Source organism: Oncorhynchus mykiss, chromosome 31 (assembly GCF_013265735.2).
Source record: "Oncorhynchus mykiss isolate Arlee chromosome 31, USDA_OmykA_1.1, whole genome shotgun sequence".
Classification (NCBI taxonomy): Eukaryota; Metazoa; Chordata; class Actinopteri; order Salmoniformes; family Salmonidae; genus Oncorhynchus; species Oncorhynchus mykiss.
The window spans coordinates 43,493,062-43,565,150 of record NC_050571.1 but is presented as its reverse complement, the minus strand read 5'-3'; the positions used below and the strand labels follow the sequence as shown (position 1 = coordinate 43,565,150).

The following is a 72,089-nucleotide window of genomic DNA, read 5'->3' as shown; positions in this document are numbered from 1 at the left end:
TCGACAATCTACTGGCAAATCCTTTTCAACCCTTGTCATTTGAATAAAAATTATAAAGAGAAATTATAGATAAAAAGTATCGGTACTCATAGGCCACTGGACATAAACATTACACAACAAATTGGAAATCACAAATTCAACAATGAGTGGTTTGGAAGGAATCAGTGACTAACTGCAAGTATTGCAAAGCAATCACTAGCCTGCTATTCAGTGGAGTGGGTGTGTGGTCCAAGTCTGGGTATAAGGTTCTCATTTCCAAGCTTAAAAGGACAAACATTAAACACCATAGGCCAGAAAAGTTTGAATACTTTGGCCATGCTGTCAATCCAACATGACTTCTGCCGCATTCAAAACAATTGGAAACTCGGAACTGGGAAATCACAGACTTCAGTGATTTCAAAACAACTGGGAACTCCGACTGAGAAAATACATTTTGAATTCAGAATTCTAAGTCGGGAACTCAGCCTCTTTCTAGAGCTCCGACCTGAAGATCACTGACGTCATGATTCAACGTTGTTTTGTTCCCAGAGTTTCCAGTTGGCCTGAAAGCACTACAAATCTAGAAAACCCAGACTTTGATGACAAAGTTTGATGATAAAATTTGCCCTCGAAGGACCACCGCGCCACCTTCCTGTTCAAGTGAGCACAGCACAACAAGTTGAGTCCAAAAATGTCTTGTATGCTGCTGCATAAATTATGAAATATGCCAGGGAGATATGCATACTGTAGATAATAAAGTAATACTAAGGTGTATGTTGTGTAGTAAGCTGTTAGTAGCCCATGTGCCTCACCCTAATAATTTGTTCACTTTTCCCCTCATAATTTAGCCGACTGTTCTGACTTGGTAGTGCACATGTAGCCTATGTTTTTAGAGAAATGTCATCCTTGACTATTGTAAGAGCTTTCATTGTCTGCTTATATGCCCCCTTTATTTAGCCTACAGTTCTGACTTGTACAGGGAGAATACTGTAAGAATGGCCCATGTTCTGAATTCAGTCGCTGTACATTTCAAAAGTCCTGAACAAATAGCTATATTGACTATGTCCGTCCTAGCTCGCTCATTAATGTCTTAATGTCTTAATTGCCTCTTACATTGTCCCCTTATGTCATAGTTTGTACATCTCAATTGTCAGTAAAAAACACATTTGTTTAAGCAAGTCAGCTCTGTTTATTTTAAGGCAGGAAATGAGGCTTAATTAACTGTTTCACTGCCAGACAAGGCTCCGCTGATAGCCAGGTGGTAATGATTCACTCCATCGTGCTGAAAATAATGTTCTGCTGTTGGGACAGCTTTATGTAGGACCTAACAGTTTGTGGGCACCATTTGTCACTGTTATAGTGCCATTAATGTATTGTTTAGCGTTGTGTTGTGTAGTGGCTTTGCTGGCATGCGTCTAAAACGTTGTTTTTTTTTGACCCACCAAGATTTACATGCTAAAATTGCCACTGGCCATAGACAGCTACCAGCTTTCTATCTAAGCTACCAATGCCAGGAGGTTCAAACTTACAATGCTTTTTTTCAGTATTTGTTTTTTGTTATGCATGAATAAGATTCGTTGTTGGCATTTCCTGCCTAAGTTTAACCACTTTGCCAATGAAGTAATCATTAAAATAATTAGCAACATTCGTCTTTTGACGAATAAGACATCTGATTCGATGAAAGATGGAGTTGAATGTCTTTCTGCCCATAATTTCATTTAAAGTACTAGTTCTTTATATCATTGATCTCGGCTCATAATATAGTTTCTTGTTTTTGTTAAGTTTAGTCACTTTTATTTCTCAATTTGCAGTAAGTCAGCCAGTCAAATGGGCAGCCAGACTTATTAGCCAATCCTTTTTTTCCCAAAGTAGTTATTAATTCCACGTTGGATGGTGTATCAATACACCCAGTTACTACAAAGATACTGGCATCCTTCCTAACTCAGTTGCTGGAGAGGAAGGAAACCGCTCAGGGATTTCACCGTGACCGTAAACAGTTAGTGTTCAATGGCTGTGATAGGAGAAAACTGAGGACATATCAACAACACTGTCGTTACTCCACAATACTATCCTAATTGACAGAGGGAAAAGAAGGAACCCTGTACAGAATAACATATTCCAAAACATGCATCCTGTTTGCAACAAGGCACTAAAGTAATACTGCAAAAATTGTGGCAACGGAATAAACTTTTAGTCCTGAATACAAAGTTTTACCTTTTGGGCAATTCGAAAACAACAAATTGCTGTGTACCACTCTCCATATTTTCAAGTATAGTGGTGGCTGCATCATGTTATGGACATACTTGTAATCGTTAACGACTGGGGAGTTGTTTAGGATAAATAATAAACGGAATGGACCTAAGCACAGACAAAATCCTAGAGGAAACACTGGTTCAGTCTGATTTGAACCAGACAATGGGAGATTAACTCACCTTTCAGCAGGAATAACACAAGGCCAAATCTACACTGGAGTTGCTTACCAAGAAGACCGTGAATGTAACTGAGGGGCCAAGTCACAGTTTTGTCTTCAATCTAATTGAAAATCTATGGCAAAACCTGGTTGTCTAACAATGATCAGCAACCCATTTGACAGAGCTTGAAGAATTTGGGGCAAATGTTGAATAAGGGTATGAATACTTTCTGAAGGAAAACATTTAGAGAGCTGCTCACGTGGACTCATGTCTCAATAAACCCTGCACAGAGCTCATTAATTTATGTATGCGCAGAAAGGGACTTTAAAAATCACAGTGTTCTCCAAGAGCCGGTGCTGCAGCAGAGACAGAGCACAGCCAGCACAGCGAGCACCACTCCAGAAACCCGTGCCCACGGCGGGCAAATGGAACGGTGTCTTAGAAATTGCAGACTATTGAATATTAAAGCTTGGACTGAAGAGATGTGTATTTCTTTGAGGATACTAGTGGGAGAGAGCAGCCAATCTGTGCTTTGCACAAAGATCTTCTTGAATTATTTATATTCGGTTGAATAATTATTATCACCTCCAGACTTTGAATGACAGGTATGTTTTTGGCCGCTGTGCTTTCTTAGCTGGCACATAATACAGTATAATGTAGGCTACAAGCTTGGTGAAAGGGTGCATGTCAATAGTCTAAAGTGGCTTTCTCTCCTTGTCTTTATTCTTTCATTCTATAACATAGAATAAGTGGAATGTCCATCAGTTATCCACTCTCACCAGTCCAGTTGCTTCACATCAGTGCAGAGGACGGTAATGAGAAAAATAGAGAAAGCCAATCTAGACTACTGAGATGTACACATGGGGGGAGAATCTGTCAAAAACCATATTGAAGATTCCCAGGGAGAGAGTTGTATTGTCAGTTGTCTCTGTGTGTGCATGCAGTTGGGTACAATCGTGTTATTTTTTTCTTACCCATTAATCAGTGTAATGACCAACCTGCACTGCACCTAAGGTGTGTTTGATTTTAAATGCCATCCCAGTGGTGCCAGCCCTAATGCCAGGGAGATGGCATAATGTAGCTGGGCACAGTGCCTAACTGCACCTAATGAGTGATGTCAATACGCCTATTAGAATTGCCTGATCTTTTGCAGAAGAAGAGAAAACTGTGTTTGTACAGGAGGCAATTATGTGCACCAAAAGAAAGATGCTCGGGGTCCCTGCTCATCTGCGTGAACGTGCATTAGGCATCCTGCAAGGAGGGATGAGGACCGCAGATGTGGCTAGAGCAATAAATTGCAATGTCCGTACTGTGAGACGCCTAAGACAGCGCTACAGGGAGACAGGATGGACAGCTGATCGTCCTTGCAGTGGCAGACCACGTTTAACAACACCTGCACAGGATTGGTACATCTGAACATCACACCTGCGGGACAGATACAGGATGGCAACAACAACTGCCCGAGTTACACCAGGGACGCACAATCCCTCCATCCGTGCTCAGACTGTCCGCAATAGGCTGAGAGAGGCTGGACTGAGGGCTTGTAGGCCTGTTGTAAGGCAGGTCCTCTCCAGACATCACCGGCAACAACGTTGTATGGGTACACAACCACCGTCGCTGGACCAGACAGGACTGGCAAAAAGTGCTCTTCACTGACGAGTCGCGGTTTTGTCTCACCAGGGGTGATGGTCAGATTCACGTTTATCATCGAAGGAATGAGCGTTACACCGAGGCCTATACTCTGGAGCGGGATCGATTTGGAGGTGGAGGGTCCGTCATGGTCTGGGCCGGTGTGTCACAGCATCATCGGACTGAGCTTGTTGTCATTGCAGGCAATCTCTACGCTGTGCATTACAGGGAAGACATCCTCCTCCCTCATGTGGTACCCTTCCTGCAGGCTCATCCTGACAATGACCCTCCATTGCATGACAATTCCACCAGCCATACTGCTCGTTCTGTGAATGATTTCCTGCAATACAGGAATGTCAGTGTTCTGCCATGGCCAGCGAAGAGCCCGGATCTCAATCCCATTGAGCACATCTGGGACTTGTTGGATCGGAGTGTTAGGGCCATTCCCCCCAGAAATATCCGGGAACTTGCAGATGCCTTGATGGAAGACTGGGGTAACATTTCACACCAGGAATTGTCAAATCTGGTGCAGTTCATGAGGATGCACTGCAGTACTTAATGCAGCTGGTGGCCACACCAGATACTGACTGTTACTTTTGATTTTGACCCCCCTTTGTTCAGGGACACATTATTAAATTTCTGTTAGTCACATGTCTGTGGAACTTGTATAGTTTATGTCCCATTTGTTGAATCTTGTTATGTTCATACAAATATTTACATATGTTAAGCTTGCTGAAAATAAACCCAGTTCACAGTGAGAGAAGGTTTCTTTTTTTGCTGAGTTTATATGGATTTTACATGACTGGGCAAGGGCGTAGCCATGGGTGGGCCTGGGAGGAAATAGGCTCACTAAGATGGAAGCCAGGCCCACCCACTGGGGAACCAGGCCCAGCCAATCAGAATTGGTTTCAGCCAATCAGTCTTTAGACAGGGTTTCAGGCTTGTTTCTTGAAAAACGAACAAGTAGTTGTAGTTTATCCAAGGTGTCCCTCGTTAAAAAAGTAGTCTTGTTGCGGGTGTGAATGAGGTGCAAACTCTTCGTTATTTATCTTCCATATTGAACATACTATTCTTCGTCTTAAATATTATAATTTATTTAGATATTAGAGTACCTGAGGATTAATTAGAAAAATCGTTTGAGTTGTTTGGACGAACTTTACCGTAACCTTTTGAATTCGTTTGTAAGCGTGTTGAACGAGTGGATTAGTGAAATCAATGGCGCCAACTAAACTTACTTTTTTGGATGTAAAGAAGGACTTTATAGAACAAAACGACGATTCATTGCGTAGCTGGGACCCTTGAGATTGCAAATAGAGGAAGATCTTCAAAGGTAAGTGATTTATTTTATCACTATTTGTGATTTTTGTGGTGCCTGTGCTGGTTTGAAAAAGTATTTTGATGTGGGGCGCTGTCCTCAGATAATTGCTTGGTATGCTGTCGCGGTGAAGCCTTTTTGAAATCTGACAACGTGGTTGGAATAACAAGAAGTTACACTTTTAAATGATGGAAGAGACTTGTATGTTGATGAATGTTTAATATTACGATTTTGTCATTTGAATTTGGCACGCTCCAACAAACTATAGTTTTCGCAAGTCGGTTAGGACATCTACTTTGTGCATGACACAAGTATTTTTTCCAAAAACTGTTTCAAAACAGGTTATTTCACTTATAATTCACTGTATCACAATTCCAGTGGGTCAGAAGTTTGCATACACTAAGTTGACGGTGCCTTTAAACAGCTTGGAACATTCCTGAAAATTATGTAATGGCTTTAGAATCTTCCGACAGGCTAATTGACATCATTTGAGTGAATTGGAGGTGTATCTGTGGATATATTTCAAGGCCTACCTTCAAACTCAGTGCCTCTTTGCTTGACATCATGGGAAAATCAAAAGAAATCAGCCAAGACCTCAGAAAAATAATTGTAGACCTCCACAAGTCTGGTTCATCCTTGGGAGCAATTTCCAAACACCTGAAAGTACCACTTTCATCTGTATAAACAATAGTACGCAAGTATAAACATCATGGGACCATGCAGCCGTCATACCACTCAGGAAGGAGACGTGTTCTGTCTCCTAGAGATGAATGTACTTTGGTGCGAAAAGTGAAGATCAATCCCAGAAAAACAGCAAAGGACCTTGTTAAGATGATGGAGGAAACAGGTACAACTGCATCTATATCCACAGTAAAATGAGTCCTATATCGACATAACCTGAAAGGCCGCTCAGCAAGGAAGAAGCCACTGCTCCAAAACCGCCATAGAAAATCCAGACTATGGTTTGCAACTGCACATGGGGACAAAGATCGTACTTTTTGGAGAAATGTCCTCTGGATTGATAAAACAAAAATAGAACTGTTTGGTCAAAATGACCATCGTTATGTTTGGAGGAAAAGGGGGAGGCGTGCAAGTCGAAGAACACCATCCAAACCGTGAAGCACGGGGTGGCAGCATCATATTGTGGGGGTGCTTTGCTGCAGGAGGGACTGGTGCACTTCACAAAATTGATGGCATCATGAGGATGGAACATTATGTGGATATATTGAAGCAACAGCTCAAGACATCCCGTCAGGAAGTTAAAGCTTGGTCACAAATTTTATTTTATTTTTATTTTACCTTTATTTAACCAGGCAAGTCAGTTAAGAACAAATTCTTATTTTCAATGACGGCCTAGGAACAGTGGGTTAACTGCCTGTTCAGGGGCAGAACGACAGATTTGTACCTTGTCAGCTCGGGGATTTGAACTTGCAACCTTCCGGTTACTAGTCCAACGCTCTAACCACTAGGCTACCCTGCCGCTACCCTGCCGCCCAAATGCATCTTCCAAATGGACAATGACCCCAAGCATACTTCCAAAGTTGTGGCAAAATACCTTAAGTACAACAAAGTCAAGGTATTGGAGTGGCTATCACAATGCCCTGACCTCAATCCTATAGAAAAGTTGTGGGCAGAACTAAATAAGCATGTGCGAGCAAGGAGGCCTACAAACAAACCTGACTCAGTTACACCAGCTCTGTCAGGAGGAATGGGCCAAAATTCACCCAACTTATTGTGGGACGCTTGTGGAAGGCTACCCGAAACGTTTGACCAAAGTTAAACAATTTAAAGGCAATGCTACCAAGTACTAATTGAGTGCATGTAAACTTCTGACCCACAGGGAATGTGATGAAATAAATAAAAGCTGAAATAAATCATTCTCTCTACTATTTATTCTGACATTTCACATTCTTAAAATAAAGTAGTGATCCTAACTGACCTAAGACAGGACATTTTTACTGGGATTAAATGTCAGGATTTGTGAAAAACTGAGTCTGAATGTATTTGGCTAAGGTGTATGTAAACTTCCAAATTCAACTGTATATATTTACGCATAGATGTCTTTGTCTTCTCTCTGTTGAACTTGATGGTTCTATGGGAAGTGGAAGTCACAATGTCCACCAGAAGTCACAATGTCCTTCTTAGTTCTAGGCTTTTTTTTGTTTTTGAGTGTTCGTTTTTTAGATACTTCAGATGTACCACATGGTGTGAGGGATCTGTTCTTGCTTGTTTAAATGTCCTATACTACTTTACATGCACAGCTGCAGACATGTTTTGGTCTGGTTTACAAAGTTTCTAACTATTTCAACCACGGCCTCACGTTCATTGGTCTCAATGGTTGATTATTCAGGGTACAGCTAGGACAACTTTACATGCTGACAATAACCCGACATGTTTTGATCTCATGTAAATTTTGTTAGCGAGTCAATTAAAGCATTCTGGTCAGAAAGGTGGTTCCATCATGTTGACACGAACTCTGAGCTCACTTGAGTGGTGACAAGTTTCCATGAAACACAATTCTCATTTAGAAGGCCAAAATCAAATGTATTTATTTTCAAAAAATAGTTCGATATTTAATCATATAATTTTTACAACATCTAGATGTAAATCTGATATATACAGTGTGAAATCTTTAAAAGTTACAAAGTTACCGTTATAACATCTTTCTGATAATTTTAATAACATCACAAAATATACATTAGTTTCCCATATTCCATCTCTCATCATTCCCAACATTCGGATGTTGAAATGTATTGTGTTACGGGGCGTGAATGAGGACCCAAAAGCGAATTAACTTAAACAGAGCTTCTTTAATTACCAAACATAGGTAGGCTCAGACGGACCGGCAGATTCCGACAGGACAAGACAAGGTTACAGCAAACATGACGACAGTCTGGTTCAGGCATGAAACACAACAAACAAGAATCCGACAAGGACAGGAACAAAAACAGAGAGAGATATAGGGGACTAATCAGAGGGAAAAAGGGAACAGGTGGGAAAAGGGGTGACGAGGTGGTTAGGAGGAGACAAGGCACAGCTGGGGGAAAGAGGGGGAGAAAAGGTAACCTAACAACGACCAGCAGAGGGAGACAGGGTGAAGGGAAAGGACAGAGACAAGACACAACATGACAGTACATGACAGTACCCCCCCACTCACCGAGCGCCTCCTGGCGCACTCGAGGAGGAAACCTGGCGGCAACGGAGGAAATCCTCGATCAGCGCACGGTCCAGCACGTCCCGAGAGGGAACCCAACTCCTCTCCTCAGGACCGTACCCCTCCCAATCTACGAGGTACTGGTGACCACGGCCCCGAGGACGCATGTCCAAAATTCTACGGACCCTGTAGATGGGTGCGCCCTCGACAAGGATGGGGGGGGGGGGGGGAAGACGAGCGGGGGCGCGAAGGACGGGCTTGATGCAGGAGACATGGAAGACCGGGTGGACGCGACGAAGGTATCGCGGAAGAAGAAGTCGAACTGCGACAGGATTAATGACCCGAGAAATACGGAACGGACCAATGAACCGCGGGGTCAACTTGCGAGAAGCCGTCTTAAGGGGAAGGTTCTGAGTGGAGAGCCAAACTCTCTGACCGCGACAATATCTAGGACTCTTAGTTCTACGCTTATTAGCAGCCCTCACAGTCTGCGTCCTATAACGACAAAGTGCAGACCTGACCCTCTTCCAGGTGCGCTCGCAACGTTGGACAAAAGCCTGAGCGGAGGGGACGCTGGACTCGGCGAACTGAGATGAGAACAGCGGAGGCTGGTACCCGAGGCTACTCTGAAAAGGAGATAGCCCGGTCGCAGACGAAGGAAGCCTGTTGTATTCTGCCCAGGGGAGCTGTTCTGACCAAGACGCAGGGTTACGAAAAGAAAGACTGCGTAAGATGCGACCAATAGTCTGATTGGCCCGTTCTGCTTGACCGTTAGACTGGGGGTGAAAGCCGGAAGAGAGACTGACGGAAGCCCCAATCAAACGGCAAAACTCCCTCCAAAATTGAGACGTGAATTGCAGACCTCTGTCCGAAACGACGTCTGACGGAAGGCCATGAATTCTGAAAACATTCTCGATGATGATTTGTGCCGTCTCTTTAGCAGAAGGAAGCTTAGCAAGGGGAATGAAATGAGCCGCCTTAGAGAACCTATCGACAACCGTAAGAATAACAGTCTTCCCCGCTGACGAAGGCAGTCCGGTGACAAAATCTAAGACGATGTGAGACCACGGTCGAGAGGGAATAGGAAGCGGCCTGAGACGGCCGGCAGGAGGAGAGTTACCGGACTTAGTCTGCGCGCAGACCGAACAAGCAGCCACGAAACGACGCGTGTCATGCTCCCGGGTGGGCCACCAAAAACGCTGGCGAATGGAAGCAAGCGTACCCCGAACGCCAGGGTGGCCGGCTAACTTGGCAGAGTGAGCCCACTGAAGAACGGCCAGACGAGTAGGAACGGGAACGAAAAGAAGGTTCCTAGGACAAGCGCGCGGCGACGGAGTGTGAGTGAGCGCTTGTTTTACCTGCCTCTCAATTCCCCAGACAGTCAACCCGACAACACGCCCCTCAGGGAGAATCCCCTCGGGGTCAGTGGAGGCTACTGAAGAACTGAAGAGACGAGACAAAGCATCAGGCTTTGTGTTCTTAGAGCCCGGACGATAAGAAATCACGAACTCGAAACGAGCGAAAAACAGCGCCCAACGCGCCTGACGCGCATTAAGTCGACGGATGTACTCAAGGTTCCTATGGTCAGTCCAAACGACAAAAGGAACGGTCGCCCCCTCCAACCACTGTCGCCATTCGCCTAGGGCTAACCGGATGGCGAGCAGTTCGCGGTTACCCACATCATAGTTACGTTCCGACGGCGACAGGCGATGAGAAAAATACGCGCATGTGTGGACCTTGTCGTCAGAGAGGGAGCGCTGAGAAAGAATGGCTCCCACGCCCACCTCTGACGCGTCAACCTCGACAACAAACTGTCTAGAGACGTCAGGTGTAACAAGGATAGGAGCGGATGTAAAACGATTCTTGAGGAGATCAAAAGCTCCCTGGGCGGAAACGGACCACTTAAAGCACGTCTTGACAGAAGTAAGGGCTGTGAGAGGAGCTGCCACCTGACCGAAATTACGGATGAAACGACGATAGAAGTTCGCGAAGCCGAGAAAGCGCTGCAGCTCGACGCGTGACTTAGGGACGGGCCAATCAATGACAGCTTGGACCTTAGCGGGATCCATCTTAATGCCTTCAGCGGAAATAACAGAACCGAGAAATGTGACGGAGGAGGCATGAAAAGTGCACTTCTCAGCCTTCACAAAAAGACAATTCTCTAAAAGGCGCTGGAGGACACGTCGAACGTGCTGAACATGAATCTGGAGTGACGGTGAAAAAATCAGGATATCGTCAAGGTAAACGAAAACAAAGATGTTCAGCATGTCTCTCAGGACATCATTGACTAATGCCTGAAAGACAGCTGGAGCGTTAGCGAGGCCGAAAGGAAGAACCCGGTATTCAAAGTGCCCTAACGGAGTGTTAAACGCCGTCTTCCACTCGTCCCCCTCCCTGATGCGCACGAGATGGTAAGCGTTACGAAGGTCCAACTTAGTAAAAAACCTGGCTCCCTGCAGGATCTCGAAGGCTGAAGACATAAGAGGAAGCGGATAACGATTCTTCACTGTTATGTCATTCAGCCCTCGATAATCTATGCAGGGGCGCAGAGACCCGTCCTTCTTCTTGACAAAAAAAAACCCCGCTCCGGCGGGAGAGGAGGAGGGGACTATGGTACCGGCGTCAAGAGCTACAGACAAATAATCTTCGAGAGCCTTACGTTCGGGAGCCGACAGAGAGTATAGTCTACCCCGGGGGGGGGGGGGTGGTTCCCGGAAGGAGATCAATACTACAATCATACGACCGGTGTGGAGGAAGAGAGGTGGCCCTGGACCGACTGAACACCGTGCGCAGATCGTGATATTCCTCCGGCACCCCTGTCAAATCACCAGGCTCCTCCTGTGAAGAAGAGACAGAGGAAACAGGAGGGATAGCAGACATTAAACATTTCACATGACAAGAGACGTTCCAGGAGAGGATAGAATTACTAGACCAATTAATGGAAGGATTATGACAAACTAGCCAGGGATGGCCCAAAACAATAGGTGTAAAAGGTGAACGAAAAATTAAAAAAGAAATGGTTTCACTATGATTACCAGAAACAGTGAGGGTTAAAGGTAGCGTCTCACGCTGAATCCTGGGGAGAGGACTACCATCCAGGGCGAACAAGGCCGTGGGCTCCTTTAACTGTCTGAGAGGAATGTCATGTTCCCGAGCCCAGGTCTCGTCCATAAAACAGCCCTCCGCCCCAGAGTCTATTAAGGCACTGCAGGAAGCTGACGAACCGGTCCAGCGTAGATGGACCGACAAGGTAGTGCAGGATCTTGAAGGAGAGACAGGAGTAGTAGCGCTCACCAGTAGCCCTCCGCTTACTGACGAGCTCTGGCCTTTTACTGGACATGAAGTGACAAAATGACCAGCGGAACCGCAATAGAGACAGAGGCGGTTGGTGATTCTCCGTTCCCTCTCCTTAGTCGAGATGCGGATACCTCCCAGCTGCATGGGCTCAGCACCCGAGCCGGCAGAGGAAGATGGTAGTGATGCGGAGAGGGGGGCGACGGAGAGCGCGAGCTCCTTTCCACGAGCTCGGTGACGAAGATCAACCCGTCGCTCAATGCGAATAGCGAGTTCAATCAAGGAATCCACGCTGGAAGGAACCTCCCGGGAGAGAATCTCATCCTTTACCTCTGCGCGGAGACCCTCCAGAAGACGAGCGAGCAAGGCCGGCTCGTTCCAGCCACTGGAGACAGCAAGAGTGCGAAACTCAATAGAGTAGTCTGTTATGGATCGATTGCCTTGACATAGGGAAGACAGGGCCCTGGAAGCCTCCTCCCCAAAAACAGATCGATCAAAAACCCGTATCATCTCCTCCTTAAAGTCCTGATACTGGTTAGTACACTCAGCCCTTGCCTCCCAGATTTCCGTGCCCCACTCACGAGCCCGTCCAATAAGGAGAGATATGACGTAGGCGACACGAGCAGTGCTCCTGGAGTAAGTGTTGGGCTGGAGAGAAAACACAATATCACACTGGGTGAGGAACGAGCGGCATTCAGTGGGCTCCCCAGAGTAACACGGCGGGTTATTGATTCTGGGCTCCGGAGATTCGAAAGCCCTGGAAGTGGCCGGTGGATCGAGGCGGAGATGGTGAACCTGTTCTGTGAGGTTGGAGACTTGGGTGGCCAGGGTCTCAACGGCATGTCGAGCAGCAGACACTTCCTGCTCGTGTCTGCCTAGCATCGCTCCCTGGATCCCGACGGCTGAGTGGAGAGGATCCGAAGTCGCTGGGTCCATTCTTGGTCGGATTCTTCTGTTACGGGGCGTGAATGAGGACCCAAAAGCGAATTAACTTAAACAGAGCTTCTTTAATTACCAAACATAGGTAGGCTCAGACGGACCGGCAGATTCCGACAGGACAAGACAAGGTTACAGCAAACATGACGACAGTCTGGTTCAGGCATGAAACACAACAAACAAGAGTCCGACAAGGACAGGAACAAAAACAGAGAGAGATATAGGGGACTAATCAGAGGGAAAAAGGGAACAGGTGGGAAAAGGGGTGACGAGGTGGTTAGGAGGAGACAAGGCACAGCTGGGGGAAAGAGGGGGAGAAAAGGTAACCTAACAACGACCAGCAGAGGGAGACAGGGTGAAGGGAGGGAAAGGACAGAGACAAGACACAACATGACAGTACATGACATATTGTCCCAGTTTCCAATGTTTTTTGAAGTTTTGGGCAGCAGGAGTCTCTCGGTAACAGGAATTTTTACCTTTGTTAAATCATAAAACCGGCCCAACTCCCCACTCTGGTGGGAGAGAGGGGGGTCTGGCTGTCAGCCATGTGCCGAGCTGATCTGGCACCTTTGATCCTCACCAAGGAGAGAGAGTCATGACAAGGTGCACCTGTGTAATATTCGTGCTGTTTAATTAGCTTCTTGATATGTTATACCTGTCAGGTGGATGGATTATCTTGGCAAAGGAAAAATTCTCACCAACAGGGATGTAAAAAAAATTGTGGTGAACATTTTTGAGAAAGAATCTTTTTGTACGTATTAAACATTTCTGGGATATTTTATTTCAGCTCATGAAACATGGCACCAACACTTTACATGTTGCGTTTATATTTTTGTTCAGTATATAATATATAGTATATTACACAGGCTCCGACGCCAGCCGCATGTGGCAGGGGCTACAGACCATTAAGGATTACAAAGGAAGACCCAGTTGTGATCTGCCCAGTGATGCCTCGCTACCAGACGAACTCAATGCATTTTATCCATGCTTCGACAAAAACAACACCGAGGGCCCCCGCCGACCCAGGGGATTGGGTGATCTCACTCTCCGAGGCCCATGTGAGTAAGGTTTTTAAATCAGGTGTTCCAGGGCGAGTTCTCAAAGCATGAGCAAAACAGCTGACAGGCATGTTTACAGTTATTTTCAACTTCTCCTTGTGCCAGTATGTAATCCCCACACGTCTCAAGCTGACCACCATCATTCCTGTTCCCAAGAACTCTAATGCTACCTGTCACATCTGTAATCATGAAATGTTACCCGGCAGGCCCAGATAGCAAATTAAGAGCATTTATTGGCCTACCGCTGGCCAGATCACCGTTAGCTCAGATCACCATGTCTGCACAGTTTCCTCTAGCCATAGACTCTAAAAAGAAGCCTCGAACACACAGCAAAGTTGAAACTGTGAGATTTCAAAACTTTTAAAACCATGACCAGAGATAGACTCAATGAATACAGCAAAGAGTTCATGTTTAAGTTGTTATTCAGCACTGTTCAACACTTTATAAACCATGAAATGCGCTTTCTCCCTATTTCCACTCCATCTTCACCACTATAATAAGATATTATGTTACCTTCTAAAAGGATGGCAGCACACTGGTATAATGAAATTTTGCCAATCAAATAACAAATAATGCTCCTTTATATTTTTCTCTAGGTTGCTTCAGAAAGAAGAGCAACAAGCTCTGAGTTTGGTCTCAGTAACACCTTAGCAGTCCCTTGCTTGACAATGTTTTGCTCTACTTTCCTGACCTTTTTGTCAGTACTGGGAAATGTTTTGACCACAAGCCCATCTGGCCAGTCATTTCATTGCACCTGACTGTCTTTCAATAAGACAACATCTCCCACTTTTACATTAGGCTTTTCTGCTGTCCATTTTCTGCATCTCTGGAGTGTTGTCAGGTACTCCTGTCTGCACCTTTTCCTGAAGTTGACAGCGAGACACTGGACTTGCGTCCACTGTTTTCCATTATGGTCATTCATGTGGAAGTATCCAGAAGGGGCTGAGGTAGCTCTTGAGTGGAGCCCGTCTGAAACAGCATAGCATCTAGGATACATCTGGTTACCCCAATGAGTCTCTCCCAAGAACCACCCATATGAGATGAGTGTGGGGGATTAAAAATCCATGTACATCCCTTGTCTGAGAGGTATTTAGTCAGTTCTGAGTCATTTGTGTCGATTCCGAGTTCCCTGCTGGCACCTATAAAGTTTGTACCTTGATCAGAGCGTAGCACTTTTGCTGAACCACGGAAGGGCAAAAAAAAAACACCTCAGCGTGTTGATGAAGCTGGATGTCGACATGGATTCGATGAGCTCAATATGGACTGCTCTAGTAGACATACATGTAAAGAGTACCGCCCAGTGCTTGGAGTCTGCACTACCTAACCTCTAGTGCAACAAATTATGACATTCCATGGTCCAAACGCATCAAGTCCAACGCTGGTGAATGGTGGCTCAGATGTGAATCTGTCGGCAGGCAAGTCAGCCATATTTTGGTCAACTAACCTCCCTCTAACCTTGCGGCAGGTGACACACTTGTGGATGATACCAGAGACCAGACGTTTGCTCCCAATATTCCAGAAGCATGGTGCTCAAATAGCTCCATCTGAAAAATGATGACCCTGGTGAGCCACTTGCTCATGATAATGTCATACCAGCAGAGTGCGGACATGGTGACAGGTCGGCAGAGGATACGCGGCCTCCCACCCTCAGCAACCCATCCTCATCAATTACTGGGTTCAGCTTGAGTGTACTTTGTTTAGGGAACTCTTTTCCTTCTCAAGGCATTTTGATTCCTCTTTGAAGGCTTCATGTTGCACACGGTGAATGATTGTTGTTTTGGCTTATGAAAACTCACTTGTAATGCATTGGTTTATTACTGTGATGCCAGCCTCTGCAGTTGGTGTCGTCCGCACCTTCATGGAAGGATCTGGCAACATGAATGAGTCTCACTGTGCCTCGATTGAGAGCTTTCCAGCTTGAGAACCTCTCAAAGGGATGGGAGCCGAGTTGAGCTCTAAAAACCTTAGTGGAAAAGGCAGTGATGTCTGGTTGAATCTCTGCGTCTACGTCAGGCCCTACAAAGTCAAAATTGATGGTCTCAGGCTCACCTGAGTTTGCTTGGGCCAGGAAAGGTGGACCTGAGAACCAACCGGTGTGCTTTAAGAGTGCTTTTAGTATGGGCCTGGTTGCATGGTCTGCTGGATTGCTGGCAGTGTTTACATAACACCACTGGTCTGGATGGGTAGACTTCCTGATTAAAAAAAAATAATGTTTCAGCTTTATTTAACCAGGTAGGCAAGTTGAGAACAAGTTCTCATTTAAAATTGCGACCTGGCCAAGATAAAGCAAAGCAGTTCGACACATACAACAACACAGAGTTACACATGGAGTAAAACAAACATACAGTACACGATGTGAGCAAATTAGGTAAGATAAGGGAGGTAAAGGCAAAAAAAAGGCCATGGTGGCAAAGGAAATACAATATAGCAAGTAAAACACTGGAATGGTAGATTTGCAGTGGAAGAATGTGCAAAGTAGAAATAAAAATAATGGGGTGCAAAGGAAATAAATGAATAAATACAATAGGGAAAGAGGTAGTTGTTTGGGCTAAATTATAGATGGGCTATGTACAGGTGCAGTAATCTGTGAGCTGCTCTGACAGCTGGTGCTTAAAGCTATTGAGGGAGATAAGTGTTTCCAGTTTCAGAGATTTTTGTAGTTCGTTCCAGTCATTGGCAGCAGAGAACTGGAAGGAGAGGCGGCCAATGGAAGAATTGGTTTTGGGGGTGACCAGAGAGATATACCTGCTGGAGCGCGTGCTACAGGTGGGTGATGCTATGGTGACCAGCGAGCTGAGATAAGGGGGGACTTTACCTAGCAGGGTCTTGTAGATGACATGGAGCCAGTGGGTTTGGCGACAAGTATGAAGCGAGGGCCAGCCAACGAGAGCGTACAGGTCGCAATGGTGGGTAGTATATGGGGCTTTGGTGACAAAACGGATGGCACTGTGATAGACTGCATCCAATTTGTTGAGTAGGGTATTGGAGGCTATTTTGTAAATTACATCGCCGTAGTCGAGGATTGGTAGGATGGTCAGTTTTACAAGGGTATGTTTGGCAGCATGAGTGAAGGATGCTTTGTTGCGAAATAGGAAGCCAATTCCAGATTTGACTTTGGATTAGAGATTTTTGATGTAGGTATGGAAGGAGAGTTCACAGTCTAACCAGACACCTAGGTATTTGTAGTTGTCCACGTATTCTAAGTCAGAGCCGTCCAGAGTAGTGATATTGGACAGGCGGGAAGGTCGGGTGAAGAGCATGCATTTAGTTTTACTTGTATTTAAGAGCAATTGGAGGCCACGGACGAGAGTCGTAATGGCATTGAAGCTTGCCTGGAGGGTTGTTAACACAGTGTCCAAAGAAGGGCCAGAAGTATACAGAATGTTGTCGTCTGCGTAGAGGTGGATTGGAGACTCACCAGCAGCAAGAGCGACATCATTGATGTATACAGAGAAGAGTCGGTCCAAGAATTGAACCCTGTGGCACCCCCATAGAGACTGCAGAGGTCCGGACAACAGACCCTCCGATTTGACACACTGAACTCTATCAGAGAAGTAGTTGGTGAACCAGGCGAGGCAATCATTTGAGAAACCAAGGCTGTCGAGTCTGCCGATGAGGATGTGGTGATTGACAGAGTGGAAAGCCTTGGCCAGATCAATGAATACGGCTGCACAGTAATGTGCCTTATCGATGGCGGTTAAGATATCGTTTAGGACCTTGAGCGTGGCTGAGGTGCACCCATGACCAGCTCTGAAACCAGATTGCAGAGCAGAGAGGGTATGGTGAGATTCGAAATGGTTGTTAATCTGTTTGTTGACCTGGCTTTCGAAGATCTTAGAAAGGCATGGTAGGATAGATATAGGTCTGTAGCAGTTTGGGTCAAGAGTGTACTCCCCCCTTTGAAGAGGGGGATGACCACAGCTGCTTTCCAATCTTTGGGAATCTCAGACGACACGAAAGAGAGGTTGAACAGTCTAGTAATAGGGGTGGCAACAATTTCGGCAGATAATTTTAGAAAAGGTCCAGATTGTCTAGCCTGGCTGATTTGTAGGGGTCCAGATTTTGCAGCTCTTTCAGAACATCAGCTGACTGGATTTGGGAGAAGGAGAAATGGGGGAAGGCTTGGGCGAGTTGCTGTGGGGGGTGCAGTGCTGTTGTGTTGACCGGGGTAAGGGTAGCCAGGTGGAAAGCATGGCCAGCCGAAGAAAAATGCTTATTGAAATTCTCAATTATAGTGGATTTATCAGTGGTGACAGAGTTTCCTATCTTCAGTGCAGTGGGCAGCTGGGAGGAGGTGTTCTTATTCTCCATGGACTTGTTCCAGAACTTTTTTAAGTTAGTGTTGCAGGAAGCAAATTTCTGCTTGAAAAAGCTAGCCTTGGCTTTTCTAACTGCCTGTGTATATTGGGGGCTGTTCGATGCTAATGCAGAACGCCATAGGATGTTTTTGTTGGTTAAGGGCAGTCAGGTCTGGGGTGAACCAAGGGCTATATCTGTTCCTGGTTCTAAATTTCTTGAATGGGGCATGCTTATTTAAGATGGTTAGGAAGGCATTTAAAAAAAATAACCAGGAATCCTCTACTGACGGGATGAGATCAATATCCTTCCAGGATACCCCAGCCAGGTCGATTAGAAAGGCCTGCTCGCTGAAGTGTTTCAGGGAGCATTTGACAGTGATGAGTGGAGGTCGTTTGACTGCTGACCCATTACGGATGCAGGCAATGAGGCAGTGATTGCTGAGATCTTGGTTGAAGACAGCAGAGGTGTATTTAGAGGGCAAGTTGGTTAGGGTGATATCTATGAGGGTGCCCGTGTTTACGCCTATGGGGAGGTACCTGGTAGGTTCATTGATAATTTGTGTGAGATTGAGGGCATCAAGCTTAGATTGTAGGATGGCTGGGGTGTTTATTAAGCATGTTCCAGTTTAGGTCGCCTAGCAGCACGAGCTCTGAAGATAGATGGGGGGGCAATCAGTTCACATATGGTGTCCAGAGCACAGCTGGGGGCAGAGGGTGGTCTATAGCAGGCGGCAACGGTGAGAGACTTGTTTTAGAGAGGTGGATTTTTAAAAGTAGAAGTTCAAATTGTTTGGGTACAGACCTGGATAGTAGGACAGAACTCTGCAGGCTATCATTGCAGTAGATTGCAACACCGCCCCCTTTGGCAGTTCTATCTTGTCTGAAAATGTTGTAGTTAGGGATGAACATTTCAGAATTTTTGGTGGTCTTCCTAAGTCAGGATTCAGACAGCTCTACAGTGAAATAAGCCAATTAACACTAACCAGAACAGCAATGGACAAGGCATATTAACATTAAGGAGAGGCATGCTTAGTCGAGTGATCAAAAGGGTCAGTGAGTAGTGAGGTTGGTTGGGGTCAAGGCAATTCAGACAGCTAGCCGGGCCATCGGTAGCAAGCTAGCATAGGATGGAGGTCTGTTTTTAGCCACCTCGTGCATTTCCGTCGGTAGTATTAGTGGGGTTCCGTGTGGTAGAGGGGATCAATCCAATTCGCAAAAAAAAATAGATATAGTTAGAGGCCCAAGAAAAAAGAGAAAAATTGTCAGACTGCGAGTTACCCTATTGGCAACATACACATAGAATCTTTCGGTGACATTGTGGATGTAAGAGTTCTATCTTACTGACTGTGTAGAACTCGGCAGCATTTACATCAAGGTCCATTTCGTATCCGATCAGTTCATACAGCCGCACACAGTACTAGGAGTGGGATAGTGTGGGACGGTCGAGGAGCCAATTTAGATTTCTCCATGACAAATCCAACATGGCATTGCCCTTCCGAGTCAATAACTCTCAGGTAGGCTACCGCTCCTATGGCTACTGTAGAGGAATCCGAGAAGACCACTCAAAGAAGAGAGCTGCACAAAGCGACTGGGATGTCGGTCAGCTGAATATACCGATGTTCCAACTCCTTCATAGATTCCTTCCACATTTTCCATTCCTCTTGTTTTTCTGTGGGAAGGGGGGCATCCCACTCACTCTGATCAGAAGAGAGTTCTCTGATAAGGCTTTACCTTGCATTGTTATTGGAGCCACGAACCCAAGGGGGTCATAAAGACTTTGCACTGTAGACAGGATGCCTCTCCGCGTAAAAGGCTTCTCATTGTGGGACACCTGGAATGTGAAGCTGTCTGTTTCCAGGTTCCAAGAAAGTCCCAGGCTCCATTGAAAAGGGGAGAGTTTCCACTCCGAGGTCCGGTCTTTTAAATCTAAGTGCACTGTAGAGAAAGTGTTGCTGAGCTATGCTGCTGTAGTTCTCTTTCACCTGGATGATGTCGGGGCAAGGGCTCAGATAGGATGTGCGACCATTGTGAAGTATGTTTGTCCTGAACACGGTAAGACTGGCTGGTAGGTGAGCCATTCCCAGACAGACCTCATCCACGATGACCCACCCGAGGTCGAGTCGCTGTGCATAAGGAGTGTCGTGGGGCGCATTGATTCGCTCTCGTACCTTGTGTACCCTTAAGATGTCTTGTCCTAAAAGCAGGAGGATGGGAGACTCTGGGTCCACAGCTGGAATTTTGTCTGCCACTGGTTGCAGATGGGGATTATGTTGCGCAATGAAGGGGGAGGGAATTGTTCACCCTATTGTCTGGCATAATGTCACACTCTATCAAAGTAGGGAGAGTGAGCTGCATGTGTCCGTCTATAGACTGACACCTTACAGTCTTTAGCTCTGTGCTGAGTTGACCCACCACATCGGAAACAAATTACATTCTCTTTGAGATATGATTTGCGCTCATCAAGAGTTTAAAAAAATCTAAACCCACAACACTTTTTAAGAGGATGAGGCTTGTTATGTATTGGGCAGTGATGGTCAGAGCTTTCAACCTTACTGGGTTTAGTTTGGTGGTCTGAGGGCTCAGATGACACGTCTGTTTTGTGTACAGTCACAGGTGTCTTGCTGCTGTACCTGACAGGTTTCTCACTTTTCATAGACACCTGGGTAGTTGAGATGTAGAGGGTGAAACTGTTTCTAGTTCTTGCCTGGTTCCTGATGAATCTCAAGAAAAATGAGAATGGTGAGAATGCTACCTGATAGTCCTTGTATTTGGATCCCTGTGCTATCCATTTCTGGTGTAAACCGAATGGAAGTTTCTCTATAGGGTTTATCTGTCATGCCCTGAGAGAGCCTATTTATGTCTCTATTTTGGTTTGGTCAGGGTGTGATTTGGGTGGGCATTCTATGTTCTGTTTTCTATGTTTTGTTATTTCTATGTTTTGGCCGGGTATGGTTCTCAATCAGGGACAGCTGTCTATCATTGTCTCTGATTGGGAATCATACATACTGTTAAGCTTCACGGTCGTGCCTTTGTTTTGTTGGCGACATTCTGATAAAAATCCAATTTACGCTCACAACGCTGCGCTTTGGTCCACTTATCCCTTCCAGGAAGACGGCCGTGACATTGCCCCCAGAGATGTGTCCAGATAAGCGAGGCCTGGAAGGTACACTTCTACGTTAGCACACTCCAGTTCGAGAAGAATGTCACCCAGTTGTCTTAGCTTGTGATTGTATTTGTCAGACAGTTTTGGAAAATTGTAAATTTTCTTCAACTGTGCATTCTCGATCACTTCGGGTGTACCATAGCACTCTTCGAGTCATTGCCAGACCATGGTAAGCCCTGCTGTTGTGTTGAGAATATGGACAGATCTAATTCTCTTTGCTTGCTCAGACGACTCTGCCTCTAGCCACTTGGTAATTAGATCTAACTTTTCCCTGGCTGATAGGTTTAAGTCTCTGGTTGCATTGAGAAAAGATGATTTCCATGCCCAATCATTTTCAGGGCGATCATCAAACTTCAGGAGTCCGGGAACTCACCATCTCACGGCGCAGGAGGTACGTGGTGAGATCTGATGCCACTTGTGACTCAGGGAAGCTTTGTGTGGGTGACTGGAAGTGAGGTTGTTTTCCATTTCTACCATGCTGCTGTTCATTTCTTTTGAACGGAGAGTCTTTACTCATGCCCCGTTGTTTGCTACTTTCTGGATTGTGGCGTGTAGCTGGGTCAACATTAAGCTTGTGTCTCTACTTCAAATGGCACTTCAGCAAAGTTGGGCCTAGCATGTTGTTGCACATACTCACAAGTAAGTTGGATTGGATTTAAGGGCTGTGTCCCTGTGTCTAGTTTGCGGAGCTCTCTGCGTTCTGATTCTACAGCTTCTTCAAAGGCTGCAGCTTCAGCCAACGCAGCTGCTCTCTCAACTTGGAGAACATATAAACTTAAATCGAGGTCAGCTTTTTGCTTCAACAAACTGGCCTCCAGTTCCGCCTTTTGTTTCATCACAGAAGCTTCCTTTTCAGATTAGGAGACTTGAGCACGCGCTGCGTTCTCCTTGGCACGTGCTTTGATGGCTGCAGAACTCGCCGTTGAGGATCTGCATGACTGTTTTGATGACCTTGATCTTGTAGACTGAGACTTGGTCCCAATGTGCTGAAGAGGCTCCATCTCTTACTCGCTCTTCTTTCTGTCGAACACTTGGCTCTGGTTGCTGCATCGTAGATTGCTGGTCTTCCCTAGGATCAGAGACTTTTTTGGCTGATGAACGTAGAATCATAACCATGTACGATTATTCTTGTGCTTGAGCCTGCCGTGATTATGTTTTTTCACTATTCGGCACTGGAATTGCGTTCCTATGCAAAACTAGACAGATGGCTAACAACTGAGTCTTCAATAAAACTCCCAAGGCAGGACTTTTCTGGAATTAATATATTGAAAACGTTTGTTGTGAAGGAACCATGTATCTGGCATCATGCCAAACCAGATAGATCATTACCATATCAGTAACAACTAGATAACTATTTTCATTATTCTAATAACGTGCAAACACCTCTGTACAATAACAAAGCATATTACTCTAGAAACAGTAACAAAACTATAGTAAAGTATGTTTTACAATTCGCACGAGCAAACTAATACAGCTGACGGTTTGCATGAAAGGCAAGGCAATTTGGTTAGTAAATGTAACCAACTAACACTAAGTAAGCAATCATCACTGCTTGATATGGCAACTGCCCTGCCCTCAATCGCATTGCGCTACAGAGGGTGGTGCAGACTGCCCAGTACATCACTGGGGCCAAACGCCCTGCCGTCCAGGACCTCTATATCAGGCGGTGTGAAAGGACAGCCTGGAAAATGTATAAAGATTTCAGCCACCCAAGCCATAGACTGTTATCTCTGTTTCACCATGGCAAGTGGTACCGGAGCAACAAGACTGACACCAACAGGGTCCTGAACAGCTTCTATCCCGAAACCATAAGACTGCTAAATGGCTAACAAAATGGCTACACGGACTATTTACCATTCTATTTCATAAAGAGCATTGCACTGACTAGGCACACACACACTCACTCTATGCACCCTCTATACTCGCACACAATCACACTTCATTTGCTCACACACACATAACAAACGCACACATTCATACTGACTCCACACACACACACACTCACACGTAATAATCATATATGCTGCTGCTACTCTGTTTATCATATATCCTGATGCCTAGTCAACTTAACCCTGTACATATCTACCCTTACCACTCCAGTATCCCTGCACATTGTAAATATGGTACTGGCACTGACCCTGGAACTGACCCAGTATTTATCTTACTTATTTCTTGTGTTCTTCTTATTTCTATTTATAGTGTGTTTGTTCTACTTTACTTTTTTTTAATAGTACTACTGATGTTGGGAAAGAGCAAGCAAGAAAGACATTTCCCTGTACTTGTGCACGTGACAATAAAACTTGCAGATCTGCAAATCTCTTAATTATTGGGGAGAAAATGTGTTGTTATTTTAAATATTTGTTTTATTATTCAAATGTATCAGGGGGAGCACCCCTACTTCCCTTGGCTATGTCTGTGCTTATCTCACTAAGATTCTGGGCCCTATTCTAAATACTTTACAATGCATCCTTCCTTTCTTCCGCCCTTCCTCACTTCTTTAATGGTACCTATCCAATGTTATGTCATGACTGGATTAGCCTACGCAGTGAACCCTTGATTTTCACCTATCCAACCGTGTTAACTTCAGTGGTTGCACTGTATGGGCTGGAAACAGGACAAAGAAACACCTGTGCTGCCTCACAAAACCCATATAGGTAATTGTAAAGCTGTTATGGTTTCTTAAACATTGTTACAGTATGAACAATGTTATCTTGTCCTAAAGAGGCTTATATAACTTCTTAGTGCTGCAATCCCGTTAATGGGATGATTTGACAACAGCCAGTGAAAGTGCAGGGCGCCAAATTCAAAACAACAGAAATCTCATAATTAACATTCCTCAAACATACATGTATTTTATACCGTTTTAAAGGTAATCTTGTTGTTAATCCCACCACAGTGTCCGATTTCAAATAGGCTTTACAGTGAAAGCACCACAAATTATTGTTAGGTGACCACCAACTCACAGAAAAACCCAGCCGTTTTTCCAGCCAAAGAGAGGAGTCACAATAAGCACAAATAGAGATAAAATGAATCACTTACCTTTGATCTTAATCAGATGACACTCATAGGACTTTGTTACACAATACATGTATGTTTTGTTTGATAAAGTTCATATTTATATAAAAAATCTGAGTTTACCTTGGCGCGTTACGTTCACTAGTTCCAAAAACATCCTGTGATATTGCAGAGAGACACATCATTTTACAGAAATACTCATCAATGTAGATGAAAATACAAGTTATACACATGGAATTATAGATATACCTCTCCTTAATGCAACCGCTGTGTCAGATTTCAAAAACACCTTACAGAAAAAAACAAACCATGCAATAATCTGAGACTGCGCTCAGAAAATAAATAAAATAATTCTCCATGCTGGAGTCAACAGAAATCAGAAATCACATTATAAATATTCCCTTTCTTTTGATGATCTTCATCAGAATGCACTCCCAGGAATCCTAGTTCCACAAAAAATGCTTGATTTGTTCGATAATGTCCAATATTTATGTCCAAGTAGCTACTTTTGTTAGGGCGTTAGGTACACAAATCCAAACGCTCGTGCAGGTCCATCCGAATGTCGGACGAAAACTTCAAAAAGTTATATTACAGGTCGAAGAAACATCATTCAAACTGTTTTAGAAACTTCAGAGTGTTTTCTATCCAATACTACTAATAATATGCATATATTAGCAACTGGGACCGAGGAGCAGACCGTTTACTCTGGGCACCTTTCATCCAAGCTACTCAATACTGCCCCTGCAGCCATAAGATTTATACAAGCTTGTTAGTACTGGGTGGATCACATCACTGACCAAGGTTAAGAAGTTAAGAAGCACTTGCTATGCAGAAGAGTTTGACGTGCCAACAGGTGTCACTGTAGGCTAATTCAGAGGTGAGACGATGGAGTCCATTGGCCACCCTGTGGATCTCTCCAAGAAGCAGTCGTGTCATCAAGTACTTCTCTATTAGATAACAGTGGATTCTGAATAGAAAAGGATGTTGGCCAGAATGACTTGATTAGACCAAACCTTTATAGCTAAGGTGTTAGTATAAATAAACTAGTGTAGCCTACCAAGGCCAAAATTGCAGTAAGCCCTATGGGTATTTAAACTTTCTCAAGCCCTCAAGGTGAGTCTTAAAATGTGTATTATTTATTGTTATTCATGCATCTACCTGAAACATGAGCTTTTTACAATTCAAATCATCCATTCTTGCCACGGGCCGACTGACTACTGATTTGCAAAGTATTGCTTTGTCTCCCCCACCCACTTCCCTGCCAGCTGGGTATAACAAAGCCTGTTCCAACATACTGTAGACATCCTTACTACCATCTATTGCCTGGCCATTAGCACTAACTGCAACAATGCTAATGAACACCCTGGGCACCCGTTTACTTACATACACAAATACATACACACACACACACACACAGCCTTGCTCATGCCCTTGAGCAAGGCAATTAACCCTAATTGCTCCAGGGTCACTTTTTATTAATGGAAGACCCTGGCTGTGGCCACACTCTCAGACTGTGTCTCAGAGAGTTGGGATTTGCAAAAAAAACACATTTCCAAATCACACATGCGTAAAAATACACAGTTATACATGTGTGAAATAGGACAAATATAAGCACCCACCAAATTATAACACAATTTATTGAAATAAATGGTGCAAAGGAGATGGATTGTTTAAACCTACAGTATTGCATAAGGAATTACTTTTCATAAGGAATGAAAGTGTCTCTAATCAACAACAGAGCTTTTTGCACAATATACCTTATTATTTACAACGCTTTGGCAATACTTGCATGATTTCAATGCAGGCATGCTTGAAGCCACCATGTTATATTAGATTCTTATTCTGTTACTGTCCTTCCATGCAAATCACATGCTATCTGTCAAAAATAGCTTTTGTATTGTAATACCTGCCATTTATTTGGACATGACACTATCAGCAAACAAAGATGTCAGAATGTAGGGTAAACAAACATTTAGGTTTGCTTATTCTCAGGTCACCTTCTTAACCTCCTTTGGACAATTGTACGTAATCTTAAATTAATATGAACCAGTTTTGGCTTAGTTCCATATCTATTTTGTTGCCCTTTTGTTGAGTTCATACATTTACCCATCCCACAGTTAGCCCTGCAGCAGAAAGTTGGGACTGACCTACCTGGTCTCACAGCATTTTGTATTATTCTGTGTGTAAATCCGAGACACCGTTTAGTATGATATGTTATGGCTTGTATTAATTTCTGGATGTCCATCACCCATGCGTATGATGTTACAAATTTCCTAAATGTATGATATGTTATGATTTTTAACTAGGTCGCTAACGTTAGCTAGCTGGTTAACGTTAGCTAGGCTAGAGGTTAGGGTTAAGTTTAAGATTTAGGTTAGGGGAAGGGTTAGCAAACATGCAAAGTAGTTACAAAGTAGCTAAAAAGTCGTACAGTTGAAGTTGGAAGTTGACATACACCTTAGCCAAAAACATTTAAACTAAGTTTTTCACAATTCCTGACATTTAATCCTAGTAAAAATTGCCACTTCATTTTAAGAATGTGATTTTATTTGAGCTTTTATTTCTGTCATCACATTCCCAGTGGGTCAGAATTATTCCCAGAACTCAATTAGTATTTGGTAGCATTGCCTTTAAATTGTTTAACTTGGGTCAAACATTTCAGGTAGCTTTCCACAAGCTTCCCACAATAAATTGTGTTCATTTTAGCCAATTTCTCCTGACAGAGCTGATGTAATTGAGTGAGGATTGTAGGCCTCCTTGCTCGCACACGCTTTTTCAGTTCTTCCCACAAATTTTCTATAGGATTGAGGTCAGGGCTTTGTGATTGCCACTCCAATACCTTGACTTTCTTGTCCTTAAGCTATTTTGCCACAACTTTGGAAGTATGTTTGGGCTGATTGTCCATTTGGAAGACTCATTTGCAACCAAGCTTTAAATTCCTGACTGATGTCTTGAGATGTTGCTTCAATATATCCATATAATGTTCCATCCTCATGATGCCATCTATTTTGTGAAGTGCACCAGTCCCTCCTGCAGCAAAGCACACCTACAACATGATGCTGCCACCCCCGTGCTTCACGGTTTGGATGGTGTTCTTAGGCTTGTAAGCCTCCCCATTTTCCCTCCAAATATAACAATGGTCATTATGGTCAAACAGTTCTATTTTTGTTTCATCAGACCAGAGGACATTTCTCCAAAAAGTACGATCTTTGTCCCCATGTGCAGTTGCAAACCGTAGTCTGGCTTTTCTATGGCGGTTTTGGAGCAGTGGTTTCTTCCTTGCTGAGCGGCCTTTCAGGTTATGTCGATATAGGACTTGTTTTAATGTGGATTTAGATTATTTTGTACCTGTTTCCTCCAGCATCTTCACCATGTTGTTCTGGGATTGATTTGCACTTTTCGCAGGTTTTACCTGCCTTATGTAACCATGTGTGACCCAATTCAGGAAACTAGGCGTATGTCGCAAGTCATGGCTTCACAGGCGAGCCATTTACCTAGCTAGCTATATGTCTTAAGCTAAAGTGTACTGTTAACTAGCTAGCTAACATTAGCTGGCTGGCTCCCTAGCTGACGTTATTATTCGTATTCCAGAGCCGTTTGCTTTTCTAGTTAGAGCCTAATGTTAGATTACATTGAACCATTTTGGTTAGCTCCCAGCAAGTTGATCAACTTTAAAAGCAGGATTACTTTCCCATTGTTCCTCAAATGCAGTGTATGATATACCATTTTGTAGCTCTGAGTCTCTACTTTTATCCAATGTAAAAAACACAATTTCAAATTTTGCTACATAAGACCAAATCCAGGTGGTGTCACATATCATATTAATACATGTACTATGTTACGTCTAGTGTATGAGACCAGTCTGAATTAACATACTGTAAGGAAATCATTGATTCCAACAAGTTTGGGCAGTGTAGTCCAGGGGATGTTTCCTTGACAGGGCCTCTATTTTGGAATTGTTTAGGCTTGGTCTCTGATATAGCACCGGGTTCTATAAAGTTATCAGCCTGGTGACAAACTTCACATGATAAAGGTGGAAGTGGATCTTTCTTGTGTATGTGAAGTGAAACGTCTCACTTCACTGCAGTTCTCACAGTACTGACACCTGAACAGTGCTTTCAGCACATGTATTGTTATCTTTCTGATTTTACATGTCAAGCTTAACTTTACCTTGGTTCCCATATCACTGTAACTGACTCTTGCAGTGTGTGTGTGTGTGTGTGTGTGTGTGTGTGTCCACCGGTGAGTCAGCAAAACAAAGAGGCTTCTCTAATGGGGCTCAGAGGGAGGTGGTAAGCTAACTGAATGACAGACATACAGTTAAATTTAGAGAAATTCATAAATTTCAGGACTTTTCAACTCTAAAGTGCTTGAAACCACTGCACTCAAACTTGTTGTTAGGCCATCAAGTGTCTCTGCACATATAAAAAAGTATGATGCAGAGAAGCTAGTCCATGCCTTTATCTCCTCAAGGCTGGAATACTGTAATGCACTCTTCATCGGGATCCCTGGCAGGAGTCTCCAGAAGCTCTAATACATCCTGAACAGAGCTGCCAGGATCCTGGATGAGAGTGAGGAAACACCATCATATCACCCCCATCCTGGCATCTCTGCTCTGGCTCGCCCTCTCATTCTGGTTTGAATTCAAAAACCTCCTGCTGACTTTCCAGTGTATTCATGACAATGCCCTTCCTTGTCTCAAAGAACTGCTCTCCCTCCATAACCCCACCCTCAGGTCAAGCGACAGCCTGCTCCCCCAAGCCCCCAGGACCAACCTCCGCTCCTTCCAGCTCGACTGCCCCCATCCTCTGGAATGCCCTCCCGGACAACCTGAAAGAAGCACAGACTCTGGGCTCCTTTAAAATGGGCCTAATGACCTTTCTCTTTAGGAAGGCTTTCTGTTGATAGCTGTGCTCCTTGGTGTCCTTTTCCCTTGTAGTGTCAGCTGTGTTCTTTGTGTCAGTTGCCCTGTCTACTTGTCAATTCTTTATTTTTTATTTTTTTTTAATGAGATTATTCTGTAAAATGAAAAGCACTTTACAACTGTAATAAATTATTATTATTACCATAATTCAACTCCAACCCACATTCCCACAGAAAGGTCCAGTTCGAACACTTTTACATGTCAACTAACCTTTGTTTGCCTTTCCCCTCTACAGAAGGGCAGCCATGTTCCCTGATGCCCTAGAAGCAGCTGGCCAAGTGGAAGGCTTGCCCCTGACCTCCCCCGCAACCCCAACATTACCTGACCCTGATGAAGAGAAAGGTCAGAGGGAGGTGGTGGCGAGGACCAGTCCCAGGCGGAGATCTGGCCGCTACAGTCACAGCCTGCAGATAATGAATCCCTTCAGGATAACACACAAGTAAGCATCCTCCTTTTTAGGGCCTTTACTCAGCTCCTAATCTGCAATACTGCAATGTTGAGACTTAAGAGACAGTGTGCCCTGCTGAGTTGTGTGTAATGGCACCTTATTCCCTTCATAGTACGCTACTTTTGACCAGAGTCCTATTAGTTCTGGTCAACATTAGTGCACTGTGAAGGGAAAAGGGTGCCATTTAAGAGAATCGCATTTGAATGCAACTTTTTTTCCACTGCTTCCCAAGAATTCAATAAAGTGTCTACAAACTGCTGTTCAAACAACGGCTGTTCATGATTCATTTTTCCACTTTGCCGAGTCAGTGAAGGTTCAGGGCCATTTTCTTATTTTCTTGTTGTCGCTCTTTCTTGCACTCTAACACCCAAATCATGCCTCGATTTTTACTGTCTTTCTCACAGGCACCAGCACCCAGTCGACAATTCTGGCCTCTTCTCCTTCATGATTCTGCACTGGCTCACCCCACTCGCTCTGAGGGCCCACAAGACATCCAGCCTCTCCATAGACAATGTATGGGGCCTGTCCTGCCACAAGAGCTCTTAATACAACTGCCACAGGTGAGACTATTGTCAAACATCAATCCCTAAGCACCCACTGTCCATTGACTCTACATAGGTTCAACAGGGTTATTGTTTTCCTCTTCAACATTCATTCAAGGAACTCAATGTTTTCCCCTTCAGCAAACATTCAATGAATCACATTTCCTGTCCCTTTGCAAGTTAAACCAATGTTCAAATAACATTGGACAAACACAGACGGTAGGCCTAGAAAACAGAAGTGCGGCCGAGGTTTAACAGACAGGTGCATTGTGGGTAATTGCTGAGTGGACCTTTGCAGTTGCCTAATGTGGTATTCCCTTGATTTCCAAGAGTCACCCTCCACAGGGGTTGATTGACTGAATGGTGAACATCCTGTCTCCATAGAGATCTGGCGGTAGGGAAGATTGTATTAATAGCCTGGGATTAGGGTGTTTTTAGAGTTAGCAGGGACTAGCTCTGCTCAGTCCTGCCTACAGAGAGGGCGGTTATGTCATTAACCCTCATCCTCGCATCGGGACAGCCTGTCTCTCCATGTCTCGCTTTGACTGGAGACACACCTCTTATTTTTTAGCTGCCAAAATCACCTCAAGCAATCCTTCCTGCTCATGGCTTGTGTCCTCACCCTTATGGAGGTGAATCTGTTATTATTCATGAGTAGATTGATGGATGGAATGAATTAACAAAAGATGGACATATTAACTGGTGGAGCATTTGTGGCTCATTTTCGACATGACTTCCACATCTTGATCAAAAGCAGAAATTCCTGTCAGCTAGGCGTATGCTATAGGGGAGGGACGCATACGAAGTGTCCCTAGCCTGGGGCCAAACGTGGCCCTGAAAATGGCCACATGCATTGTATGTGTGTGCTGCGTCTGAAAAGAAGAGGTAGAGTGGAGGAGGGTTTAACTTTGTGTTTAAATGGCTAGAACACTTATGCAACACACAGATAGGGGGACCGGAGAGAAGCCAGAGAGCCCCCTGGGAGAGTTGTCAGGTGCCATCAATGAAACACCAGCAGGTTATCCACTAGCTGCATTCCGTCACCACATTTGTTTTCTTAGGCACGTTTTTTGTTAGGCTTGCCGGTATAAAATGTGGCAATTAGGCCTATATCTTGCAGCACTACGTTAACATTTTTGGGGGGTATTGTTAAGTTAGCGTTTTTTTGTAGTTGCTTTATGTGCAATTACACTCCATAGTGCGATCCTACTAGACAACTCTTTTCAAAATTACAGACAGTGAACTGGATTGAATTTGCTTGTAGAATCACTATCTTTTGGGGCTTTTTACAGGATTGAAAACTCCAAAAGGCTTCTCTCGAAATTAAACTGCTTGGTGTATAGACCGTTGATATCAGTTCAAACCAAAAACTCAAAAAGGAGATATATTATTTATACTAAATTTTGAATGTTTCATTTCCTGCAAAACTCGCTCTGCAGAGACTGCTTAATTGTGTTAATTGTAAAATCTCACTCAGGTTGCAGGTAATGTGAATTAAAGTAGTAATTATCAGCCTGCGGGAGCACGTGCTCAGGTTAATGCACTTTATATCTCTGATACGTTTTTAATAAACCCATTAAGACATAAATTAGATGCGGCAGCTGCTCCTTCTCTCTTTTCAAGCCATTAGGAGTGATCCATTTAGTCATTTAAGGCCTTTTCCTTCTTCATGGGGATTTCCATGGTGGTAAAAAAAGAGCATTAGCACATATTTAGCATGTTGGCGTGTATTGCTCACACTGCGATTATCCTATCCATTCTCACCTCCCATTGGGCTCGTTGCCTGTTACTGTAATTAAGCTGAACCACAACGTTTAATAATAATGGATTTATTTTATGTAGTGATTTTCATTAGAAGTCAAATCTTGAAGTCGCTTTGAATTACAAAAAAACAAATTAAGTGATCTACAGTTCTTTGGCAGTGGTTTTCCACATAATGAGTCTAATTTAGTGTAAAATACTGGTATGAAATGTGCGTTTGTGTAAAGAGTATAATTTGTACTCCAAAAATGCTAATTTCAATCACCAACATAATATTAGCTGACTGTATGTCTGCGTAGTGCATACTAATTTGGAAAGATATACTGTAGGTCTACCATTGACTTTCTTCATCATGCCTATCTTGGTTTACAATACGCTTACATGGATTGTTTCAAGAAGCTAATGTAAATGATTATGCAGAGTAGGCGTAAGTTTTCCGTAACCATTGATACAGGGTCGGGTGTTTTTGTCATCCCTCGAATAGGAAAAGGCTAGGACTGGGTGAAGGCTAATTTGATTCTAGATCTGTGATCAAGAGCAACTATTGCTGAGTCAGTGGTCTCAAGTTTCTTAATCTTAATCTCTCTCTCACTCTCTCTCACTCTTACCCTACGGTCAGACTGGAGAGCCTGTGGCATGATGAGCTGAAACAGAAGGGGAAAGAAGAGGCATCCCTATCCCGTGTCTTCTGGAGGTTTTGCCAGACCCGCATGCTGGTCGCCATCTTCTCCCTCCTCATCACCATGGTCACCGGCTTTGTGGGGCCTGAAAATACACTTCAAATCTGCTTTCTTTCTTTTTTGCTGATTTACCTAACATTGGCAGTCCTCATTCGGCCTCATGCTGGCTCAGAAATTGGGGATGCGTTCCAAATAATGCCCTATTCCCAATGTAGTGCACTACTTTTGTCCAGGACCCGTAGGAATTTGGTAAAAAGTAGTGCACTCTGCAGGGAATAGGGTGCCATTTGGGAAGTACTCTGGGAAGTACTATCCCATTTCACACTAGTCTGAAAATGTTTGAGAACATAGCAGAAGATTACAAAGCCTTCGATGGTGAAACCCATATTAATCCTCCAGATTAGCCAGTGTGTACCATGGTTGCACTTTGGCCCAGAAATATACAGTTATTTTCCAACTGCCACACTTTGGGCTTAATTTCCCACCTCCTCCTAATTAAAATACCCCAAATTAGCATCGACCGGCAGTGAAACGCAAAAGTGCTGATAGTGCAGTACAATGCGGGCGCTTATTACAGCCATATTAAATTACATTTCAGATGAAAGGCATTTAAGTTTTGAGTTCCCCAACTGCGATATTATTGAGTGGATGTTTTGTTTCCACCACTTCTAGCTGTTTATTTGAATGTCATGCTAGGGCTATGTGTGGTGTGATACATGCTAGCAGCTTTCCTCATTCCCCTCTAATAGCGTTAATTGGATTTACTAGTTACACAATGACTTGTTTGTCTCACATTCCTGTCTGGGTGCTATGTAGGCCTACTGTATAGATTGGACTATAGTGCGCACTGGTAATCTCACTGTCAATATTTTAGACTGTGCCTATCTTTTCAATTCAGTCATAATACACTGCCTTGCGAAAGTATTCAGCCCCCTTGAACTTTGTGACCTTTTGCCACATTTCAGGCTTCAAACATAAAGATAGAAAACTGTATTTTTTTGTGAAGAATCAACAACAAGTGGGACACAATCATGAAGTGGAACGACATTTATTGGATATTTCAAACTTTTTTAACAAATCAAAAACTGAAAAATTGGGCGTGCAAAATTATTCAGCCCCTTTACTTTCAGTGCAGCAAACTCTCTCCAGAAGTTCAGTGAGGATCTCTGAATGATCCAATGTTGACCTAAATGATTAATGATGATAAATACAATCCACCTGTGTGTAATCAAGTCTCCGTATAAATGCACCTGCACTGTGATAGTCTGAGGTCCGTTAAAAGCGCAGAGAGCATCATGAAGAACAAGGAACACACCAGGCAGGTTCGAGATACTGTTGTGAAGAAGTTTAAAGCCGGATTTGGATACAAAAAGATTTCCCAAGCTTTAAACATCCCAAGGAGCACTGTGCAAGCGATAATATTGAAATGGAAGGAGTATCAGACCACTGCAAATCTACCAAGACCTGGCCGTCCCTCTAAACTTTCAGCTCATACAAGGAGAAGACTGATCAGAGATGCAGCCAAGACGCCCATGATCACTCTGGATGAACTGCAGAGATCTACAGCTGAGGTGGGAGACTCTGTCCATAGGACAACAATCAGTCGTATATTGCACAAATCTGGCCTTTATGGAAGAGTGGCAAGAGGAAAGCCAAATCTTAAAGATATCCATAAAAAGTGTTGTTTAAAGTTTGCCACAAGCCACCTGGGAGACACACCAAACATGTGGAAGAAGGTGCTCTGGTCAGATGAAACCAAAATTGAACTTTTTGGCAACAATGCAAAACGTTATGTTTGGCGTAAAAGCAACACAGCTGAACACACCATCCCCACTGTCAAACATGGTGGTGGCAGCATCATGGTTTGGGCCTGCTTTTCTTCAGCAGGGACAGGGAAGATGGTTAAAATTGATGGGAAGATGGATGGAGCCAAATACAGGACCATTCTGGAAGAAAACCTGATGGAGTCTGCAAAAGACCTGAGACTGGGACGGAGATTTGTCTTCCAACAAGACAATGATCCAAAACATAAAGCAAAATCTACAATGGAATGGTTCAATAATAAACATATCCAGGTGTTAGAATGGCCAAGTCAAAGTCCAGACCTGAATCCAATCGAGAATCTGTGGAAAGAACTGAAAACTGCTGTTCACAAATGCTCTCCATCCAACCTCACTGAGCTCGAGCTGTTTTGCAAGGAGGAATGGGAAAAAATTTCAGTCTCTCGATGTGCAAAACTGATAGAGACATACCCCAAGCGACTTACAGCTGTAATCGCAGCAAAAGGTGGTGCTACAAAGTATTAACTTAAAGGGGGCTGAATAATTTTGCACGCCCAATTTTTCAGTTTTTGATTTGTTAAAAAAGTTTGAAATATCCAATAAATGTCGTTCCACTTCATGATTGTGTCCCACTTGTTGTTGATTCTTCACAAAAAAATACAGTTTTATATATTTATGTTTGAAGCCTGAAATGTGGCAAAAGGTCGCAAAGTTCAAGGGGGCCGAATACTTTCGCAAGGCACTGTACATTCTCCAGTTCACTGACTCTGATGTCCTCCAACATTTTTGACTTCTGCCTCAAAATGCTAACTCTTTTGCTCACTCTTTCTCTCATCCACCCTCTCCTCCTCCTTTCTTACCTCCCCCCTTTCCCACCTTCACCGGTATTCCCAATCCCAGGCACTCCTGGTCCATGCCCTGCTAGAGTATTCTCAGAGTGTGGAGGGCTGGCTGCCCTACGGCCTCTCCCTGGTGGCAGGGATCTTCTTGATGGAGCTGATGCGCTCCTGGTCCCTGGTGCTCATGTGGGCTGTCAATTACCGCACCGCCGCTCGCCTCTGGGGTGCAGCGCTCACATTCGCCTTTCACAAGATCCTCTGCCTTCGCAGCACCAAAGACATCAGTGCCGGAGAGGTGAGTGTTTTTTAGCCTGGTCCCAGATCCCAGATCAGTTTGGCTGTATAGCCAACTTCTCTGTTCATTGTCATGCCTGGTCCCAAACAGATCTGGGAACAGGGTGTTTGTGTGACGGCGGACTAAATCAAGATGGCGCCGACAGATGGTCACCTCGCTTCAAGTCCTTAGGAAACTATGCAGTAATTAGTTTTTTCAATGTATTAATACGACTTTCCCAAATCATATCCTTTGTTCGGACCTCTACCCTGGACATTGAGTCTAATCCCAGAGGCCGACCCAAAATAACATTGTCGCCGCAGGAGAGGCAGACGGAGCAGACTCCTGGTCAGAAGGCGAGCACACCATCCACCGCTTCCGAGCATATTACTCGCCAATGTCCAGTCTCTAGACAACAAGGTGGACGAAATTATGGCACAAGTTGCCTTCCAGAGAGACATCAGAGTTTGTAACATTATCTGTTTCATGGAAACATGGCTCGCTCGGGATATGTTGTCTGTCTGTATAGCCACCGTGTTTCTTCATGCGTCGCATCGACAGAAACAAACATCTCTCTGGTAAGAAGAAGGATGTGGGTGTATGCCTCATGATATGCGACTCATGGTGTAATCATAACAACGTACAGGAACTCAAATCCGTTTGTTCACCTGACCTAGAATTCCTTACAATCAAATGCCGACCGCATTATCTCCCAAGAGAATTTTCTTCAATTATAGTTACAGCCGTGTGTATCCCTCCCCAAGCAGATACCTCGACGGCCCTGAAAGAACTTCACTGGACTCAATGTAAACTAGAAACCATATATCCTGAGGCTGCATTTATTGTAGCTGGGGATTTTAACAAAGCCAATTTGAGAACAAGGCTACGTAAATTCTACCAGCATGTTGATTGTCGTACCTGCTCGAGCAAAACACTGGACCAGTGCTACTCCTAACTTCCGCGATGCATACAAGGCCCTCCCCCGTCCTCTCTTCGGCAAATATGACCATGACAACATCTTGTTGCTCCCCTCCTATAGGCAGAAACTAAAACAGGAAGTGCCTGTGCTTAGGTCTATCCAACACTGGTCTGACCAATCGAATTCCACGCTTCAAGATTGCTTCGATCACGTGGACTGGGATATGTTCCGGGTAGCTTCGGACAATAACATCGTATACGCTGACTCGGTGAGTGAGTTTATTAGGAAGTGCATTGGAGATGTTGTACCCACTGTGACTATAAAAACCTTCCCTAACCAGAAACCGTGCATTGATGGCAACATTCGCGCAACTGAAAGTGCGAACCACAGCATTTAATCATGGCAAAGCGACTGGAAACATGACCAAATACAAACAGTGCATTTATTCTTTCCGCAGGGCAATCAAACAAGCATTGTGTCAGTATAGATAAAGTAGAGTCGCAATTCAACGGCTCAAACACGAGATGTATGTGGCATGGTCTACAGACAATCACGGATTACAAAATGAAAACCAGCTCCGTTGCTCGCGGACATCGTCTTGTTCCCAGACAAATTAAACAACTTCTTTGCCCTCTTTGAGGACAATTCAGTGCCACCGACACGGCCGACGTGAATAAAACATTTAAACGTGTTAACCCTTGCAAGGCTGCTGTCCCAGACGGCATCCCTAGCCGCATCCTCAGAGCATGCACAGACCAGCTGGCTGGTGTGTTTACGGACATATTCAATCAATCCTTATCCCAGTCTGCTGTCTCCACATGCTTCAAGATGGCCACTATTGTTCCTGTTCCCAAGAAAGCTAAGGTAACTGAACTTACTGACTATCGCCCCGTAGCACTCACTCCTGTCATCATGAAGTGCTTTGAGAAACTAGTCAAGGATCATATCACCTCCACCCTACCTGATACCCTAGACCCACTCCAATTTGCTTACCGCCCCTACAGGTCCACAGAAGATGCAATTAACATCACACTGCACACTGCCCTATCCCATCTGGAGAAGATGAATACCTATGTAAGAATGCTGTTCATTGACTCAGCATTCAACACCATAGTACCCTCCAAACTCATCATTAAGCTTGAGACCCTGGGTCTCGACCCCGCCCTGTGCAACTGGGTCCTGGACTGAGGACCCAGTTGCACAGGGTTAATTTAGTTTTCTTCTTTGACTGACTGTCTTTGTCAAGTACATGGTCTGTTTCAATGTGTTCTCCTATTATTCTGCGTCAATGTCCCTCCCTACAGCTGATCAACATCTGCTCCAGCGATGGCCAGCAGGTATACGAGGCAGTCTCTGTGGGCTGTCTGCTAGCCGGGGTCCACTTGTGGGTATCCTTGGTCTGTCCTACACCGCTTACTTCCTGGGACCCACTGCACTGGTTGGATCAGCTTCATCTTCTTCTACTCTACTATGGTAGGAGGTTATCCACATACTAACAAAGGAATGCACACCCTATGAAGGTGCTAATAGGAAAATGTGAACTGATATTGAGAGGACAGTTACACTCACCACTCTCCTCTGACACTGTTTATTTAACTCAGAGGCACCTTAGCTTCATACTTACGTATAACTTATACGTAAACTTACGTACAGTGCCTTGCGAAAGTATTCGGCCCCCTTGAACTTTGCGACCTTTTGCCACATTTCAGGCTTCAAACATAAAGATATAAAACTGTATTTTTTTGTGAAGAATCAACAACAAGTGGGACACAATCATGAAGTGGAACAACATTTATTGGATATTTCAAACTTTTTTAACAAATCAAAAACTGAAATTGGGCGTGCAAAATTATTCAGCCCCCTTAAGTTAATACTTTGTAGCGCCACCTTTTGCTGCGATTACAGCTGTAAGTCGCTTGGGGTATGTCTCTATCAGTTTTGCACATCGAGAGACTGAAATGTTTTCCCTTTCCTCCTTGCAAAACAGCTCGAGCTCAGTGAGGTTGGATGGAGAGCATTTGTGAACAGCAGTTTTCAGTTCTTTCCACAGATTCTCGATTGGATTCAGGTCTGGACTTTGACTTGGCCATTCTAACACCTGGATATGTTTATTTTTGAACCATTCTGATTTTGCTATATGTTTTGGATTGTCTTGTTGGAAGACAAATCTCCGTCCCAGTCTCAGGTCTTTTGCAGACTCCATCAGGGTTTCTTCCAGAATGGTCCTGTATTTGGCTCCATCCATCTTCCCATCAATTTTAACCATCTTCCCTGTCCCTGCTGAAGAAAAGCAGGCCCAAACCATGATGCTGCCACCACCATGTTTGACAGTGGGGATGGTGTGTTCAGCTGTGTTGCTTTTACGCCAAACATAACGTGTTGCATTGTTGCCAAAAAGTTCAATTTTGGTTTCATCTGACCAGAGCACCTTCTTCCACATGTTTGGTGTGTCTCCCAGGTGGCTTGTGGCAAACTTTAAACAACACGTTTTATGGATACATTTAAGAAATGGCTTTCTTGCCACTTCCATAAAGGCCAGATTTGTGCAATATACAACTGATTGATGTCCTATGGACAGAGTCTCCCACCTCAGCTGTAGATCTCTGCAGTTCATCCAGAGTGATCATGGGCCTCTTGGCTGCATCTCTGATCAGTCTTCTCCTTGTATGAGCTGAAAGTTTAGAGGGACGGCCAGGTCTTGGTAGATTTGCAGTGGTCTGATACTCCTTCCATTTCAATATTATCGCTTGCACAGTGCTCCTTGGGATGTTTAAAGCTTGGGAAATATTTTTGTATCCAAATCCGGCTTTAAACTTCTTCACAACAGTATCTCGGACCTGCCTGGTGTGTTCCTTGTTCTTCATGATGCTCTCTGCGCTTTTGACGGACCTCTGAGACTATCACAGTGCAGGTGCATTTATACGGAGACTTGATTACACACAGGTGGATTGTATTTATCATCATTAGTCATTTAGGTCAACATTGGATCATTCAGAGATCCTCACTGAACTTCTGGAGAGAGTTTGCTGCACTGAAAGTAAAGGGGCTGAATAATTTTGCACGCCCAATTTTTCAGTTTTTGATTTGTTAAAAAAGTTTGAAATATCCAATAAATGTCGTTCCACTTCATGATTGTGTCCCACTTGTTGTTGATTCTTCACAAAAAAATACAGTTTTATATCTATGTTTGAAGCCTGAAATGTGGCAAAAGGTCGCAAAGTTCAAGGGGGCCAAATACTTTCACAAGGCACTGTATTAGGTTTAGTGACTGAAAATATTGTCCACTGAAAAGATAAACACCATTATTTTGCCAGCAGTTACCCCAGAAATGTTACTTGGAGCATGATTACTCTGAAATTCTCACTCTCAGCACTTAGTAATTCTTGAATTGTCTTTCCTGTTTATGGTATTAGTCATAAACTTATTTTCCAATAACTGTAAAAACTAAAGTGAAAGTATTTCACTTCAGACTGTTATTCTTTACAACACAACCTGTTTGTTCCCCTTAACTTTCCAAAACTCCTCCCCCAAAACTCTCCTCCTGCCTTCCTGCCAATCTCCTGTTGACTTTGGTGTTGTCCCTCATGAGCTTCAGTCTGAAGACTGCCTAAAGACGGCCTGTTGGGGACCTTTGTATTGATGTGGAAGCTGTTTATAGTCTGTTCCCTGCAGTAACCCTGCCAAACAGCTGACTCCCATGGGGCTCTGGTCAAAAGTAGTGCACTAGGGAATAGGGTGCTATTTGGGATATAGACTGTCTGCTTTCATTTCCCCCAACTGTCACTCAAATTTTCCTCTGTTCCTTCTTCTCTCCATCCATGAAAGATGCTGGCGTCGCATCTCACAGCGTATTTCCGTAAGAAGTGTGTGGTAGTGACTGACCGGCGCTTGAGGCTCATGAATGGGATCCTAGTCTGTATCAAGTTAATCAAGATGTACTGCTGGGAAAACGCTTTCACTCAGAACATCCACAGTGAGTGACTGGTTGCACACGCACACACAGCTTGTATTTCATTTCTTTTTTGGTCAGGTCACTTGGTCAGGAAAAACAGAAGGCCCGAGTCATCACGTTTATGGCACAGGGCCTGTGACTCAGCAAAAATCATAATAAGTGACTCACTTCCTGTTTTGCATCTGGATTAAGGTAATTATTTCCAACTGAGAATGTGCCTCTTCTTCTATTTGTACCTCCTTAATTTGACTAATATTGACATTTTCCTCTCGGTTAGGCCAATTCAATTCCAGTCAGTCCAATAAATTCAATCCATTACCTGAAACACATTAGTTTCATTAAATCCTCCAATCATCAAATCAAATTAGACTCATCCCCGCAATTGATCCGAAAACTCTGTTCCCATTAGATTCCATTGGCTTAGATTCCCTCCCTGTTCTCCAGCATTACGCAAGCCCTGAATTAATCCCTGCGCCCCAAGGTTAATTAAAAAAGTGTTTAAAGCTCTTTGATACCTAAAGACCTGCAGAGGGTTGTTCCACTTAGAGGAGATTGAAGAATTAGAGGGGGCCATTTCTCACGAGGCTCTTCCTTACATTGTTGATAAGAAGTGTTTGGTGCTTTTAAACATGATTGTAATTATACAGGTGGGACTCATCCTCATATCAGTCGACCGTTTGGATGATGATGATAATAATCATACCTATTATTATGATAATTAATTGGACGTTCATCTTAAGAGACATCAGTTGTTTAATATCAAGAGTTGTGATATCATTATCTTCATTAGTTATTGTTCATTGACATCCATATTACACCTGCTGATAAAAAATAGACGGCAGGTAGCCTAGTGGTTAGAGCATTGGGCCAGTAAGAGGAAGGTTGCTGGATTGAATCCCTGAGCTGACAAGGTAAAAAAAAGGACAAATCTGTCATTCTGCCCCCTGAGCAAGGCTGTTAACCCACTGTTCTCTGGGCGCCGAAGACATGGATGTCGATTAAGGCACCCCCCCCCATTTGAGATTCTTCAAATAGCTACCCTTTGCCTTGATGGCAGCTTTGCATACTCTTGGCATTCTCTCAACCAGCTTCATGAGGTAGTCACCTGGAAGGCATTTCAGTTAACAGGTGTGCCTTCCCAAAAGTTAATTTGTAGAATTTATTTCATCCTTAATGCGTTTGAGCAAATTAGTTGTGTTGTGACAAAGTGGGGGAGGTATACAGAAGATAGCTCTATTTGGTAAAAAACTAAGTCCATATTATGGCAAGTCATTACTAGTCATTACTTTAAGACATGAAGGTCAGTCAATATGGAACATATTGAGAACTTTGAAAGTTTCTTCAAGTGCAGTCGCAAAAACCATTAAGCGCTATGATGAAACTGGCACTCATGAGGACCGCCACAGGAATGGAAGACCCAGAGTTACCTTTGCTGCAGAGGATAAGTTCATTAGAGTAACCAGTCTCAGAAATTGCAGCCCAAATAAATGCTTCACAGAGTTCAAGTAACAGACACATCTCAACATCAACTGTTCAGAGGAGACTGCGTGAATCAGGCCTTCATGGTCAAATTGCTGCAAAGAGACCACTACTAAAGGACACAAATAATAATAAGAGACTTGCCTGGGCCAAGAAACACAAGCAATAGACATTTGACAGGTGGATGAGTCCCCCCAAAAATGTTGTTGCTCTAACTGCCGTGTCTTTGTGAGACGCAGGATAGGTGAACGGATGATCTCCACATGTGCGGTTCCCACTGTGAAGCATGGAGGAGGAGGTGGGATGGTGTGGGGGTTCTTTGCTGGTGCCACTGTCTGATTTATTTAGAATTAATGGCACACATAACCAGCATGGCTACCACAGCATTCTGCAGCGACACGCCATCCCATCTGATTTGCACTTAGTCCCACTATCATTTGTTGTGTAAGGGCTATTTGACCAAGAAGGAGAGTGATGGAGTGCTGCATCAGATGACCTGTCCTCCACAATCACCCGGCCTTAACCCAATCGAGATGGTTTGGGATGAGTTGGACCGCAGAGTGAAGGAAAATCAGCCAACAAGTGCTCAGCATATGTGGGAACTCCTTCAAGACTGTTTGAAAAGCATTCCAGGTGACGCTGGTTGAGAGCCAAGGGTGTGCAAAGCAGTCAAGGCAAAGGGTGGCTACTTTGAAGAGCTTGTTTAACACTTTTTTTGGTTACTACATGATTCCATATGTGTTATTTCATAGTTTTGATGTCTTCACTATTATTCTGCAATGTAGAAAATACTAAAAATAAAGAAAAACCCTTGAATGAGTAGGTGTTCAAACTTTTGACAAGGTACTGTACATTTGGGAGATGTACACATACATGAACACAAGGAGGGCAAGACGGGCACTTGACTGGGACAGCTGCCAATGGCCCACAATTTTAAAAGTACATTTTATACCATTTATGGCCGCGAGGCCCAACATGTCTCTTTTATTTCTATCCATGTCTGTAAGTGTGTCTCTAATGTTGTTTGAGGATGAATACAAAATGTACAGTGTCAGACTAAGTTCCTGAAAGACTCTAGTGGTAATACAAGATGAGCTCTCACTGTCTTCTCTCTCTGTCTCTGTCTCTGTCTCTGTGTTCAGAGGAGAGGGGGATATTGGAGAGGGCTGGTTATGTTCAGAGCCTCACAGTGGGCGTGGCTCCCATATTCGTGGTGATTTCCAGTGTCTGCACATTCACTCTACACATGGCCTTGGGTTATGACCTCACTGCAGCCCAGGTAAGCACCTCTGTCAATAGCTTTTAAAGAATTAAGTGCTTTTTCAGGAACTGAGTGCTCTTTTCATTGCTTTGAATAGCTACCGGTAGCTTTTGTTGATGTTTGTATAAAATTCGTAGAAGCTTTTAAAGAGGTGGAATTTCACTAAATGAACTATGCTGGACCCCTCCTCCCTCTGCTCCTTTCAGGCCTTCACTGTTGTCGCAGTCTTCAACTCAATGACCTTTGCCCTCAAGGTCACGCTCTTGGCTGTACAAGCTTTATCAAGGGTTCTGTGGCAGTCAACCGATTTCGGGTAGAAACAAGACAGACGAGATCGTTGTACAAAAATTGGGAATGATTGTGGCACGAAGTCAGCTAGCGTTCAGTCAGCAAGGACTGTTGTCAGCACTTCAAAATGGACATATTAATTAATCAGCTCCTCATGCAAATTTTCAATGTCCATCTTATCATATCTGTGTCAACAGAGACTCTTTTTGATGGAGGACCGAGAGGTTGTGATGGCCAAAACGGACAGCCCTATGAATTCAGTGGAGTTCCGTGATGCCACGTTGGCTTGGGAGAAGGCCAAAGCTCCCACCAAAGCCATCACTGTCCACAAGAAGAAAAGAGGCGGGATGCGACGTGTACTGCGCAAGGAGAAACTGAGCCTGTATATCATTGCAGAGAAGGTCAAGGGGAACAACGAGAGTCCCAACGGACAAAAGCTCCTCACCCACATGGAACAGGAGAGCCCCCAGAGCACCATCTCCTCCACCCAGAGCTCGACCACCCGCCCGCCGCTGCACAAGACCCGGCATCGAATCGATCTGTGCGTCAAGAAGGTAAACGGCTCATTTACAAATATACACATGCACAAACACACTCTAAAGCATTAAGTCACTGGCACTGGACAGAAAAATGGATTTAGCCTGCAGGCACTTTCAAATATAGTAGTTCAACTCATGGAAAAAAGAGAGCGGCTGAAAGAGTAGACAATTATAGGGAGTCAAGGCTGTACCACAACTTTGCACTTCTTTCCTTTTAAATTGACTGAGTGCATTTCAATACAAATCCATAATATTACATCACTGGTATCATTCTAATCTGCAGGGGACGCTGGTAGGAATCTGTGGAGGTGTGGGGAGTGGAAAGAGCTTCTGTCTGCTCTACTGGGACAGGTGAGGATCTAGATCATTGGCCTTCAAATATCACCAGCTTACTGGGGGATTCCCCTACAAACCAGACAGGAAAATAACCTCACACTCAAAGTCAACAAAACTAAGGAGATGATTGTGGACTTCAGGAAACAGCAGAGGGAACACCCCCCTATCCACATCGATGGAACAGTAGCGGAGAGGGTAGTAAGTTAAGTTCCTCGGCGTACACATCACAGACAAACTGAATTGGTCCACCCACACAGACAGCATCGTGAAGAAGGCGCAGCAGCGCCTCTTCAACCTCAGGAGGCTGAAGAAATTCGGCTTGTCACCTAAAGCACTCACAAACTTCTACAGATGCACAATCAAGAGTATCCTGTCGGGCTGTATCACCGCCTGGTACGGCAACTGCTCCGCCCACAACCGTAAGGCTCTCCAGAGGGTAGTGAGGTCTACACAACGCATCACCGGGGGCAAACTACCTGCCCTCCAGGACACCTACACCACCCGATGTCACAGGAAGGCCATAAAGATCATCAAGGACAACAACCACCCGAGCCACTGCCTGTTCACCCCGCTATCATCCAGAAGGCGAGGTCAGTACAGGTGCATCACAGCTGGGACCGAGAGACTGAAAAACAGCTTCTATCTCAAGGCCATCAGACTGTTAAACAGCCACCACTAACATTGAGTGGCTGCTGCCAACACACTGACTCAACTCCAGCCACTTTAATAATGGGAATTGATGGGAAATGATGTAAAATATATCACTAGCCACTTTAAAAAATGCTATCTAATATAATGTTACATACCCTACATTATTAATCTCATATGTATACGTGTATACTGTACTCTATATCATCTACTGCATCTTTATGTAATACATGTATCACTAGCCACTTTAACTATGCCACTGTTTACATACTAATCTCATATGTATATACTGCACTCAATACCATCTACTGTATCTTGCCTATGCCGCTCTGTGCCATCACTCATTCATATATCTTTATGTACATATTCTTTATCCCCTTACACTTGTGTCTATAAGGTAGTAGTTTTGGAATTGTTAGCTAGATTACTTGTTGGTTATTACTGCATTGTCGGAACTAGAAGCACAAGCATTTCGCTACACTCGCATTAACATCTGCTAACCATGTGTATGTGACAAATAAAATTTGATTAGATTTTTTGAAAGCATTTGAGGTGTGTTTGACTAAGCCTGAAATTGGCACTTTTGGGACTATTCCATTGGTTCCATTGTACTGGGAAAAGGAAGTCAAACGCTGCTCAAGTATTTCCCTGAAAGTATTTGACTTTTGGCCCAGGTCAGCTTTACCTCTAGTATGTATTAACATGTCTTATCCCTGGTGTTAAACAGATGACCCTGCTGGAGGGCAACGTGGCAGCCAGTGGTGGCATTGCGTATGTCGCTCAACAGGCCTGGATCTTCAACGACTCACTGAGAGAGAACGTCCTGTTTGGAAAAGGATATGATGAAGACAAGTAAGATTGATTGATTTTGCGTATATAAAATCAACAGCTAATTGTCTGTAGTCCATGACAAACCACATTTGGATGTCATAGTTTGATAGTTTCACATTGACAAGGGCCAAAGACATTTCGAACTCATGGCTTACTCATTTCTCTCGACAATGACTGTTTCCCTCTCATGTTAACTCATGTCCTTGGCAGTGTTTCCTTATTAGGTATAATTCTGTGCTCGATGCCTGCTGCCTGATCCCTGATCTGACAGAGCTGCCCTATGGGGATATGACTGAGGTAATAGAGGTCTGATACATACATCTCTCTGTTGGATATCCTCTCAATGTGAACTATGGCCACACTGTACAATGCATAGACCTTACCAAAGTAGCAGAAAGTGGAATAACTATGTACAAGGCTAGTAAGTAGTACATGCGTTTATAGATGGAATGTTTTGGGGTGCACTGTAGTATTTTATGAGAAAACACAAGTGTTTATGTAACTATCTTTATGTCCTCATCTGTTCTGGCCTATGATGCCCATGTATTGAGAAATAATCCTTGATACATTTTGTCAACATTGTCTCAATGTTCTCACTCTAGATCGGGGAGAGTGGTGCCAACCTGTGGCGGGCAGCACCAGCGGGTAAGCCCAGCACGTGCCCTGTACAGCGAGCGAACCATTCTACTCCTAGATGATCCTCTCAGTGCTGTGGACACCCACGTGGGCTCTCAGCTCTTCCACAACGACATCCGCACAGTGTCCAAGGGCAAGACCATCTTTGTCACACAGCAGCTTCAGGTAAAATGAGCTACGGATCATCTGAATGATGTGAGATTCAGAATGATTTGCAGCAAATAAGTGACTTGTGTAATATGGCGACGTCATCTGACATGGTTTTATTCCTGCATAATGCATTAATGATCTGAATGGGCTTTCATAGCTAGTCTCTTTTGTATATCTTTGGGATGCTTAGTCTGAAAGGACTACTACTGAAAGGAAATGAGAAAAACCCTATCTAGACTTTGCTTTCTCCTCTATACAGTGGGGCAAAAAAGTATTTAGTCAGCCACCAATTGTGCAAGTTCTCCCACTTAAAAATATGAGAGAGGCCTGTAATTTTCATCATAGGTACACTTGAACTATGACAGACAAAATGAGAAAAATCACATTTTAGGATTTTTAATGAATTTATTTGCAAATTATGGTGGAAAATAAGTATTTGGTCAATAACAAAAGTTTATCTCAATACTTTGTTATATACCCTTTGTTGGCAATGACAGAGGTCAAACGTTTTCTGTAAGTCTTTACAAGGTTTTCACACACTGTTGCTGGTATTTTGGCCCATTCCTCCATGCAGATCTCCTCTAGAGCAGTGATGTTTTGGGGCTGTTGCTGTGCAACAGACTTTCAACTCCCTCCAAAGATTTTCTATAGGTTTGAGACCTGGAGACTGGCTAGGCCACTCCAGGACCTTGAAATGCTTCTTACGAAGCCACTCCTTCGTTGCCCGGGCGGTGTGTTTGGGATCATTGTCATGCTGAAAGACCCAGCCACGTTTCATCTTCAATGCCCTTGCTGATGGAAGGAGGTTTTCACTCAAATTCTCACGATACATGGCCCCATTCATTCTTTCCCTTACACGGATCAGTCGTCCTGGTCCCTTTGCAGAAAAACAGCCCCAAAGCATGATGTTTCCACCCCCATGCTTCACAGTAGGTATGGTGTTCTTTGGATACAACTCAGCATTCTTTGTCCTCCAAACACGACGAGTTGAGTTTTTACCAAAAAGTTATATTTTGGTGTCATCTGACCATACGACATTCTCCCAATCTTCTTCTGGATCATCCAAATGCTCTCTAGCAAACTTCAGACGGGCCTGGAAATGTACTGGCTTAAGCAGGGGGACACGTCTGGCACTGCAGGATTTGAGTCCCTGGCGGCGTAGTGTGTTACTGATGGTAGGCTTTGTTACTTTGGTCCCAACTCTCTGCAGGTCATTCACTAGGTCCCCCCGTGTGGTTCTGGGATTTTTGCTCACCGTTCTTGTGATCATTTTGACTCCACGGGGTGAGATCTTGCCCCAGATCGAGGGAGATTATCAGTGGTCTTGTATGTCTTCCATTTCCTAATAATTGCTCCCACAGTTGATTTCTTCAAACCAAGCTGCCTACCTATTGCAGATTCAGTCTTCCCAGCCTGGTGCAGGTCTACAATTTTGTTTCTGGTGTCCTTTGACAGCTCTTTGGTCTTGGCCATAGTGGAGTTTGGAGTGGGACTGTTTGAGGTTGTGGACAGTTGTCTTTTATACTGATAACAAGTTCAAACAGGTGCCATTAATACAGGTAACGAGTGCAGGACAGAGGAGCCTCTTAAAGAAGTTGTTACAGGTCTGTGAGAGCCAGAAATATTGCTTGTTTGTAGGCGACCAAATACTTATTTTCCACCATAATTTGCAAATAAATTCATAAAAAATCCTACAATGTGATTTTCTGGATTTTTTTTTTCTCATTTTGTCATAGTTGAAGTGTTCCTATGATGAAAATTACAGGCCTCATCGTTTTAAGGGTGAGAACTTGCACAATTGGTGGCTGACTAAATACATTTTTGCCCCACTGTATACAGTAGCTCAGTGATCATTGTGCAACTTGAGCTTTCACACAAATCTCTCATTGACATGTATGTATTTTGGCTAAGTTAAGGATCACAAGAATTTGGCCTGAATAGAGAAAGCTGAGGAAAAGGAGCCATATAGAAATATAGAGGAACATACTATATCCCAGGATTCTGCAACAGGAGAATCACATATATCACTGGTGTTGACACTCTCTCAGTACCTGGCAGAGTGTGACGACGTGATTCTGATGAAGGAAGGGCAGATTGCAGAGCATGGCACCCACAACCAGCTCATGGGAAGAGACAGTGACTACGCCACCCCTTAAACAGTGTACAGCAGAAGGTAATGCCAACCACACGGCGCACGTCCAACTAGCCTGGTCACATATCTGTTTGTGCTGTTTTACTAACAGATCTATGACTAGGCAAGACAGCACAAACTGATCTGGGACCAGGCTAGTCCAGCTCCAGCTCTCCTTTATGTAAAAACACCTTTCATCCCTCTTTACACAATGACATCATACATCCATCCTGCATAATTCATGAGACAGGAGAAGCCAAGCGGGTGGCTGGGAAATGTTAGCGTATACAAGGACTTCATTATTTATGCGTGCATTGATTTACCGGTGTCGCACCGCTAAAGACCCTGTCACCGATGTCTGTTTTAAATTACTCACTGGCCATTGTTATGGCTTCGCCAGGATTTGTGGGGTCTTATGCTGTAGCTCTCTCTGGCTTTTTTCCCGAGAACCTGGTGAAAAATAACCTGAAAAATAAGGAGAAGGGGGGGAGGAAAAGGTTGAGTCCACCACAATTGTCGCTAAAGTCGCCAGACCTACGATGGAGAAACAGAAAGGTGAGACTCGACCGCTATGGATAGAATGTGTTAAAGTGTTCCCTCAAACAGTTTTGGGGCTTGAAATAAGGAAATGACTCACATGGGTCTTTTTTTTTTTATTCCTTTCTTTATTCTTCCCTCCTTCCCGCCTTTCTTTCCTGCTCTTTACTCTCCAGACCAGCTCATGAAAGCGGAGGAGAAGGGCTCTGACGCCGTGGTCTGGGATGTGTACAAGGCCTTCATCAAAGCAGCTGGAGGCCCTTGTGCCTTCATCATCAACCTCTTCCTCTTCACCACCGGCTACATCGCCTTCAGTAACTGGTGGCTGAGCTACTGGATCCGCCAGGGCAGCGGGGTGATTTATTATATTATTTGCACTTGATCCAAATGATCATCCACTGGATTTAAATGATGATCCACTCGATCAAAATGATGGCCTTACACACAGACACACAATTAGGGTCAGATTACCATACCCCCAATCCTTATTAGAAACATTAGAATGAAAAAAAGGTGGCAAAGGGCAACTTCTGCCTACCTTGAGAGGGATGTCTCAGTACACTGTAGAGGCTATGTCTACCACAAGAAAAACGACTTCTGCGCATCACTGAGTTGTATTGGGGAAAGTGAGAGCATTAATCTTAACACGAGTAATTAAAAAAGAAACGCGGTAAACATAATTAAAACAAGGGACGAGCCACCGAAAAACAGTTGTGCTGCAAAGCTGTCGTCCATGTCAGATTTGAAGAATGCGTTTGGAATAGCGACATCATTCGAATGGCTGCTTCTTTCATGTATTCTATCTTGGACTCAGTACTGTTTTATTTATCTCATTCATTAGATATAAATTCAGTTTTTTCCGAGGCGGCCCTGTGTGTGTTTCCTTCATGGGGATTTGTTACTCTCATCTGCTCTCAGAACACATCATTAATCCTGGAGAACAAAACCAATGAAACGGTGGCAGCTTTGGCAAACGATAGCATGAGGCTCAACCCTCATGTTCAATACTACTCAAGAGTTTATGTGCTGACCATGGGAGCCGCTCTCTTCCTGAAGACAATGAGGGGGCTAGTGTTTGTCAAGGTCAAGCTCAAATGTCTTTTAGAGTGGTTCTTGTGGATTGTTCTTGTGGATTGTTCTCCCATCTCGATGTCCTGACCATTCATTGGCATGTCAAAGGAGAGTGCATCACTGGGTGCTTCCCAAATGGCACCCTATTCCCTGTATGGTGCACTACTTTTGACGAGCTCATAGGGTACCATTTGGAACGTTATCAGGTTTTCATTGATTAACACTCAGGCCCTTTCAAAGGAAAGCGGTGCAAAGTGGTTGTGGTAGAACCTTGACTCCCTCTAATTGTCTTATTCTTTCAGCCGTTTTCATGAGTTGCTCTACTATAATTTGTGTGTGCATGCCTCTGTGTGTGTGTGCATGCCTCTGTGTGTGTGTGTGCATGCCTCTGTGTGTGTGTGCATGCCTCTGTGTGTGTGTGTGCATGCCTCTGTGTGTGTGTGTGCATGCCTCTGTGTGTGTGTGTGCATGCCTCTGTGTGTGTGTGTGCATGCCTCTGTGTGTGTGTGTGCATGCCTCTGTGTGTGTGTGTGCATGCCTCTGTGTGTGTGTGTGTGTGTGCATGCCTCTGTGTGCGTGTGCATGCCTCTGTGTGCGTGTGCATGCCTCTGTGTGCGTGTGCATGCCTCTGTGTGCGTGTGCATGCCTCTGTGTGCGTGTGCATGCCTCTGTGTGCGTGTGCATGCCTCTGTGTGCGTGTGCATGCCTCTGTGTGCGTGTGCATGCCTCTGTGTGCGTGTGCATGCCTCTGTGTGCACATTCGTGCCTCTGTGTCTGCGCGTTCATGCCTCTGTGTGTGCGCGTGCGTGCCTCTGTGTGCGCGTGCGTGCCTGTGTGTGTGTGTGTGTGCTCCTCTGTGTTTCCCAGTCCATTTGGATATATGTCCCCTTTCCTTTGCTAAACTTTTCTGACAGCCCATTACAGTGGTCATGTCCCCACGTAATTGTGTGCCACTAACTTTCCAAAGATGGCTAATTTTTTTTTTTTACCCCTAGCTGTGACGTGAATGTGTGGGTGTTGGATATTCCATTAATAGATTTACTGTGTTTTCTCCTGCCAAAAGTAATTTCTGTACAATTGGCCAGACGTTTTTCATTGTTAACTTAGACATACGGTCATAACCTTTCTGTGTCAGCCTGCCAGACATTCATTTATGTATGAGTCGTTGACAGATGGGCTGACACAAACATTCCACTTGCTTAACAGCACAGTGACCAGGCCTGGCGCCAGGGGGCAGTTGAAATTGACAATGGGGAAACATTTTCCAGGGTTCTTGCATTTGAATTAAATTGTGCTTATATCGTGCTTTACCACAATAAACATAAAGTTCAAAAAATATATATTTTATTTCACCTTTTGTTTAATCAGGTAGTTGAGAACAAGTTCTTGTTTACAATTACGACCTGACCAAGATAAAGCAAAGCAATTCGACACATACAACAACACAGAGTTACACATGGAGTAAAACAAACATACAGTCAATAATACAGTAGAGAAATAAGTCTATACGATGTGAGCAAATGAGGTGAGATAAGGGAGGTAAAGGCAAAAAAGGCCATGGTGTTGAAGTGAATACAATATAGCAAGTAAAACACTGGAATGCTAGATTTGCAGTGGAAGAATGTGCAAAGTAGAAATAAAAATAATGGGGTGCAAAGGAGCTAAATAAATAAATCAAATAAATACAATAGGGAAAGAGGTAGTTGTTTGGGCTAAATTATAGATGGGCAATGCATAGGTGCAGTAATCTGTAAACTGCTCTGACAGCTGGTGCTTAAAGCTAGTGAGGGAGATAAGTGTTTCCAGTTTCAGAGATTTTTATAGTTCGTTCCAGTCATTGGCAGCAGAGAACTGGAAGGAGAGGCGGCCAATGGAAGAATTGGTTTTGGGGGTGACCCGGGAGATATACCTGCTGGAGTGCATGCTACAGGTGGGTGCTGCTATGGTGACCAGTGAGCTGAGATAAGGGGGGACTTTACCTAGCAGGGTCTTGTAGATGACCTGGAGTCAGTGGGTTTGGCGACGAGTATGAAGTAAGGGCCAGCCAACGAGAACGTACAGGTCGCAGTGGTGGGTAATATATGGTGCTTTGGTGACAAAAGAGATGGCACTGTGATAGACTGCATCCCATTTATTGAGTAGGGTATTGGAGGCTATTTTATAAATTACATCGCCAAAGTCGAGGATCGGTAGGATGGTCAGTTTTACGAGGGTATGTTTGGCAGCATGAGTGAAGGATGCTTTGTTATGAAATAGGAAGCCAATTTTAGATTTAACTTTGGATTGGAGATGTTTGATGTGAGTCTGGAAGGAGAGTTTACTGTCTAACCAGACACCTAGGTATTTGTAGTTGTCCACGTATTCTACGTCAGAACCGTCCAGAGTAGTGATGCTGGACGGGCGGGCAGGTGCAGGTAGCGATCGGTTGAAGAGCATGCATTTAGTTTTACTTGAATTTAATAGCAGTTGGAGGCCACGGAAGGAGAGTTGTATGGCATTGAAGATCGTCTAGAGGGTTGTTAACAGTGTCCAAAGAAGGGCCAGAAGTATACAGAATAGTGTCGTCTGCGTAGAGGTGGATCAGACTCACCAGCAGCAAGAGTGACATCATTGATGTATACAGAGAAAAAGAGTCGGCCCGGACAACAGGCCCTCCGATTTGACACACTGAACTCCATCCAAAAAGTAGTTGGTGAACCAGGCGAGGCAGTCATTTGAGAAACCAAGGCTGAGTCTACCGATAAGAATGCGGTGTCGAAAGCCTTGGCCAGGTTGATGAAGACTGCTGCACAGCCATCGTCATAACTGCACGATGGCGGTTATGATTTCGTTTAGGACCTTGAGCGTGGCTGAGGTGCACCCATGACCAGCTAGTAAACCAGATTACATAGCGGAGAAGGTACGGTGGGATTCGAAATGGTCGGTGATCTGTTTGTTAATTTGGCTTTCGAAGACTTTAGAAATGCAGGGTAGGATAGATATAGGTCTGTAACAGTTAGGGTCTTGAGTGTCTCCCCCTTTGAAGAGGGGGATGACCGCGGTAGCTTTCCAATCTTTAGGGATCTCAGACGATACGAAAGAGGTTGAACAGGCTAGTGATAGGGGTTGCAACAATTGCGGCGGATAATTTTAGAGGGTCCAGATTGTCTAGCCCAGCTGATTTGTAGGGGTCCAGATTTTGCAGCTCAGATTAATTTGAAGAAAGAAATGTAAATCATGGTCGTTGTGGATGTTGTTTCAAAGTGTAACACAACAAAATGGACAGCATTTTCTAAGGTGATGATTATTTCAAAATACACATATGCATAGTGGAGTTTATGTATACGCATAGGTGTATGATTGTGCCTATACAATACATAGCCTACCGCATATTGTGAGACAAAACCGCGACTCGTCAGTGAAGAGCACTTTTTGCCAGTCCTGTCTGGTCCAGCGACAGTGAGTTTGTGCCCATAGGCGACATTGTTGCCTTTACAACAGGCCTACAAGCCCTCAGTCCAGCCTCTCTCATCCTATTGCGGACAGTTTGAGCACTGATGGAGGGATTGTGCGTTCCTGGTGTAACTCGGGGAGTTGTTGTTGCCATCCTGTATCTGTCCCGCAGGTGTGATGTTCGGAGGTACCGATCCTCCATCTTACACGTGGTCTGCCACTGTGAGGACGATCAGCTGTCCGTCCTGTCTCTCTGTATTGCTGTCTTTGGGGTCTCACAGTACGTCTCACAGTTGCCACATCTGCAGTCCTCATGCCTCCTTGCAGCATGCCTAAGGCACGTTCACACAGATGAGCAGGGACCCTGGGCATCTTTCTGTTTGTGCTTTTCATAGTCAGTAGAAAGGAGAAAGGCCTCTTTAGTGTCCTAAGTTTTCATAACTGTGACCTTAATTGCCTACCATCTGTAAGCTGTTAGTGTCTTAACGTGTTCATAAATTGTTTATGGTTCATTGAACAAGCATGGGAAACAGTGTTTACACCCTCTACAATGAAGATCTGTGAAGTTATTTGGATTTTTACGAATTATCTTTGAAAGACAGGGTCCTGAAAAAGGGTTTATTAGTGAGTGAAGACTCGATTAAATTGAGAATAGTCTGATGAGTGAACATTTGATCAATTGATAAGCGAACAGCTGTGCAGCCAGAAGCAATAATTTTTTTGCCACTTTCTCAAATCAATAGCCTATAGCCGCATCGTGCAGCCCTTATATGTTTTGGTCTCTAAGACATTGAGGTTCGTATCATTCACAACTAAAGTTGCCAAATAACTCAATCTAGTGTATACTACTTTTTTCAAACTATCACTTTTACGCTCAACATAGGCGTTTCATATGCGCACTCTCTCCGGAATAGGAAAAATATTCTTTCTGTTTTATTCAGCGAAGTTCAATCATATTATTCTTACTATAAAATCATATAATATAAAATGCAATGGGACTTAGAAGTATATCTTGTCAGCTAAATGAACACATCTACAGCCTATGGCATGGAGAATAGCCATCCATGTAGGCCAACTAATATTCTGTTTTTCTAAAATATATTTTTTTCATATCCTAATGTTTCTTTAGACCTGACTAAAATAAATAATAGATTTATTGTGACGTTAATTGCAGTCAATTACCGTGAGACTCGGCAGTCTTGTGTATGACAATAACTGGCTGAGAAAATGTCATGACTGCCACAGCTCTACGCTATATCACAATAAGTTCAAATTCCTAGAACATTGAGTGTACCTCTATCGGTACCATGGACGGTGCCCTACACACTAAAGCAATGCCATTGAAAACCTGTAGGCCTATAGACTGGCTAAGGATGTCATTTTGCCATCCCATACCCTAGGTTTTTGCTGAAATTATGCCACCAAGATTTGGATAAAAAACAACCAGCTCGATTTTCTTCCCTTTTCAAAAGAGTTTCAGCCTCCTTGATGCTCTGTGGGACTTCCTGGGTAATCGATCATAACGTTCTCCCTGAAATCTTCTTGTAAAATCCCCCTCAAATGCCAGCTGGATTTGTTGAGCTTTCCTCGGGTGTAGCATGCTTCTTCTGTCATGACTGAACACGTTTGTCAAAGCGGGAAATATATTCTCGCAAGTAGCTGTGTACGCCCCAAAAGTCAATCCATGTGTCAGTGCGGTCAGAACGATTGGCATAGTGGAAAAATGCCCAGAGTACCATTGCAGGATATCAAGTGAAGGCCATTCGTCCTCATTGGAGCCGGAGTGGGCGATTTCAGTCTACAAAAACTGCCAAGCAACCGTCAAATCTGTTTTGTTTCTTTAACCTTTTCCACATATAGAAAGTCATGGCACTCTGGGTCAAATGCTCACAGGGCCTCCACAAGTTGGCTGTTGTGTTCGCGGAATTGTTCTTACATTTCACCAATGTTTGCATCCAAGAACAAGCTAGCTAGCATTAGCAACATAGCATATGTGTCATATGAGTGTTAGAATGTGTACATAGCTGTGTATGCTAGCAACGATTCTCTAATCTCTACTGCTGTTATGTTTTGCATTTGCTGCGTCTGGGTGTTTGGTAAAGCTTTCCTGAGTCCCGACAATCTGTTTACCAGAGTTATGGCTGTTTTGATGTATTTGTTATGTTTATGTTGTGTCTGGCGCCGTGTTTGAACACATCTGTGTTTCTGTATGACAGTGCACTGTTCGGGCTGCCAAGCTATTCCACCGCCTCATCCTGAGCCCCATGCGCTTCTTTGACACGACACCTCTGGGCCGCATCCTCACCCGCTTCTCCTGTGACATGGACGAGGGTGAGGCACCCAATGATTTGCCTTGACTTCATACTCAGCGCATTGAGGTCCCCATACAACACAGACAATCTGACAGTTCTCTCTCCCTCTCTGTATCTCTTTCTGTATCTCTTTCTATCTCCCTTTCTCTCTCGATCTCTTTGTCTATCTCTCTCTCCATCCACAGTGGACGTCCGTCTGGCCATGTATGCTGAGATGCTGCTCCAGAACATGACCGTGGTGCTTTTCTGCCTGGCCATGGTGTGCATCGTATTGCCCTGGTTTCTGCTCTCCCTCTTTCCCCTGGGAGCTTTCCTCCTCATTGTCAACCGTGTCTCCAGGTCAGGCTCCAACCAATCGATTTAGACGAGCAGGATTGGCTGTGAGTGTGTGAATGTCCATGCCTACTTGTGTTGATTAAAATAGAAGAAGTGTAGAGATGGATTAGGGTTCTGTAGGTCTTTTGGGTAATATACAAAATCAGTGGGAAGAAAACCATGTTTGATTCACAAGATATAAAAAGTGCAGCTTTTGTGGTTCACATCTAGCCTACTACCACACAATGCGTGAAAAAATACATGCGAAGAATGAAATATGATGAAATGGCGTGCAAAGTCACAACTCAACGACTTCTCGAGATTTGATATTCAACATGAATCATCTGAATCGCATCAAACTGGTTACCTCATTTAAAAGCAAACCCAAAAAGCACCCTATTCCCTATATAGTGCACTACCTATGACCAAGGCCCGCACTATAAGGGAATAGAGTGCTGGGACACGTCTCCTTTGTTAATGTGGTTTACTTTGCCAGTTGGTATCGATAGATGAAAGTACCAACTGCATAAACATGTTTGTGTAGGAAACCTCAGAACAAGGACAAGTGTCATGTTGTTTCATGCTCTGTCCTATTCCTGCCTCCTTCCCTCCGCTTTCTGAGAAAAAGGGATGATTCATTTATGGACAGATTTGTTATTCACAAGTGCAGCCAATCCTATCTATGGACCTAAAAGTAGAACTCCACCCCACCTTTGTCAATAAACCCCTCTCACTTGCGTCGTAGTTGTGTGGGTGTGCTGCTCATAAAATCAAACAGAAATCAGAAATGATTCTAAGAGCCCTGTCAGGAAATGGTTGTCCTGGGAAGAATTATACTCTGACTCCCTGTGTCCTCTCATCATATCATAGTCCACCAAAACGACGATTAAAACTAGTTTTTCCACCCCTCCACAAATGTCTTGTTAACAAACTATAGTTTTTTGCAAGTCGGTTAGGACATCTACTTTGTGCATGACATGAGTCATTTTTCCAAGAATTGTTTACAGACAGATTATTTCACTTATAATTCACTGTATCACAATTTCAGTGGGTCAGAAGTTAAACAATTCCAGAAAATTATGTCATGGCTTTAGAAGCTTCTCATAATTTGAGTCTATTGAAGGTGTACCTGTAGGCCTTGAAATACATCTAACTTCAAACTCGGTGCCTCTTTCCTTGACATCATGGGAAAATCAAAAGATATCAGCCAAGACCTCAGAAAAATAATTGTAGACCTCCACAAGTCTGGTTAATCCTTGGAAGCAATTTCCAAATGCCTGAAGGTACCAATACACATGTACAAACAATAGTAATTATAAACACCATGGGACCACGCAGCCATCATACCGCTCAGGAAGTAGACACGTTCTGTCTCCTAGAGATGAACGTACTTTGGTGCGAAAAGTGCAAATCAATCCCAGGACACCAGCAAAGGACCTTGTGAAGATGCTGGAGGAAACAGGTACACAAGTATCTATATCCACAGTAAAACAAGGAAGAAGCCACTGGTCTTGTATGTCTTCCATTTCCTAATAATTGCTCCCACAGTTGATTTCTTCAAACCAAGCTGCTTACCTATTGCAGATTCAGTCTTCCCAGCCTGGTGCAGGTCTACAATTTTGTTTCTGATGTCCTTTGACAGCTCCTTGGTCTTGGCCATAGTGGAGTTTGGAGTGTGACTGTTTGAGGTTGTGGACAGGTGTCTTTTATACTGATAACAAGTTCAAACAGGTGCCATTAATACAAGTAACGAGTGCAGGACAGAGGAGCCTCTTAAAGAAGTTACAGGTCTGTGTGAGCCAGAAATATTGCTTGTTTGTAGGTGACCAAATACTTATTTTCCACCATAATTTGCAAATAAATCTCATTTTGTCTGTCATAGTTGAAGTGTACCTATGAAAATTACAGACCTCTCTCATCTTTTTAAGTGGGAGAACTTGCACAATTGGTGGCTGACTAAATACTTTTTTGCCCCACTATATGTAAACTTCCCACTTCAACTGTATAACGCAGTGTTTCTCAATCCTCTCCTTGATCACCATCCCTAGATATTTCACAAGGCTGTTGTAGAAAAAGGGTGTTTCGTTCTCAAACAACATTGTTGGCTGGGGGTCACAGAGACACAGAGTAGAGATTCGAGAAATGCTGAGTGAATGTACTTTTTTTACCATCCCTAAAGTGGTGCTCTGGTATGTTTATATGTAATAGACGTTCCACTTCCTGTTTGTCTGGCTAGGGTTCTGATTCGTGAACTAAAGCGTCGAGAGAACATCAGCCAGTCACCTTTCACCTCGCACATCACCAGCACTCTCCAGGGGCTGTCCACCATTCACGCCTATGGCAGAGGGGATGACTTTTTGAACAGGTGAGAACAGAATTTGCAAGACAAGATGTATGTGCCTTTGAACGGGGTATGATAGTAGGTGCCAGGCACACCGGTGTGTGTGTCAAGAACTCTGACGCTGCTGGGGTTTTCACAATCAACAGTTTCCTTTGTGTATCAAAAATGTTTCCACCACTCGAAGAACATCCAGCCAACTTGAAACAACTGTAGGAAGATTTGGAGTCAACAAGGGTATCATCCCTGTGGAAGGCTTTCGACACTTTGTAGAGTCCATGCTCCGCCGAATTAAAGCTGTTCTGAGGGCAACTCAATATTAGGAAGATGTTCCTAATGTTTTGAATACTCGGTGTATAGTGTTCATAAGAAGACACTCCCTTTATCTGTCATTAGTGGTAAACTAATATATAACGTTCATAGTTAGACACTTAATGTATGCCTCACTAACAGTACACTAATATATAGCGTTGCTAGGAAGACACTTCCTTTGTCTCACAGGACATTTATTCAAACACTGTTAAGATATTGGTTTTGACAGTTCATTTCCAATGAGCTTAGCCCACCAGAAGTCTACCAAGTGGCACAATTAATGAGTTAACGTCCCTAGGTAACATTTCTTGGAGTTTGAGTTAAGTAGCATTTCATTTCTGCTGAGCTAATGTGGGTACTGGGCAGCCTCTATCATACAAGTTGGTTAGGGAAGCCAGCCTCCCATTGAAACCCATGTGTGCCAGGCAGGCTTACAGGTGAGGAGAGTAGAATCCTGGCTAGCACAGTACGTGTCCAGTTTACCAGCCCCTTAAAGGGATACTTCGGAATTTTGGCAATGAGGCCCTTTATTTACTCCTCCAAAGTCAGATGAACTCGTGGATAAAACATTTTTGAAGGAAGTTCCTCGCAATGACGCTAGTTAGCATTGGCTCGCAAAACTACCTCTAACTTCCTTCATACTAGACAGAGACATACAAATTATCATTGCCAAAATCCCAAAGTATCCCTTTAATGCATGTGTCCTTGGTTCAACATGTTTGGCCTGGCCTCCCTCGATTCTCACCAAGTCCCTGTTATTGGCCCTTTGACTCTCGCCAAGTCCCTGTTATTTGCCCGTTGACTCTGACTAAGTCTGTTATTGCTCTGTTCCACGAAGTCTGTTATTAGTCTGTTGACTGTTACGAACTGTTCTTAGTGGTTTGTCGCTGTGTATCTCAGGTACCAGGCTTTATTAGACACCAACCAGGCCTCCCACTACCTGTTTAGCTGTGTTATGCCCTGGCTAGCTGTTCGACTGGACCTGATCAGCATTACTCTCATCACCACCGTAGCTCATCGTTTTCATGCACAATCACATCCCCCCAGCTTATGCAGGCTTGGCCATATCCTACGCCGTGCAAGTACACACACACACACACACACACACACACACACACACACACACACACGCATGGACGTACGCACATGCAAATGCACACACAATGTTAGGGTTTATCTTTACTATGGTTTAATTATTTTGACTTCCCCTTTAATGGAAAGGTTTGTAATTAAGTCTTTTTGATGTCTTATTTATAATTTCACTGTGGGATTACTACAGGTGTGGAAAGGAGCTCCCTCTTAGGGAACTATGAATTGAAATTGATTGAGCTGAATGGAGAAGTATAGCCTTATCAGCATGTCTGTCTATAGGGGTCGTAAAGGTTTATGGTTTGTGCTGCTCCTTCATTCATAGGGTATCATTGCAAACTGGGATGAACACTAGTGTTGACGTGGGTCTAGGTTGATTGTAATAGGGTATGCGGGTGTTAATCATTGACTTATCGCTTCTCTTGCTTTCTTCTCTATCTCCTTCTGTCTCTCTCCTCTTCAGCTGAATGGTCTTTTTCAGTTCACTGTGAGATTGCTGTCAGAGACAGACTCGCTTCACATCAGTGGAGAGGATCAATCATTATATAAAGGTAGGTAGGTAGGCCTAATGACACCAGGGAGTGCTGCCAACAGTCGGGGGAAGGTTGTTGATTGGCTGAACCATGTGTGGCTGAATCGAAAGTACACACATGCTGAGTCTGACACAAACACACACCTATAGATTTAACACAGCAGGACACAAGCACAGATGAAGCAACAACACTTACACAGGGACAGCATACTCGCAAGTAGGCACACACACACACAATACACATTCCTGCGTACGGTGCACCAACACAACATCCCAATAACACAATGACATCCCAGCAGGAAGCAGATATAGAACCCAGTGTGTGGCCCGTCACACATCACAGGACCTGTTTCACACCACTCATCATAAGGTAAACTTTTTCTTATAGCGCCAACAAGCTTTTGGAGATCTATAAATACATTTTCTGTTAAAAAGGTGGTTTCGCTTCTTGGGATTGGAGCTACAGAGATCAACACTCAACACTCAAGCACCAGTGACTCGGTGAATAAAAAAGTGGTCAGATGAAGAAGATGCTAAACTACAGGACTGTTTTGCTAGCACAGACTGGAACATGTTCCGGGATTCTTCCGATGGCATTGAGGAGTACACCACATCAGTCACATGGCTTCATCAATAAGTGCATCGATGACGTCAACCAGAAGCCATGGATTACAGGCAACATCCGCATTTTCTGAGCTAAAGGGTAGTGCTGTCGCTTTCAAGAAGCGGGACTCTAAACCCGGAAGTTTATAAGAAGTCCCGCTATGCCCTCCGACGAACCATCAAACAGGCAAAGCGTCAATACAGGACCTAGATTGAATCGTTCTACACCGGCTCCGACGACCGTTGGATGTGGCAGAGCTGGGAAAATATTAGACTACAAAAGGAAGCACAGCTAAATTACTTAAATGCTCATTTTCAGGCAAGTAATACTGAAACATGCATGATAGCATCAGCTGTTCCGGACAACTGTGATCACGCTCTCCGTAGCCGATGTGAGTAAGACCTTTAAACAGGTCAACATTCAGGGACAGACAGATTACCAGGACGTGTACTCCACGCATGCGCTGACTAACTGACAAGTGTCTTCACTGATATTTTCAAACTGAGTCTGTAATACCAACATGTTTCAAGCAGACCACCCTGTGCCCAAGAACACTAAGGTAAGCTGCCAAAATGACTACCGACCAGTAGCACTCACGTCTGTATCCATTTCTTTGAAAGGCTGGTTATGGCTCACATCAACACCCTTATCCCAGAAACCTTAGACCCACTACAATTTGCATACCGTCTCAACAGATCCACAGATGATGCAATCTCTATTGCACCCCACACTGCCCTTTCCCACCTCGACAAAAGGAACTCCTATGTGAGAATGCTATTAATAGACTATAGCTCAGTGTTCAACAACATAATGCCCTGAAAGCTCATCACTAAGCTAAGGACCCTGGGACTAAACATCTCCCGCTGCAACTGGATCCTGGACTTCCTGACGGGCCGCCCCCAGGTGGTAAGGGTAGGCAACAACACATCCGCCACACTGATCCTCAACATGGGGGCCCCTCAGTGGTGCATGCTCAGTCCCCTAATGTACTCCCTGATCTCTCATGACTGCATGGCAATGCATAACTCCAACACCATCATCAAGTTTGCCGATGATACAACAGTGGTAGGCCTGATCACCGACAACAATCAGACAGCCTATAGGGAGGAGGCCAGAGACCTGGCCGTGTGGTGTCAGGACAAAAACCTCTCCCTCAACGTGATCAAGACAAAGGAGATGATTGTGGACGACAGGAAAAGGAGGACCGAGCACGCCCCCATTCTCATCGACGGGGCTGTAGTGGAGCAGGTTGAGAGCTTCATGTTGCTTGGTGTCTACATCACCAACAAACTCATGGTCCAAACACACTAAGACAGTTGTGAAGAAGGCATGACAAAGCCAATTCCCCCTCAGGAGACTGAAAAGATTTGGCCTGGGTTCTCAGCTCCTCAAAAGGTTTTACAGCTGCACCATCAAGAGCATCCTGACTGGCAACTGCTTGGCCTCCGACCGCAAGGCACTACAGAGGGTAGTGTGTACGTCCCAGTACATCACTGGGGCCAAGCTTCCTGCCATCCAGGACTTCTATACCAGGTGGTGTCAGAGGAAGGCCCTAAAAATTGTCAAAGACTCCAGCCACTCTAGACATGGACTGTTCTCTCTGCTATCGCACGCCAAGTGGTACTGGAGCGCCAAGTTTAGGTCCAAAAGGCTTCTTAACAGCTTCTACCCCTAAACAGATAATCAAAGGGCTACCCAGACTCCTCTTGTATGCTGCTGCTACTCTCTATTTATTATCTATGCATAGTCACTTTAACTCGATCTACATGTACATATTACCTTGACTAACCGGTGCCCCCGCACATTGACTCTGTCCGTCTGCCCCCTACATATAGCCTCGCTATTGTTATTTTACTGCTGCTGTTTAATTATTTGTTACTTTTATTTTCCATTTTTTACGGTACACTTGTTTTTCTTAACTTAAAGCATTGTTGGTTAAGGGCTTGTAAGTAAGCATTTCACTGTAAGGTCTGTAATACCTGTTGTATTCAGCGCATGTGACAAATAAAATTTGATATTGGATTAAAAAAATTCTGTCAGAGCTTGGAGGGTGAGGCACCAAGACAGATCAGTGGGACATCCTCTCCTGCTCCCTGCTGGCCAGATAAGGGACAGATCTCCTTCCAGGACGTGGAGATGTGTTACCAGGACAACCTGCCACTGGTACTCAAGAAGCTCTCCTTTAACATCCTGCCAGAGGAGACCATCAGCATTGTGGGTCGCACAGGCTCAGATACTCACCATCCTTTATTCCCATGTATCATTTTACATCAGTACTGTTTCATTTTATAGTCCTATTTCCCCGCTGGTGTTTACCTGGTATTTACTAAGAAATCATTTGTATTGGTGTTTTTGTTTTTGAATGATTTTCATAGAAGCAAAGAAGTAATCCTTATCCAGTTTAACCACATCAACATGTGAAGATTACAGTTATCATGTATCTGAACTAATCATAGGTATGCTGAATAGTTCACTCACAACCCCGTTACTATCTGTCCATGGAAGTCCTCACTGGGCGTATCTCTCTTCAGACTGGTGGAGCTGACTGGGGGCTCCATCACCATCGACGGCATCAACATTGCCCAGATTGGATTGGACGACCTGAGAAGCAAGCTGTCAATCATTTCCCAGGAGCCCGTTCTCTTCATTGGCACCATCAGGTATGTATGAATGATTTACCGAAGTTTCCCCTATGTACATATCTAGAATCAGCTTCCCCTCCCCCAATCCTAACCTTAACCATTAGTGGGAAAATGTACTGACTCCAGATCAGTGTCTGATTCTTTATTCTTATTTTTTCTTACCAAATAGGTCCAATCTGAACCCATGGAATAAATACTCAGATGCTCAGATCTGGGATGCACTTGAGAAGACGCATATAAAGGAGGTGGTAAGTAGGGATATATGGTCAATGGAAGCATAAATAGAGACCCCAAATATAATGATAAATGTCTGTTCAAAAATTTCAAGTAGTCCTTTTTTTATAATTTTTTTTATTTATTATTTATTACAAAAAACACAAGGAAGGGGTAACATTAAAGTATTAGAACATGAAGGACAAACAATACAGCATCAACACACTATCAAACATGTATCAGTCTTTCTGCAACAGAGCCATACTTATGTGTGAGGGTGATATAAAATATATGTAATAGTTTCCTTGATCATGATCACAACCTTGTGAAACCCTCCAAGATCCCCCCCCCCCCCCCCCCCCCAGTTCCCCAATAGCTGTCCCTCATCCATTCGAGACCCCTCCCACCGGAAGAAAAGCAATTAACACAATTAATTCCATTCTCCACCCCCAAGAACTCCCCAATGCACCAACAACCAAGAGAATGAACTAAAGAGAAAAAAGGAAAAGACAGAAGAAACCAACAATGCAATTTTTTAAACAAAATAATAATTTTAAAACAAAGTACATCAAGGACAACTGAAATCATTACAGCAATGCCTACTTTATATGTTTGTGTGCATGTTTGGCACTATTACATGTATGTGTGTGTTCTTGTATGTGTTTATTTGAGAGTGTGTGTGTGTGTGTATATATGTATATGTATATATGTATGTATGTAAGTATGTATGTATATGTATGTATATGTATGTACAGTGCCTTGCGAAAGTATTCGGCCCCCTTGAACTTTGCGACCTTTTGCCACATTTCAGGCTTCAAACATAAAGATATAAAACTGTATTTTTTGTGAAGAATCAACAAGTGGGACACAATCATGAAGTGGAACGACATTTATTGGATATTTCAAACTTTTTTAACAAATCAAAAACTGAAAAATTGGGCGTGCAAAATTATTCAGCCCCCTTAAGTGAATACTTTGTAGCGCCACCTTTTGCTGCGATTACAGCTGTAAGTCGCTTGGGGTATGTCTCTATCAGTTTTGCACATCGAGAGACTGACATCCTTGCAAAACAGCTCGAGCTCAGTGAGGTTGGATGGAGAGCATTTGTGAACAGCAGTTTTCAGTTCTTTCCACAGATTCTCGATTGGATTCAGGTCTGGACTTTGACTTGGCCATTCTAACACCTGGATATGTTTATTTTTGAACCATTCCATTGTAGATTTTGCTTTATGTTTTGGATCATTGTCTTGTAGGAAGACAAATCTCCGTCCCAGTCTCAGGTCTTTTGCAGACTCCATTAGGTTTTCTTCCAGAATGGTCCTGTATTTGGCTCCATCCATCTTCCCATCAATTTTAACCATCTTCCCTGTCCCTGCTGAATAAAAGCAGGCCCAAACCATGATGCTGCCACCACCATGTTTGACAGTGGGGATGGTGTGTTCAGCTGTGTTGCTTTTACGCCAAACATAACGTTTTGCATTGTTGCCAAAAAGTTCAATTTTGGTTTCATCTGACCCGAGCACCTTCATCCACATGTTTGGTGTGTCTTCCAGGTGGCTTGTGGCAAACTTTAAACAACACTTTTTATGGATATCTTTAAGAAATGGCTTTCTTCTCGCCACTCTTCCATAAAGGCCAGATTTGTGCAATATACGACTGATTGTTGTCCTATGGACAGAGTCTCCCACCTCAGCTGTAGATCTCTGCAGTTCATCCAGAGTGATCAAGGGCTGAAAGTTTAGAGGGACGGCCAGGTCTTGGTAGATTTGCAGTGGTCTGATACTCCTTCCATTTCAATATTATCGCTTGCACAGTGATCCTTGGGAAATCTTTTTGTATCCAAATCCGGCTTTAAACTTCTTCACAACAGTATCTCGGACCTGCCTGGTGTGTTCCTTGTTCTTCATGATGCTCTCTGCACTTTTAACGGACCTCTGAGACTATCACAGTGCAGGTGCATTTATACGGAGACTTGATTACACACAGGTGGATTGTATTTATCATCATTAGTCATTTAGGTCAACATTGGATCATTCAGAGATCCTCACTGAACTTCTGGAGTTTGCTGCACTGAAAATAAAGGGGCTGAATAATTTTGCACGCCCAATTTTTCAGTTTTTGATTTGTTAAAAAAGTTTGAAATATCCAATAAATGTCGTTCCACTTCATGATTGTGTCCCACTTGTTGTTGATTCTTCAAAAAAAATATCTTATATCTTTGTTTGAAGCCTGAAATGTGGCAAAAGGTCGCAAAGTTCAAGGGGGCTGAATACTTTCGCAAGGCACTGTATATGTATGTATATGTGTGTGTGTGTGTGTGTGTGTGTGTATATATATATAGTAGTCTTTATGTTGGCATCATAGTATAGTATAAGGCAATGCATATATACTATCTTCAGATAAAGTGTTATTACTGCTGAGAGTAATTGATAACAAATCCTAGACCTGTTTAAGATTAAAAATCCCCTCTAGAGTTGTTGGAACAGTTGAAAAACGATATCTGTGGCTTGTTTTGACTTAATTTTGTCTACCATCATATTCAGATCAGCCAACTGCCCCTTTCCCTCCAGTCTGAGGTGACAGAGAACGGAGAGAACTTCTCAGTAGGAGAGGGACAACTACGGTGTGTGGCAAGAGCACTGCTTAGACACAGCAAGGTAAACGCACGCACGCACACACACACACTAGTGTCACATCTCTTTCTCTCCACACCACACACAAACACACAGACACACAGTACAACAGATGAGTGCAGTTAAAATAAAATAAATCTATGTTACCACATAGGAAAGCTTGTGTGCATCACATCCTACTTTTTGAGGTTGTCACATAAGAACATTGAGAATGTAAGGCAGCAACTTCCCAAAGGCGTAACATTGCCACCACATGGCTTCTATTGTTATTTCACTTTGATTCTGTAGAATGCAGTTGGAAATACGAACAACTGAGGATGACAAAAGACGTTGCATTTAGGGACTAGTCTTACATTAGTTATAACACTCCTTAATTAAGATTATAATATTTATGTCCATGTTCAAAGAACCAACACTGTTTTTCCATTCTTTCCAATATTACTACTTCCTTATTCTGCCAACCTTAGAGATTGAACCATTCTCTGCAAAGTGTGCTTAAATGTGACATGTGTTGGGGGTTGCCAGAACTTGCTGTTGGACGAGGCGATGGCAGCCATTGACACAGAGACAGACCGGCTGATTCAGGACACCATCCATGAGTCGTTCAGCAGCTGCACCACGCTGATCATCGCCCATCGCCTCAATACAGTGATGAGCTGTAACAGGATCATGGTGTTGGACCAGGGACAGGTGGGTCTTCTGCACCATAGAAATATACAATGTCTCAAATAGCACCCTATTCCCTATGTAGTGCACTACTTTTGACCTGGGACTATAGGGTTCTGGTCAAAAGTAGCTCAAATCTATTGAATCATGTGAAAGGTGGGCTAATATACTAAACAAAATATTTGATATACTACATTATACTTAAGGGCACATTTCTGTTGTGAGTCAAAAGACTTGTTGGTCATAAAATACTTTATTTATTTTCTCAATTCCACAACAGATGTTGGAATTCGACACCCCTGCTGCTCTGCTGGCAGACGTCAACTCCAGATTCCGGGCCATGTTCGAGGCATTTGACGGCAAGCTCAGTAACACAAAGAAGTGACCCCAGTCGTTGAATAGGTACAAAAGAGCTCTTGTAAAACAGGCAATGCAGCAGAGGACCTCACTTGCACAAACTTTGAAGATGAACATCTCAATCTTTCCATGAAGCGAGGAAGATGTTATTTTAAAGGGCAATAGTAGAGGTTCTTACAATTACTGCTAAATCTAGAGAAGTCTGTTGATATCAAAAACCAATGATGGCTTCATGACAATGATGACAATGTTCCAAAAGATGCATCAAAGATGTGGATCTAAGGAAAGTTGGGAGTGTCATACCTGCTGACTTTTGCTGCTGTGTGGAAAGATAATTTCTCTGAGGCCAAAAAAGCAAGTGCAAACAAAGGGGAACATATCCATGACACTACAGTGGCACTTTAAATTCCATGATAATGTTGCTCTAGAGGGCTATCAATGAGACTCGGAAGAGAACATTCTATATGTGTTTTACTGATATACAGTGCCTTGCGAAAGTATTCGGCCCCCTTGAACTTTGCGACCATTTAGGTCAACATTGGATCATTCAGAGATCCTCACTGAACTTCTGGAGAGAGTTTGCTGCACTGAAAGTAAAGGGGCTGAATAATTTTGCACGCCCAATTTTTCAGTTTTTGATTTGTTAAAAAAGTTTGAAATATCCAATAAATGTCGTTCCACTTCATGATTGTGTCCCACTTGTTGTTGATTCTTCACAAAAAAATACAGTTTTATATCTTTATGTTTGAAGCCTGAAATGTGGCAAAAGGTCGCAAAGTTCAAGGGGGCCGAATACTTTCGCAAGGCACTGTAATTAGAAGGAAACCTACAGGTAAGTGCCAAAATAAAGGAAACACTAACTTTAAGTGTCTAGAGCCACCACAAGCCGCCCTAGACACTGTGTAGGCCAGTTACACAAAAAAATCTAATGTAATCCATTCAAAATTCAGGCTATAACACAGCAAAATGTGGAAAAAGTCAAGGGGTGTGAATAATTTCTGAAGGCACTATACAAGCTAACTGCTGCTACCAGACTTTTTTATTATGATTGCTAGATAATGCAAAATTTTAAAAAATCCCCCGAATCTCCCCAAAATACGTGTAAATATTTCACTATAAATTGTGCCTTCCTTTATTATACATATGCTAAAATGTTTCTTCTATTCTACATTTACATTGTTTGTATTTTGATATTTTATTATTTCTTATTTTTTGTTGCATTGTTTAAGGAACCTGAAAGTAAGCATTTAGTTGGACGTTGTATACCAGGGATAGGCAACTCCACTCCTCGGGGGCCTGATTGGTGTCACACTTTTGCCCCAGCCCCAGCTAACACACCTTACACCAATAATACACTAATCATGATCTTCAGTTTTGAATGAAATTCATTTCAATCAGCTGTGTTTGCTGCGGATGGAGGGAAAAGTGACACCACTCTGACCCCCGTGGACTGGAGTTTCCCATCCCTGGTGTACAATGCCTTTGGATACTATTCAGACCCCTTGACTTTTTCCACATTTTGATACATTAGACTTATTCTAAAATTTATTAAATAAAACAAAGTCCTCAGAAATCTACACACATTACCCTATAATGACAAAGCAAAAACAGAAATACCTTATTTACATAAGAATTCAGACCCTTTGGTATGAGACTTGAAATTGAGCTCAGGTGCATCCTGTTTCCATTGGTCATCCTTGAGATGTTTATACAACTTAATTGGAGTCCACCTGTGGAAAATTAAATTGCTTGGACATGATTTGGGAAAGGCACACACCCGTCTATGTAATGTCCCACAGTTGACAGTGCATGTCAGAGCAAAAACCAAGCCATGAGGTCAAAGGAATTGTCCTTGGAGTTTGTCAGAATATGTGGGATTTTGTTTGTCCACCTGCCTCTTGAGGTTTGACCACAAGCTCTCAATGGGATTAAGGTCTGGGGAGTTTCCTGGCGATTGACCCAAGATATTGATGTATTGTTCCCCGAGCCACTTAGTTATCACTTTTGCCTTATGGCAAGGTGCTCCATCATGCTGGAAAAGGCATTGATTGTCACCAAACTGTTCCTGGATGGTTTGGAGAAGTTTCTCTTGGAGGATGTGTTGATACCATTCTTTATTCATGGCTGTGTTCTTAGGCAAAATTGTGAGTGTGCCCACTCCCTTGGCTGAAAAGCAACCCCACATATGAATGGTCTCAGGATGCTTTACTGTTGGCATGACACAGGACTGATGGTAGCACTCACCTTGTCTTCTCCGGACAAGCTTTTTTTCCGGATGCCCCAAACAATCGGAAAGGGGATTCATCAGAGAAAATGACTTTACCCCAGTCCTCAACAGTCCAATCCCTGTACCCTTTGCAGAATATCAGTCTGTCCCTGATGTTTTTCCCGGAGAGAAGTATCTTCTTTGCTGCCCTTCTTGACACCAGGCCATCCTCCATAAGTCTTCACCTCACTGTGTGTGCAGATGTACTCACACCTGCCTGCTGCCATTCCTGAGCAAGCTCTGTACTGGTGGTGCCCCGATCCCGCACCTGAATCAACTTTAGGAGACAGTCCTGGCGCTTGCTGGACTTTCTTGGGCGCCCTGAAGCCTTCTTCACAACAATTGAACCGCTCGCCTTGAAGTTCTTGATGATCCGATAAATGGTTGCTTTAGGTGCAATCTTACTGGCAGCAATATCCTTGCCTGTGAAGCACTTTTTGTGCAAAGCAAAGTGTTTCCTTGCAGGTAACCATGATTGACAGAGGAAGAACAATGATTCCAAGCACCACCCTCCTTTTGAAGCTTCCAGTCTGTTATTCAAACTCAATCAGCATGACAGAGTGATCTCCAGCCTTGTCCTCGTCAACACTCACACCTGTGTTAACGAGAGAATCACTGACATGTCAGCTGGTCCTTTTGTGGCAGGGAAGCTAGCTAGCAAGTTAGCTTGGGTGCTTGAATGCCGTTGTAAGGTCAGAACGCTCAAGTCAACCCTACTCCTCTGCACAAGCTTTCATTGTACGCTCCGAGAGCGAAATGCTCTGAATTCCCAAATGGACAATCTGACAACGCTCTGAATTTACGAGTGCACTCTGGCACTCCATATTGGATTTAAGAACACACCCGAAGTCATAAAATGTCTAACTAGTAATTTGTTATGCTAATTAGCTAGCATAGCAACAGCATCAACTTCTGGTAGACAGGTGAAGCGCAAGTACGCTCATCTGAAAGGATACTGTGCCGTTTACAGTATACTAAAATTAACTAATAGTATGTAGTATATACTCATTATGTAGTATACAGTACGTTAGTATGGGTATTCGAACACAGCTCGTGTATCCAGTACATACGACTAATACAACTTGAAACTTTAACTTGAAACACACACGCACACACTTTTAAACCTCCTATGCACATTTGAGACCCCTATTTCAAAGTCAGTAGCTATGTTTCCATTAACTTGTCCAGTGATATATATTTTTTCTTTGGTCGACCTTTTAGAAAGTTTGCATTGAAAATAGATGCAACGATTGTCTGCTAGGGTGCCTAGCCATTTAACTATCTTGTCGATTTACAAACAGCTGAGCATGATGTCACACCAAAAAAATTAAAATGTTCCAGCAAAAACCTACAGTGTGGAATAAAAATGTAGTGGTTGAAGTGTTTTCATTACCCATTTAGACAAATTGTGCATTAATAAATAAAGTTTGACTGAAGAAAAATTCACCTCTGTCGAACGGATAAAAATGTTGATCTTCAGAAAATGTCTCCTATGTCTGCCGTTTCCATTACACATTTTATTTATTTTGTGACATTGCTTTTGTCAATGGAAACTTGCCTACTGATATTTTTCCTTCTAGCCATGGTAGCTAAAATAATGGACAACTGGGCATTTTTATACATGACCCTAAGAATGCTAGGATGTTAATTGCTTAATTAACTCAGGAACCACACCTGTGTGGAAGCACCTGCGTTCAATATACTTTGTATCCTTATTTACTCAAGGGTTTCCTTTATTTTTCAGTTACATGTATATCACTTGCAGGGATGCAACTTTTGGTTTTAGAAGTGGGGGGGACAATTTAATTTTTTTGATCCAGTCGGATAAACACTCCAAACCTCCTAACAGATCAATCGAAGGCGTCCCCATGGTCCTAAATCACAACCTCTTTTTGTATTACATTCCAATGAAAACTGGAGGGGATAAAAATGCAACTCCAGAATGTGGGACATGCCCCCCCCCCCCCCCCCCCCCCCCCCTCCGTCCGTCCGTCCCCAGTGAAAGTTGCGCCCCTGATCACTTGAAAAAACCACAATGCTGGTTGGCGAAATGTATACGTTTTTAACGATATATTTAGTCAAAATTACATTACTCAGTC

The 72,089-nt window shown here is 43.7% G+C and overlaps 1 pseudogene; it reads left to right on the top strand.

Annotated features, from left to right (window-relative positions):
- The first annotated feature begins 29,421 nt into the window (after positions 1-29,421).
- LOC110504166 lies at positions 29,422-68,292 on the top strand (annotated as a pseudogene).
- The last annotated feature ends 3,797 nt before the right edge of the window (positions 68,293-72,089 follow it).